Source organism: Odocoileus virginianus, chromosome 27, assembly GCF_023699985.2.
Source record: "Odocoileus virginianus isolate 20LAN1187 ecotype Illinois chromosome 27, Ovbor_1.2, whole genome shotgun sequence".
Classification (NCBI taxonomy): Eukaryota; Metazoa; Chordata; class Mammalia; order Artiodactyla; family Cervidae; genus Odocoileus; species Odocoileus virginianus.
In genome coordinates, this window is record NC_069700.1 from 21,738,607 (window position 1) to 21,799,554 (window position 60,948).

A 60,948-nucleotide genomic window follows, 5' to 3' on the forward strand; every position below is an offset into this window, starting at 1 on the left:
AACACCACCCACCCAACATCTCACCAGCAGTACCGTGGTCCTCTTCAACACCGGGATCTATGTGTTAACCTGTCTTTGTATCATCAAGATGTCTCTTTCTAAGAAGTTAACTTTGGACAAAGTGGATGTGAAAGGGAAGCGAGTCATCATGAGAGTTGACTTCAATGTCCCCATGAAGAAGAACCAGATTACAAACAACCAAAGAATCAAGGCCTCTCTCCCAAGCATCAAGTACTGTCTGGATAATGGAGCCAAGTCAGTCGTTCTTATGAGTCATTTAGGTAGACCTGATGGTGTACCGATGCCTGATAAATACTCCTTAGAGCCTGTTGCTGCTGAACTCAAATCCTTGTTGGGCAAGGACGTTCTGTTCCTAAAGGACTGTGTGGGTCCGGAAGTGGAGAAGGCTTGCGCCAGCCCAGCCACGGGTACAGTCATCTTGCTGGAAAACCTGCGCTTTCATGTGGAAGAAGAAGGGAAGGGCCAAGATCCTTCTGGAAATAAACTTAAAGCTGAGCCAGATAAAATAGAAGCCTTCCGAGCATCCCTCTCCAAGCTAGGGGATGTGTATGTCAATGATGCTTTTGGCACAGCTCACCGGGCCCACAGTTCCATGGTGGGAGTGAATCTTCCCCAGAAGGTATCTGGATTCCTGATGAAAAAGGAGCTAGATTACTTTGCCAAAGCCTTGGAAAACCCAGAGAGACCATTTCTGGCTATACTCGGTGGAGCCAAAGTGGCAGACAAGATCCAACTCATCAAAAATATGCTGGACAAAGTCAATGAGATGATTATTGGTGGGGGGATGGCTTACACCTTCCTTAAGGTATTGAACAACATGGAGATTGGTGCTTCCTTGTTCGATGAAGAGGGAGCCAAGATTGTCAAAGAAATTATGGCCAAAGCTGGAAAAAATGGTGTGAACATTACCTTTCCTGTTGACTTTGTCACTGCTGACAAGTTTGATGAGAATGCTAAGGTTGGCCAAGCCACTGTAGCATCAGGGATACCTGCTGGCTGGATGGGTTTGGACTGTGGTCCTGAGACCAATAAGAAGTATGCAGATGTGGTGGAGCGAGCCAAGTTAATTGTGTGGAATGGACCTGTAGGGGTATTTGAATGGGATGCTTTTGCTAAAGGAACGAAAGCCCTCATGGATGAAGTTGTGAAAGCCACTTCCAAGGGCTGCATCACCATTATAGGAGGTGGAGACACTGCTACTTGCTGTGCCAAATGGAACACTGAAGATAAAGTCAGTCACGTGAGCACTGGAGGAGGTGCCAGTCTAGAGCTTCTGGAAGGTAAAGTCCTTCCTGGAGTGAATGCCCTCAGCAACCTGTAGTTGACAAAGTGTCCCTTCCTACTCTTTTCTGTCCACAGCCTGTAAGTCAACTTAGTGCTTTCACACCTCAACTCAACTTTTGTTAAAATGAACCTTTAAATCAAAACTCAGGCAATATGACCAAAGGATGGGTCGACCATCAGAAACTCTTAACATCAGCACAGCAACACAACTCATTTTACTTATGTCATGCATTTGCTTACTCTCTTCAAGTTCTCATTTGAACTTTACCGTTGTGATTCATAGAAAGTGAGTTACTTATTAAAGTGAGTTGAATAAGCTGAAGCTCTCTCTCTTAATTTTAGACCAAGTTTATTATTGTTTCACTACTTGAACCATGGAAACAAGACAAAAAAAGGTTGCTGAGGAAGGGTGGGATAGAAGCAAATTATTAAAGAGTCCAAGTAAACTGAGAAAAGTAAATACATTTAAGAACTTGTGGGAACCATTAAAGCTCTGCTAAGGGAAATTTTTTTCTAAATAAGAAAGAGAAATAAAAGATACACATTAAACCTTAGAAATTAAAAGGGGAAAAAATTAAACCCAAGGAAGGAAATATAGTTGTGTGTGCAGATATACAAGAGTACACATGCATACCTGTTAGAATGGGAACTAAAAATTAAATCCAGATTTTAAATAAATAAGTAATTGCTTTATTTTTAAAGCTGGTATTATTTAATAAATAGATAACATAGCTGTTAAATATTAAAATTGGGTTTTTGAGATAAAAATATGTGCATATATATAGTTTAGTTATGGGGAAAATTAGTACACATATGTAGTTTAGTTATGGGGGAAAGTAGAGATGTGAAAGCACTTCCATATTAGAAAATAGTATAATAAAATACTAAGAAATGTGCAAGAAATGAAAATGCTTACTGGAGAATATTTTGCTTAATTCTGTGAACCAAGGGCTAGTCCAGGGCAATGCTGTTAACAAATTAAGAGTGAAAATGAACAGTGTAGTATTTGAAGCAAGATTATAACCTGTTATTCTCTTGCATAGAAGTCTGGGCTAAATAGGTGTTCTCTTCTCCATGAGGTCATCTTGTGAAAAAGCTTGCTCCTCCCAATAAAGGAGTTCCATATGCCTAAGGTATCTGTCAGAGTTTTATTACCTGATAGGCAGCCCAAAGGGAAAGTTAGTACAAGACAGTGTATTTCTTTTATATACCAAAAATTCCCAAGATTTTTTTTTCACTTATTCTCTTGGCTGTTAGTTGTGTGATAAGTCCTTTTCTGCAGTGGAAGCTTGGGAATGTATTCTCTCCAGTCGAGCAACTTGTATTCTACTAAAACTCTGTTACTAAAAGGAAGTAGATTCTGTTACTAAAAGGAAGTAGGGATAGGAATAAATACTGGCATAAAAGTAATGGTTTCTGATGGACTGGTACTCTGGCCACCCAAGTATCTATGTACGAGTATCCATGTATCCCTTCCTACATGTAGAAAACATGCCTTCTTCAAGAGGCACAATCAAATGTCTTATTCAGTTACTGCATTCCACTCAAAACTGGGTACCCCTGGGTGATACACAACCTTTTCTATGTGATCCATTGGGAAGTCCAACAGTCTGGTGAGTTAAAAAAAGTATAGTCATTTCTTTTTCTTACACTTCCAAAGCCCCTCTGCACACATGAAAGGTGAAAATGAAGTTGTTCAGTCATGTCCAACTCTTTGGGACCTCCGTGGCTTCTCCGTCCATGGGGTTTTCCAGGCAAGAGTACTGGAGTGGGTTGCCAGTTTCTTCTCCAGGGGATCTTCCCGACCCAGGGATTGTACCTGGGTCTCCCACATTGCAGGCAGACGCTTTACCCTCTGAGCCACCAGGGAAGCCCATACATAACCACCTGATAATACAAAAGTGGAAAAGAAATGGAATAACTGCAATAAAAACCTTAATCTAAAAAAAAAAAATCCGTGGTTCATTACATGTATGAAATAAACTTTGCTGGATAGAAACTTCAAGAACTCCCTGACCTGACAGTAGGAGGATTTCCTTGATCACACTCTGATTTTCTTCTTTGGAAGGAAGTTACTTCTTCATTGTCTATTTTTGGCCCCAGGTTTCATTATCCTGGAAGTTTTCTTGTTTCCTAATCTTCCATGCCATCTTTTGAAGCAGATATTGGAAATCTGGGCCACTTTAGGCCACTGTACAGCTTTCCTAGCATCATCCTTGCTGGTGAAGTTTAAGAAACCAAGAAATTCTTTATATAATCACACAATTAAAAGCTTTTGAAGACCAGACCTAGTGATTTTTCAACTTTCTCAAGAATCAAGATTTCTGATCTATTTAATTCCCTGTGAAAGTGTTCTCGGGAGGGCAAATAGTTGAAGCAAGATCTTATTTCACTTTCCAGGAACTGAAGCTGGCCACCAGTCTAGCAGGTAGACCACCAGGCTAGAGGCTAGAAGCAAAATTCCCTGACTCTTACCCCTCTTTGAAAGCAAAAATGTTTCAAGGAGGCAAAAACTGCAAAACAGATACAAAGTTTATTAGTGGAAACACAGCACAACTGGGAGAGCACACAAATTAACAGTTGAAGTCAGAGCAGGGTAGAAATACACACCTGGAGAGGAATGTGGGCATTCTGAATGAGAAGTGCAGTAAGGAGGTGATTTAAATCACTTACGTAAGATAGTCCTTCTATTTTTTTGTTTACCTTTGGCCAGTTGTTTCTTTTTTTCACACCTGAGTGGTCCTAAGACTCTCCCAGAAATGCATGAGCAATTTTTTGCTAAGACGGATCCCACTGCAGAGGTGTATGGGTGCATATCCATATTTCTCATGGAATGGCACTCCCTTCGCTTTTTGATCCCCAGTGAGCCTTCCCGCGTTTGTGCAAACAGGGAAGTTTTCCTTGACCTCAGGTGTGGCATCTTATCTCTTCATTGCAGTAGAGCTCAGCTTCTGTCACTAGCTTTGTCCTCAGAGTGTCTGGGTGAGAACAAAGCTTCAGTTTTATTCCATTTGATACGCCCCAGTTGTCCAGCCCAGAAGCCCATCTATCTCTCATGTCAAAAGAGCCTCACCCCAAAATCTGTTCTAGCTATAGTTCTTAATCCTTTGACTTTTGCTTTTAATTCACTGGATTCTTTGCTGGGTCCGTTTCCCTCTTCCTCATTTTAAGCGTGGTTAATTTGTGGCCCCCTGAAAAATGTAGGCAGTGATGGGAGGCAATACCTATAATCACATCTTTGCCTGTGACCTTCCCATATTTTTATCTGAAAAGTCCACATGGGAGATTATGAGAAAAATTCCGAGTGGCCTTCTTTCTCTTGCTATTTGTGATATTGAGACAGTTTGTTTTTTCAACTCTGCTCTCATATTCTTGGCCTCCCTCACCTTTCCTGGTCTATTGGCCAATTTAGGTTGCAGACAACAAGCAGATTGTCCAATATTTCCTGACTATGCTCATTGTTTGCTTAAAACTGCATGTAACAGCCAAAACATGCTGACAGTCTGCTTCTTTCTAAACACTATCCCTGTGCTTTTCGGCTTTGTAAGAAAGTGTTCGGTCTACAAGTGCTCGGGCCTGGCCCACTGGGAAGACACAGAGGGATCAGGTGGAGAGGGAGGTGGGAGGGGGGACGGGGATGGGGAATACATGTAAATCCATGGCTAATTCATTCCAATGTATGACAAAAACCACTGCAATGATGTAAAGTAATTAGCCTCCAACTAATAAAAATAAATGGAAAAAAAAAGGAAAAATAAAAATAAAAGAAAGTGTTCGGTCTACTCCATAGCACAGGCAATGGCTTTACCAACTGCCATGGGAGAAAAATGGTCACCACCTTCCAGCCCTCCATGTTGTTTCACTCACTTTCCTTTACCTGACCCCTAGGTGAATGCTATAATTCATGAGTTATATTAAGGCAGTGTCCCTCTTACAGGCAGCAATTTCTAAACTAGCCAGTCTAACAATGAGTGATTTTCAACTGCGGACAATTTTCCCCATGTTTGCAAAGAATAGAGACATTTTTGTTTGCCACAAATGGAAGAGGTGATGGTGCTATAGGCATCTTGCAATTGCAGCCAAGGATGCTACAAAACATCCTACAAGACATAGGACAACCTTCACAACAAAGAACTATCCATATCAAAATGTCAACATGGAAATTTCTTTCTTCTTCTTGTGACATTCCAGGGTGGTTATGGGTAAGTAGACACTTCTTGAGTTCATCCCAGTACTCAGGCTAGCAGCATGACTGCCATCAGCTGCACTTGGCCTCCATTTCTAGGAGCAAGAACCATACAGAAGCCCTCCTGAAGAGTGCCTGAAGAATTAAAGCTCAAAAGCACAAGTAACCCTGCTCAATATTCTAATCGCCCATATGGGGAAAGAACCCGAAAAAGAATATATATATGTGCTGTTCTGTGCTTAGTCACTCAGTCATGTCAAATTCTTTATGACCCCATAGACTGCAGCCCACCAGGCTCCTTTGTCCATGGGATTCTCCAGGCAAGAATACTGGAGTGGGTTGCCATGCCCTCCACCAGGGGATCTTCCCAACCAAGGGATCAAACCTTTACCAGCTGAGCCACCAAGGAAGCCCAAGAATACTGGAGTGGGTAGCCTATCCCTTCTCAGGTGATCTTCCCGATTCAGGAATCAAACCAGGGTCTCCTGCATTGCAGGCAGATTCTCTACCAGCTGAGCTACCTGGGAAGCCCTGAATACATGCAAATGTATGACTGAATCCTGAAGCTAACACAACATTGTAAATCAACTATAGTCCAATAAATTTTTTAAAACAAGAATTAAAGCTCATAAAAATGCTTCAGAAGATATAACCTCTCATCATCTGAAAATAAACCTCATCTGGAAACGAATTCCTACCCGAATATGGCCTCTGAATGGATAGATGTTTAAATGCACACACATGCAAAATCAGTGTTAGCTTCTGTAATGACTCCTTTCTTGCATTAAAAGGTGTTCAGGTGGTTCTTTGCTACCTTTACCAAAAAAAGGAAGAAAAGAGAGATTAAAGAGAACATGATGCCCTTCAGTGTCCCCAAGACAGGACACTGTTTCTTCTCAGGACATTCTTCATTTTCTCTGAGGACCCTCATGTCTGTCCAGAGAAGAGCAGAGCAGCGAGTTGATTGAGAATATTTCTGTCAAGAATTGTAGTTAAATTCTATAAATATTTTAGATGTTATTTTTTTCCTCTGGAAACACACACAGTTCTTTCACAGAAAGCAATAGGCATAAGTTATATGTGCTATTTATAGTGATTGATTAAAAATTGCATTCAGAAAAGCAAAAATGACCTAACATATATTTAAAGATGTGTTTTTAACGAGGCAGTTACATTTGCTTAAAGCATTTAATATTTATGTTCTTATATATTCAAAAAACCTTAGAATTATTTTGGACACTATGATGTCTTTAGAAGAAACATGATTTTTGTAAGCTCATATGTGTGGAAGAGAAAAGAAAAGGTATAATTATTACATGCGAGGTCACCTGAGCTTAGGTACTAAAGGAGGGAGGGAAGGGAATATGGAAGCAGTGGGAAGGGGTCAGGAGGATATTAGAAACTGTGACAGAATAATCTGTAAGCATTGTTGGCCAGTTAGAGATGGATAAGCAAGAATGCATAGTGAAAGAGAATAATTTTGACCACTATAGTAGAAGTAAGGGATAGGATAAAACATATTTTAGTATTCAGTATTTTAAGACGCATACATACAGCCAGTGGTTTTAAATTAGATAAATAAATAGTTGCTCAGAAAAACTTCAGGTCTTAAAATAAGCCATTAGCAAATAAAGCCTTTAAGTGTACTGCAGAGAGATGATATCTTACCAAAGGGATAAGGCAACCTCAACTTGCCCAGTGAGAAATACCTAGTAGCAAATTCTCAGAGGCTTGTGATTGAGAATACTTAGACCAAACAAACTAAAAGAATCAAAATGCAAGCTGTAGAACAAGGTTATGAATGTGTTCTTCCTGGGCTAGCAGCAAGAAAATCCAGAAACTTGTTAGAAATGCAGACTACTGGGCCAACCACCAGACCTACTGAACCACAAACTTTGGGTAGAATCCAGCAGTCTGTGTTTTAACAAGCTCTCCAGTGTTCCTATCTTAGCTATTCTGAGAAACCACTGGTATGGAATAAAGATCACTTTAAAAGGGAAATAGGAACCAGTGGTCATCACACTATTTGCATGTTAGTTGAGGCAAATAATTTCACTTTTCTGAGTGCACATATCTGGAAAAAAATATTATATTATTCATATGTTATCTGAGGTTCCTTCTAGGTCCCAAATTATATGACTCTGAATTACTTTTTGGTATATCTGAAACTACAAGACTCTTGAAAAAGAGGGGAAAAGGACCAAGAGCTAATAGACACTAAACTGAAAAGGGGGAAAAACATCAGAACTTTGGCTCTCCAAGCTAAATTTCCTTGCAATTTGACTGTACTTTGTATATATGAAAGTGATTTCCTCTGAACTACAGTGTCTTGAGCACTTAATGTAGTACAAATAGAATGAAATATAGTGAAATATATTGAATTACTCTTTGCCTTATTAGAGTCATTTAGATAAAGAGAAGATGAGTCCAAAGTTCATGTCTGTAGGAGAAAATTGATTATTCATAGAGGATACTTGGATACTTGTACATTTTAGGATTTGTTTTTTTTTTTTCTTGTGTGGCTTTGGTGGATGTTTAAAGCTCTTATTTGGTTACTTGTGAAGATAGAAATATAGAGTAGAAAGAGGCTTGGTGTTCATGGAATGCTGTCTTCTAGAGTTTAAGTTGGTGCATGCATTATCTTTTCAACTAGGAAAAATCATCTACAACTGAGAAGAATATGGATTTAACTGGACACACCTAGATAGTACCACTGAAAGAAGCCTTACTTTAATTTCCACTGCCCAATCCACACATCCACAGGAAGGATTCAACCCTTGGGACTTTTGGTTCTTTATGCAAACCACCTGTTTCACACTAAGATTATTGGGACTTTTATTGTTTACATACCCATCTCTCCCAGCTCTGGACAGTCAGAGTTTACATCTTATGCAAAGGCTCTACCCCAGAGTACCCTAGCACAGGATTTAGCACATAGAAGGTTTCTGTTGATCATGTTGTATTTTATAAACTGAAAGTGTAGTCACATGATATTTGAAGATAAGTGCTAAAATACCAATTGCCCAATGAAAGCAGAAGTGTAACAATGTTTCCAGTGCCGCATAAAAGGAAATTCACTCTCACAATCAGGAAGTTTTTCTTAACTTTCAAAAGAAGCTAAATATTCCACTTAGTATGCTACAGAAATACAACAAGCTGGCTAGGATACAGAATGATCAATTACTAGAGAAAAACAGAAAGATTTTTAACTTGTACATAACCAATGAGCACTTGGAGAAGGAAATGGCAAACCACTCCAGTATTCTTGCCTGGAAAATTCCATGGACAGAGGAGCCTGGCAGGCTACAGTCCATGGGGTTGCACAGAGTCAAACACAACTGAAGCGACTTAGCACCAATGAAAGCTCATTACTGAAAATCACAGGAAGTTGATATCGATAATAAACATTCTGCATATTTTACCAGAGAAAAGATATATGCATCCTTAATTTCTTGTCTACAAAGTAGAAATGATATTAAGGTATTAGTTGTGTGTGTTTATGTGAAGATGATAGGAGACAGTATTTCTAAGGCACTCATCACAGTGTTTGGCAGAAAGTTCTAAGTATGTAAGCTTCTTTGGATTAAGAATATTTTCACAATATCAGAGTTCCCTTGGAAAGATGAAGCATTTGCATGAAATAATATATATTTAACAAAGATATAAGCCTTAGTAAAAATATTTTGATCCTTCCTCAAATTATGTTTATAACAAGTAGAGAATTAGAGGAAGCACTTTTAATAGAACTGTCCTATAAAAGATAATTGGAGAAAAGGCATGCCTTCTCAGAGGGGAAGGTGAAGTTGGCCTGAGAAATTAGAATTATCTCCCCCAAACTGACAAACTATTGCTACTTAAATTCTTTTGGACAGTGCAAAAGTGGCCAGTGCAAAAAAAAAAAAAGTCCCACAATTACATTTTCCTGTAGTCCTGAAAATGTTATGATTGAGGTTTCCTGGGTTGGAAAGACCACTAGTGCTAACACAAGTTTGTTTAAAGGTTTAAGAGGACTGAGAATTTCAAATCTGAAGGTGAGACTTAGCAGAAAAGCTTGCCAACAAAATAGAAATAGCTTGAATAAAATTTGATCTAGAATTTGTGTTTTTCATAAAATATCCCAAACAAAAATCCGTACTCATCCTCCTCAGAATGGTCAAACTGAGAAAGTGAATCAAACTGCATTAGACATACTGGGGTACTGCCAACAGTCCAAAGATGTCAGTGAAAATAACATAAAAATATCTGGCAAACTTGGATGATATGCCTAAAAGTGAAGCCAGAGAATTTACTCCTAACCCTTCAGAGTCTGAGTTGGGAATTCCTTGGAGGCACCCAATGGTGTTTTGGAACCTATTCTTGTAGTAATTTATAATATAAACAACAGCATCCTGATTTGAATTCCAAATGCTTTTTACATGCATATCTTTTACACTATAATGACAGTACTACATATGTGTAAAGTCAATATTGCTAGTATGATTTCATCCCATTTCTTAGGTATGGACATAGTCTACATTTCATTAGTATTATAGAATTCAAGTGGAGTTAATTAAACAGAACTCTATTTGCCTTCCTTATTCAACCACACTAAGTACTTGCGCAATGATTTTGCAGAACCACAATATTACCCAAATCTGAAAATACAGTTATGCTAAACAAGGAAATGCCATTTATATCTCCTTTCCTTCTTTTGTGTGATTTACACTCTATATACCCAAGGCTGGAATGAAGTAGATGGTGTAATGTCCATTTCATAGTTTGAAATGTAGGTTACTTGCAATTATATGTGTTTGTAGTCTCCTTATTTCTAACCCCAAAGAAACAAAATAGTCTAAAAAAGTCACACCAACAGTTATTTTGAGGGGCCATGTGAAACTTGGATAGTTCCCAAATACCTATAAAATCCCTCTGGGTTCACTTACACATGGAAAAAGTCAGAAGGACTCACAAAATTGTATTTTTTACAAAAAGATGACCAACTCTTATGCACGGTTAATGATTAATGATTGCAGTGCAAAGAATTACAAGGCTTCTATGCTGAACAGCAACATCCCCAAGTGGGACAAGAATTAGGCTCAAACCAACTCTTTATAGTGACATTTACAAACCACCCTATTTCATTTATTTCTTCACAGAACTTTCAATAACTACCAATTATACTTATCCAATCAGTAGAATAATTAATATCATAAAGATAATCATACCCTTAAGACCAAAAGAAGTCTTAATTTCTTTTTTCTGCTCTATTGCTGGTTTTTAGCCCTCCATATGTAGAAGGTTGGAGAGTGACACAAAGAAAAGAAATGAGCACTGGGGCCCACGCAGCTACTGGGCTGGCTTGAGCACTCTTCCTGGTTGGCCCTGTGAACCCTCATCCATCCAGACACAGGAAGGGGCTTTAGAAATTTTCATGCAAAGCATAGTGGCCCCCTGAGATCCATATCATAGGACAAGGAATTATTTTCACAATTGATCTATAATAATGCTGAGCTCATTTACAAGAAATTCTTACCTTCTCATTTGTTCAGTTTGTCAGGCTTTGATTTGCCTTGCCATGTACTTAATCCCAAATTCACTTAAGGTTATTCTCCTTTCTCTTATCATGTTTAAATATGTCTGGTCCTTAATGAGCTATCTTCATATTTTTTCTGGTGTCCATTCATCTCTGTCCTATTTATCTTCCTGTACTTTTTGTACAGAATAGTTTGTGACATTCTTATTTTTTTCAATACAAATATATTCATTAAAAGAAGCTGCAATCATCTGACAATTTCACTAAGTCTTCTGACATAGTTGTGCACCAAAATTTCTGTATTGAAATATATATAATTTGCTATGAATCCATTTTAGCTCCCTATGACATTATGCATGGGCATTATTAATATCAATCTTTTAAAGATATAATTATGTGTAGATATGTTATGTTCAATACTGTTCTTTGACATGGGCAAGCAGGGTCCCGGCCTCATACCCAGGTTTCAGGAGGCCCCTGTGTTTTGCAGTAAGGTTCTTGACAATATCTGAAGTCCCTCAGAAGTGTATCCTGACCCTATATGTGTGGGTCCCAGTCCTAGTTACTTCTCTTTGGGCTCCTGTTCAACCCTTTAACCCATAAGTTCAATCCAGGTGCTCCTAAAGCATTGTGATTGAAACTTTAAGCTGTCTTGGGCTCCATGGCAAGACTTTATTTAGTTCCAGATAGGCTACCTGGTAAATAGATTGCTCCCACTGGTCAGTGTGACATTTTTTTAAGCAGGAGCAAATGATATCGGGCCACCAGAATGGTGTTTGCATGCTGATTATAGTTGAGTTGAATGGTTTACATAGGAAACAGTCCTATAAAATATGTTTTCTAAGGGGCTTTGCATACCCCAGGAGAAGCCCTAGATATATTATTCTCTGAATTTATTTTCAAGATAGTAAAGGTATTAAAAATACTTGTGATAAAAAGGAAACATTAGAATGAAAGGTACAAACTTCCAGTTATAAAATAAAGAAGTCATGGGAATTTGGCAATGTACCAAAAACAAAAAAAAGGCAGCCTTATATTTGATAGGGTTGAGAATGATTATATGAGACTAAATAAACATTACTGAAATATTTGCAGGGAGTCATTGCTTCTTATTTCTGCAATATTATTAAAGTTTAATGGAGAGGTTATAGACTAAAGAAGTTTCTGAGAAGACCTAATCACTGACTGTTCTTCCCTTCTTGCCAGGAATACTAGCAATTCCCTTGCAAATGGATCCAAGTCATGGAAACAGACAAAGAATTCTCTTTTACATCATTGATATCTGCCAGCATGTCTAATCTCCTTATTGGGACCTCTATATTCAAATTATAATTTACATATTAGTAAAATTCATAAGCAAAATCTACTTTGGAGCAATGTCAAAAGAGGAAAGCAAATCAGTTCAGTTCAGTTCAGTTCAGTTGCTCAGCCGTGTCCAACTCTTTGTGACCCCATGAACTGCAGCACGCCAGGCCTCCCTGTCCATCACCAACTCCTGGAGTTTACTCAAATTCATGTCCATTGAGTCGGTGATGCCATCCAACCATCTCATCCTCTGTCATCCCCTTCTCTTCCCGCCTTCAATCTTTCCCAGCATCAGGTCTTTTCCAATGAGTCAACTCTTTGCATCAGGTGGCCGAAATAGTGGAACTTCACCTTCAGCATCAGTCCTTCCAATAAATATTCAGGACTGATCTCCTTTAGGATGAACTGGTTGGATCTCCTTGCTGTCCAAGGGACTCTCAAGAGTCTTCTCCAACACCACAGTTCAAAAGCATCAATTCTTCAGTGCTCAGCTTTCAGTCCAACTCTCACATCCATACATGACTACTGGAAAAACCATAGCTTTGACTAGATGGACTTTTGTTGGCAAAGTAATGTCTCTGCTTTTTAATATGCTAAGTTGGTCATAACTTTTCTTCCAAGGAGTAAGCATCTTTTAATTTCATGGTTTCAGTCACCATCTGCAGTGATTTTGGAGACCAAGAAAATAAAGTCTTTCACTGTTTCCACTGTTTCCCCTCTATTTGCCATGAAGTGATAGGTCCAGATGCCATGATCTTAGTTTTCTGAATGTTGAGTTTTAAGCCAACCCTTCAGTTTTAAGCCAATAGGAAAAGCAAATATAAGGAAATTATGAGGAATTACAAAGCCCAGACTGTATCAAATAATTCCAAGAGCAGGAAATTTCTAGTGTCTCTGTGTTAACTGTAAAGAGACACAAAGGACTGTGTGTTCTCCTATGCTAGGCTTTGAGTTAGAAATCAGAGGAAACTTAAATTTCATGTGCTTTCAATCACTGATACATTATGGTTCTAATTAAATTCTGATGTATTTCACAATGAAGTTTTATTCTTTTGTAACATATAGTTGCAGATCAAATCCAGGAACAATTAAGATACTTCCATTCTAGTAATTCCTATTTAGGGCTGGCTGGAATCTCAGAAGAAAAGATTCAAGGATCAAGCCACGGTCAACTAAAGGTCTAAAGACAAAAAATAAAGAACTCTTCTTCCCTGCAATTATTGATGGAAATCCTAAAAAAAATTAGTTACAAATAAGACAGCCTTATATTTAATGCTTAAGGACAGGGAAGCCTGGCGTGCTGCAGCCAATGGGTCTCAAAGAGTCAGACATGACTTAGTGACTGAACAACAACAAAGTGTTTTATCTGAGAGGAGAGAAGATCTTTAGCAAACACGAAAAATAATTTTAATAGCAACAATGACAATAATTAGTAAATTTGGAAGTAAGAATAGAGTTTAACTTTCAACTTTTCCTATCTATTAGCTATATGATCTTGAGATGTTTAACTTTTCTAAGCCTCCATTCTTGTGAAATGAAGATAGTCATAGTTTTCTATTATTAGAGCTTTCATTAGGAAGCATTAGGAAATCCCATGTGATTGGAGCATCACCAAGAAGGAGGGATGTGACTTTTAAAGGAAGCACAGATACTATTAGTTGAAGAGAACTCTTTAGAGTTTGGAGCTGGTAGAGAAAAAGTCTACCAAAAAAAAAAAAAAAAAAGGATTAGGCAATAAAATAAAGAGGAGCAATGGGTGAGTTGAAAGATGGTTCAGTACAAACACTGAGATCCATGCCTCTAAAAGTAGTATCCTACTTTCAAATGTTTCCCTAGGCTAAGGGCAGCCTTCAAGACGTAGAAATACATGGATAAAATAGCCAAGAATAGTTGGAGAGCCAACTCAAGACTGGACGACAGCAGTGGTGATTATATCTAAAAATATAAATATAATCCATCTGGCAGAAGAGATGTTTCTTTACCAAATATAAGAAAGAAATTTGCCAAGGACAATATCACTTGAGTAAATAACACAATCTCATACCACACAGAGGGATTAGCCCTAGATATCTTTATGCACAAATCTATAATTATAGTCTGTTTTCTCTTCCCAGGCAAGGATCCCAGTGTTGTAAGAACTCTTCTTTTACTCATGATTAAAATGAAATGAACATAGGTTACTTTCAATTTTGTGTAACTTAAAAGAAGCAATAAAATCCCCGAGTAGAACTATTTAACCTGATGAAGGCTAGATTGCTTTGATTCTTTGAGTATTTAAGGAATAATTGTTAATCTTTAAAAGGTAGGAATAATAATAGACAACTGTAGTTAATCTGTATACTCCATATTGAAGGCAGATGAGGTGTTTTTCTGATTGAGAAAGAAATACAGTCTCAGCCACAGGACTGGCTTCTTCTGAGTCAGAGATGACCTTTGAACATCACTGAATTATTAAAGCTAACATGAAAAAGTCATATGCCAAAGAGTAAGGAACCAGTGTTAGGGGCATAAATCACTAAATTGGTATCTTTATTCCTTGGGCCTTAAGAGGAATTAAGATTTGACAAAGAAGCACGTGCTTGAAGAATAATGAGCCGGCAAGGCCCAAGCAGCCATCAGCTGACCTTTGAAAGGAGGACACGGTGAGCTCAGGGAAAGTACACGCAAAGGAAGATTAGTTAATGCTTCACAAGAATTTGCATCTTTCTGGGACACAGTGACATTGTATGGAGTTGGAAGCAGGCCTCAAGGAAGAACAAACTGCCAATTGTTATAAATCCAAGGCTATTGTGAGAAGACAAAGCTTTGGATTTACCTGTTCTAGTACTACAGCTCTGAACTTCTCAAATGCACAAAATGTGTTGGAGTAATTCTCTTCCTTCTCTCTCTCTCTCATTCACTTACTCACCAGAAATTGCCCTTCTCCACTCACCTGAGTACCCATTTCTCTTTTGTTATTGGCCTCAATGGGAATGGGAATCCCCTCACCCCCATTAAGCCAGGTTTATGGCTCCTGCAAAGTTCAGCTCAAAAATTATCAACATTCATGAACCCCTCTCTAACTAATCTTAACCAACTTTTTCAATGAACTTTTTCAAATAGGCATTCTTTATTCATTAAAGACTGCGTGCCTGCTAAGTCACTTTAGTTGTGTCCGACTCTTTGTTGCCCATTTGACTATAACCCATCAGGCTCCTCTGTCCATGGGATTATTCAGGCAAAAGTCCTAGAGTGGATTACCATGCCCTCCTCCAGGTGCTCTTCCTGACCCAGGGATTGAATTTGAGTCTCTTGCATCTCTTGCGTTGGCAGGATGGTTCTTTAACACTAGTGCCACCTAGGAAGACCCATTAAAGACTACCTCAGTCTTAAATGCAGAGTACATCATGTGAAATGGCAGGCTGGATGAAGCACAAGTTGGAGTCAATATTGCCAGGAGAAATATCAATAATCTCAGATATGTAGATGACACCACCCTTAAGCAGAAAGTGAAGAAGAAATAAAGAACTGCTTGATGAGTGTAAAAGAGGAGCATGAAAAAGCTGGCTTAAAACTCAACATTCAAAAAATTAAGATCATGGCATCTAGTCCCATCACTTCATGGCAAATAGATGGGGAAATAATGGAAATAGTGAGAGACTTTATTTTCTTGGTCTCCAAAATCACTGCAGATGGTGACTGCAGTCATGAAACTAAAAGACACTTGCTCCTTGGAAGAAAAGCTATGACCGAACTAGACAGCATATTAAAAAGCAGAGACATTACTTTGCTGACAAAGGTCCATCTAGTCAAAACTATGGTTTTTCTGGTAGGCATGTATGGATGAAATAAAGAATGCTGAGCACTGAAAAATTAATGCTTTTGAGATGTGGTGTTGGAGGAGACTCTTGAGAGTCCCTTGGATTGCAAGAAGATGAAATCAGTCAGTCTTAAAGGAAATCAATCCTGAATAGTCATTGGAAGGACTGATGCTGAAGCTGAAACTCCAATACTTTGGCCACCTGATGGGAAGAACTGACTCACTGAAAAAGACCCTGATGCTGGGAAAGATTGAAGGCAGGAAGAGAAGGGGACGGCAGAGGATGAGATGGTTGGATGGCATCACCAATCAACGGACATGAGTTTGAGCAGGCTCAGGGAGATGGTGAAGGACAGGGAAGCCTGGCATACTACAGTCCATGGGGTTGCAAAAAGTCTGACACAACTGAGTGACTGAACAACAAAAACAATTTTAAAAAGAACTCACTGTAGCAGTCATGCTATCCTGTTTCTACTAACATTTCTATGGCTGATGTTGCATATTAGTCACATGACAGTGCTCCTGCAAGCAAACCAGCTCTTAACCATTAAATTCCACTTCACATGCTAACACCTCTCACTGAAAATCAACCTCAAGATCCAGTTTACCAAAGTCAAACAGCACATACTCTGAAAAGGAAGAGAAAATAGGTAAAACATGGCATAGAAATTCTTCCCCCTGTTTCAAGTATATTTAATTACTGATTTCTTTTTTTGGTGGAGAAATTGAATTTGAAATTTCACACCCAGCTTCTTTAGACTAAGAATCTCATCTTTATACTTGAACCTATTAGGATATTCCCATGTTTTTCCTGTGAGCATAAGTTTTTGGAAACTGTTTCAGTTAAACCTGATAGACCGGGCAATACTTTATGGCAAATCTCCCCTCTTTAGGACATGTGGGACACTTTTTCATGGATTTACCAATAGCCAAAGAAACTTTCACATTTCTTGATACTTGAAGAACAAGAAGCATATTACTTTTGTCAAAAAGGCACGCTAGTTTTTGTTAGCATAAAAGATGTATTTTTCTCCATCTATCCACCCAAAACACCCAAAGACACCAGAAAACCAAAAGTCTCCATATAACTCCATCACTTTATGGATGAAAGGCTCAGCTCAGGGCAGCTCTGCTCCTGTTCTAAGCTTATTCTGACTCCTGATTGAAGTAAATTTGCTCTACAAGGTTTAGGACACTTTACTTGCTCTAAAATTTGATAATCATAGCAAAGTTTTGCTTTTGTTTGTTTTGTATTTTGCCCATGCCACATCTTGCAGGATCTCAGTTCCCTGACTGGGGATTGAATTCAGACCATGGCAGTGAAAGCACCAAATCCTAACCACTCAGCCACCAGGGAACTTTTGCAGGATTTTTATAAGTGGTATGATTTGTTTTCCACTGGAGTTTGTCTGTGGGATTAAAAATGGTATGATCTTTTTTTGTTTGAAGATTATAATGATTCAGTTTCTAATATAATTTACAAAATGAATTAAGCAAGCCATTTGGATTCCAACATGGCAATGAGATTTTAGTTTTTGATTATAATCTTTCTTGCTCAGAAGTGATTTTGTTTTGCTTTATGTATTAGTTATAAGGACTGGAAAAAGTCCGCTTTCATTCCAATCTCAAAGAAAGGCAATGCCAAAGAATGTTCAAACTACTGTACAATTGCACTCATCCGACATTCTAGCAAAGTATTCAAAATCCAAGCAAGCCTTCAACAATACATGAACTGAGAACTTCCAGATGCTCAAGCTGGATTTAGAAAAGGCAGAAGAACCAGAGATCAAATTGCTAACATTTTGTTGGATCATCGAAAAAGCAAGAGAGTTCCAGAAAAATATCTATTTCTGCTTTATTGACTACACCGAAGCCTTTGACTGTGCGAAATGCCAGCCTGAATGAAGCACAAGCTGGAATCAAGACTGCCGAGAGAAATATCAATAACCTCAGATATGCAGATGACACCACCCTTATGGCAGAACGAGAAGAGGAACTAAAGAGCCTTGTGATGAAAGTGAAAGAGGAGAGTGAAAAAGCCAGCTTAAAACTCAACAATCTAAAAACTAAGATCATGGCATCTGGTCTCATCACTCCATTGCAAACAGATGGGGAAACAATGGAAATAGTGACAGACTTTATATTCTTGGGCTCCAAAATCACTGCAGATAGTAACTGCAACCATGAAATTAAAAGACGCTTGCTCCTTGGAAAAAAAACTATGACAAACCTAGAAAGCATATTAAAAAGCAGAGACATTACTTCACCCACAAAGGTCTGCATGGTCAAGGCTATGGTTTTTCCAGCAGTCATGTGTGGATGCAAAAGTTGGATCATAAAGAAAACTGAGCACCAAAGAACTGATGCTTTTGAACTGTGGTGTTGGAGAAGACTCTTGAGAGTCCCTTAGACTGCAAGAGTTCAAACCAGTCAATCCTAAAGGAAATCCGTCCTGAATTGGAAAGACTGATGCTGAAGCTGAAACTCCAATATTTTGGCCACCTGATGCAAAGAACTGACTCATTTGAAAAGACACTGATGATGGAAAAGATTGAAGGTGGGAGGAGAAGGGGATGACAGAGGATGAGATGGTTGGATGACATCCCTGACTTGATGGACATGAGTTTGAGTAAGCTCCTGGAGTTGGCGATGAACAGGGAAGCCTGGGGTGCTGCAGTCCATGGGTTGCAAAGAGTCAGACATGACTGAGTGACTGAACTGAACTGAATCATGAAAATGTTAACAATAATTTGGTTTTATTGTCCTGTCTTTTATGTGTCTAAGATCATTGCTATTAAATTTCATTCATTTCCTTTCATTGCCATTCCTTACAATGTATTTTTTTTGTATACCAGACTTAAAATTTTAATTACTCTGACTATATCTATGGAGTTCATTAAGGTTTATTGAATCTTTCTGCTCTCCTATAGATGTTTTCCAATATATGTACATTGTGTGACTATAAAATACATAAGATGGTTCAAATTTAACTTAGATTGTGCTAGACTTTTTAGTTACTAGTGATTCCTGAAATATATTAATAACAACTGTTTCTACAGCATCAGTTGTGTGACATAGATTTTCATTTACCAATACATTTTCTGTGCTATTTTTGATGGTTCAATACCAAGTATACAGCGGTATCAATATATTTGTTTTTTCTAAGTGATTTTAATACAATTTTCAAGGCTAATGGAAGATAAACTCAGTTCAGTTCAGTTCAGTCGCTCAGTCATGTCCGAATCTTTGCAACCCCATTAATCGCAGCACGCCAGGCCTCCCTGTCTGTCACAAACTCCCGGAGTTTGCTCAAACTCATGCCCATCAAGTTGGTGATGCCATGCAGCCATCTCATTCTCTGTTGTCCCTTTCTCTTCCTGCCCCCAATCCCTCCCAGCATCAGGGTCTTTTCCAATAGGTCAACTCTTCGCATGAGGTGGCCAAAGTATTGCAGTTTCAGCTTCAACATCAGTCCTTCCAATGAACACTCAGGACTGATCTCCTTCAGGATGGACTGGTTGGATCTCCTTGCAGTCCAAGGGACTCTCAAGAGTCTTCTCCAACACCATGGTTCAAAAGCATCAATTTTTTGCCACTCAGCTTTCCTCACAGTCCAACTCTCACATCCATACATGACCACTGGAAAAAATCATAGCCTTGACCAGACAGAACTTTGTTGGCAAAGTAATGTCTCTACTTTTTACTATGCTATCTAGGTTGGTCATAACTTTCCTTCCAAGGAGTAAGCATCTTTTAATTTCATGGCTGCCATACCATCTGCAGTGATTTTCAAGCCCAAAAAAATAAAGTCTGACACTGTTTCCACTGTTTCCCCATCTATTTCCCATGAAGTGATGGGACCAGATACCATGATCTTAGTTTTCTGAATGTTGAGCTTTAAGCCAGCTTTTTCACTCTCCTCTTTCACTTTCAAGAGGCTTTTTAGTTCTTCTTCACTTTCTGCCATAACGGTGGTGTCATCTGCATATCTGAGGTTATTGATATTTCTCCCAGCAATCTTGATTCCAGCTTGTGTTTCTTCCAGCCCAGCGTTTCTCATGATGTACTCTGCATATAAGTTAAATAAGCAGGGTGACAATATACAGCCTTGATGAACTCCTTTTCCTATTTGGAACCAGTCTGTTGTTCCATGTCCAGTTCTAACTGTTGCTTCCTGACCTGCATACAGATTTCTCAGGAATCAGGTCAGGTGGTCCGGTATTCCCATCTCCTTCAGAATTTTCCACAGTTTATTGTGATCCACACAGTCGAAGGCTTTGGTGTCGTCAATAAAGCAGAGGTAGACGTTTTTCTGGAACTCTCTTGCTTTTTCGATGATCCAGCAGATGTTGGCAATTTGATCTCTGGTTCCTCTGCCTTTTCTAAAACCAGCTTGAACATCTGGAAGTTCATGGTCCACGTACTGCTGAAGCCTGGCTTGGAGAATTTTGAGCATTACTTTACTAGTGTGTGAGATGAGTGCATTTGTGCGGTAGTTTGAGCATTCTTTGGGATTGCCTTTATTAGTGATTGGAATGAAAACTGACCTTTTCCAGTCCTGTGGCCACTGCTGAGTTTTCCAAATCTGCTGGCATATTGAGTGCAGCACTCTCACAGCATCATCTTTCAGGATGTGAAATAGCTCAACTGGAATTCCATCACATCCACTAGCTTTGTTTGTAGTGATGCTTTCTAAGGCCCACTTGACTTCACATTCCAGGATGTCTGGCTCTAGGTGAGTGATCACACCATTGTGATTATCTGGGTCATGAAGATCTTTTTTGTACAGTTCTTCTGTATATTCTTGCCACCTCTTCTTAATATCTTCTGCTTCTGTTAGATCCATACAATTTCTGTCCTTTATTGAACCCATCTTTGCATGAAATGTTCTCTTGGTATCTCTAATTTTCTTGAAGAGATCTCTAGTCTTTCCCATTCTGTTGTTTTCCTCTATTTTTTTGCACTGATCACTGAGGAAGGCTTTCTTATCTCTCCTGGCTATTCTTTGGAACTCTGCATTCAAATGGGTATATCTTTCCTTTTCTCCTTTGGTTTTTGCTTCTCTTCTTTTCACAGCTATTTGTAAGGCCTTCTCAGACAACCATTTTGCCTTTTTGCATTTCTTTTCCATGGGGATGGTCTTGATCCTTGTCTCCTGTACAGTGTCACAAACCTCTGTCCATAGTTCATCAGGCACTCTGCCTATCAGATCTAGTCCCTTAAATCTATTTCTCACTTCCACTGTACAGTCATAAGGGATTTGATTTAGGTCGTACCTGAATGGTCTAGTGGTTTTCCCTACTTTCTTCAGTTTAAGTCTGAATTTGGCAATAAACAGCTCATGATCTGAGACACCGTCAGCTCCCGGTCTTGTTTTTGCTGACTGTATAGAGCTTCTCCATCTTTGACAGCAAAGAATATAATCAATCTGATTTCGGTGTCGACCATCTGGTGTTGTCCATGTGTAGTCTTCTCTTGTGTTGTTGGAAGAGGGTTGCTATGACCAGTGTGTTCTCTTGGCAAAACTCTATTAGCCTTTGCCCTGCTTCATTCCACACTCCAAGGCCAAATTTGCTTGTTACTCCAGGTGTTTCTTGACTTCCTACTTTTGCATTCCAGTCCCCTATAATGAGAAGGACATCTTTTTTGAGTGTTAGTTCTGAAAGGTCTTGTAGGTCTTCATAGAACCATTCAACTTCAGCTTCTTCAGCATTACTGTTTGGGGCATAGGCTTGGATTACCGTGATATTGAATGGTTTGCCCTGGAAACGAACAGAGATCATTCTGTCATTTTTGAAACTGCATCCAAGTACTGCATTTCAGACTCTTGTTGACCATGATGTCTGCTCCACTTCTTCTAAGGGATTCCTGCCCACAGTAGTAGATATAATGGTCATCTGAGTTAAATTCACCCATTCCAGGCCATTTTAATTCGCTGATTTCTAGAATGCCAACATTAACTCTTGCCATCTCCTGTTTGACCACTTCCAATATGCCTTGATTCATGGACCTAACATTCCAGGGTCCTACGCAATATTGCTCTTTACAGCATCAGATCTTGCTTCTATCACCAGTCACATCCACAGCTGGGTATTGTTTTTGCTTTGGCTCCATCCCTTCATTCTTTCTGGAGTTATTTCTCCACTGATCTCCAGTAGCATATTGGGCACCTACCGATGTGGGGAGTTTCTCTTTCAGTATCCTATCATTTTGCCTTCTCATACTGTTTATGGGGTTCTCAAGGCAAGAATACTGAAGTGGTTTGCCATTCCCTTCTCCAGTGGACCACATTCTGTCAGACCTCTCCACCATGACCCGACCGTCTTGGGTGGCCCCACACAGCACGGCTTAGATTCATTGAGTTAGACAAGACTGTGGTCCTGCAATGAAATTGGCTAGTTTTCTGTGATTATGGTTTCAGTCTGTCTGCCTTCTGATGCCCTCTCACAACACTTACCGTCTCACTTGGGTTTCTCTCACCTTGGACGTGGGGTATCTCTTCACGGCTGCTCCAGCAAAGCACAGCCGCTGCTCCTTACCTTGGACGAGGGGTATCTTCTCACGGCCACCCCTCCTGAACTTGAACGTGGAGTAGCTCCTCTCGGCCCTCCTGCGCCCGGCAGCAGCCACTCTTTGAAGGTGGGATAGCTTCTCTCGGCTGCCGCCCCTGACCTCGGAAGTGGGGGAAGCTCCTCTGTGCCGCGCCTGCGCTGTCGCAGCCTGGCGCTCTGGGTCGCCACCCCTGACCTTGGGCGAGGGGTAGCTCCTCGTGGCCACGCTTCTGCACGGTCCCTAATCATAATGCCTGAATTCCTAATGGTTTTCAGTGTACCATATTTACCTGACAGAAAAATGTTTTTCCTATAAAATACTTTGAATATTTTGCCAAAGAATGCTCTCGCCAATTTGATCTTCTTATACAATGCATGAGTTGTTTCCAAGAGTGTTCCATTTGGTTAGTCTCTCAGTTGTGACCAACTCTTTGTGACCTCATGGGCAGTAGCCCAAAAGGCTCCCCTGTCGATGGGGATTCTCCAGGCAAGAATACTGGAGTGGGTTGCCAGGCCCTGCTCCAGGGGATCTTCCCAACCCAGGGATCAAACCCAGTTCTCCCGCATTTCAGGTGGATTCTTTACTGGCTGAGCTACCTGGGAAACCCAAGAACACTGGAGTGGGTAGACTATCCCTTCTCCAGGAGATCTTCCCAACCCAGGAGTTGAACTGGAGTCTCATACATTGCAGGCAGATTCTTTTCCAGCTGGGGTACCAGGGAAGCCCATGTTAGCAACCCCAAAAAGCTTGAAGAGTCGAGGAATTGATTCTTTCCTAGAGCCTCTAGAAAAAGCACAACCTACTGACAATTTGATGTCAGTGCAGTAATATGCATTTTGGACTTCTTGTCTTAGAAACTATGAGGCCATAAATTTCTGCTGTTTTAAGCCACAAAGTCTGTAGTAATTTATTACTGAAAACTAATACAACTGTTATCCTTACTTCATAGTTGACAGTCACAACCAGACAGACAAGACAAATAATACATGCATTTTAGAGGAAAAATTCATATATATTTTGTAATTTGAATGGAGATATTTCTCTATTATGTTTTAGGCTTGCAACAAGATCCATTTCCTAGGTTACAAAGGCAAGCTAGAAGTGCTATCATGGGTATTTAGAATGGCAGATGGAAAAGAAAGGATACCGTTTATGATGACAACCAAAAGGATAAAACATGGGCATAATATTAGCAATAAACAGTCAAATGCTTCACTAGAAACAAATCAATGGAAAGACACAACATGGTCCTGTATAGGAAATCTCAATAGCACAAATCTACCAATATTTCCATAGTTAATTTATACTTCAAATGTGATCTCAATAAACATGCCAAGAGTTTTCCCTCCTACCAGGAAAAAAGGTTTATTTAAAAGTTTATATATTACAAAAGAATTTTAATACTGCTGACAGAAAATTACCAAATGAGTTAAATTAATAATAAACATCAATTTAAATTTTGCTTGTACTTCTTTTTAAAATATACGGTATCAAAAGATATTGTGACTTTTAGTGGCTATAGAAGACAACATAATTCACTACACTATCTTTTGTCATGTATATATATATCAATGACTAAAATAAAAACATCACTATTTGAATGGATAGAACAAATTCTTTGAGAATCATTAAATGATCAAGCATATGGGAATACACAGAAGATACTAGTGATAACTTTAAAAGTTTCAGGTTATAGAAATCAACTGCTAGGAGTTAAACTTGTACTACAAATACAAAAGTTGAGAGTAAAATGAACTTTTTAGTGATAAATGTATCTTGGAATGTTGACTGAGGAGGGAAAGATGAATGAGAACAGAAAGTAACAATTATTAAAACATTCTTGTCACTTGTAAAATTCAAAGCCTTTTCATTGACGAGTATATCCAGCCTGCCTTGTTAGGTAAAAATTTATTAATGCAATAATAAATTTACATTAATTTATAAATGTAAATTTGTAAATTTACACATGGTCCTAGGGAGAATACCAATACAAACACCTGTGCAAGTTGGTTGTACAGGCAGTCATCTTGTTTGAAAAATATTGTGAAGATTCTCAGAAAAGCATCACCAAAAAGTTCATTTGAAAATTATTTGCCTTTAATTTCTAATTTTTTTCTTGCTTTCTTTATTTGTAATCACTATGCTGTGTATTTTCCAAAGGTAAAATATGTCATCCCCGTAAATCATGCCACTCATCTTTTAACCACTTGCAAAATTCTCAATGTATCAACTTCCTCCTCAGGTAACAAAAGATAATTTCCCTTCCTCATACTTTTTAAATAACAATGAAGATTTTAATCTCTACCCATAAATTGCATAGATACACAAATATTTATAATGACCTTGGTATTTGAAGATACCACCGTGTATGACAGTAATTTCTGTATATCTAACCATTTGCTGCAAATCTAATTCCCAGGTGGCGGTAGTGGTAAAGAATCTGCCTGCAATGCTGGAGACCTGAGTTTGATCCCTGGGCTGGGGAGATCCCCTGGAGAAGGAAATGGCAACCCACTCCAGTATTCTTGCCTGGAGAATTCCATGGACAGAGGAGCCTGGCGGGTTATAATCCATGGGGTCTCAAAGAGTTGGACACGACTGAGCACCTGAGCACTACCTAATTCTAATTAGTGCTATATCCATACTCAGATCACGGACACAGTTCCAACATACAAGTCAAAACTCACACAGAGTGATCATATTAGTTTTCACTTGTCAGAAATTAGGACTTCAGAGACTTCCCTGGTGGTCCAGTGGTTAGGACTTTGCCTTCCAATGCAGGGGGTGCAGATTTCATCCCTGGGGAAGGAGCTAAGATCCCACGTGCCTCATGCCCAAGAACCAAAACAAAAACAGAAGCAATATTGTAATAAATTCAATAAAAACTTTAAAAATGGTCCACATCACAAAAAAAGTTTTAGAAAAAAAAAGGAATGAGGACTTCAGTTGAATATTGCCCTTCAGATTCTTTAATTTCTAGGACTTCATTATTTCTAGCAATGATTGAGTGCTCAGATTTTACAACTTTTGTCTAGAGCATTGAGCATAAACATAGCTCTAATTTTAAAAATGATGGGGTCATGCATAGTTCTATACAAAATAAGTAACATCCAGTTCAATTAAACTTAATATCTTATATAAAAAAACAAAATTGTCATAGATTGCTTGATTAAACCCAATAAACATATAAACTGAATTATTAAACATCACAAATAAGCCTAGAAATATGGTGTTTCTACTAGTTTAAAATATATTGAAATTAATTAATGATGTACACAGTTTCGATCCCTGGGACAGGAAGATTCCCTGGAGGAGGAAATGGCAACCCACTCTAGTATTCTTGTCTGGAAAAAATCCCATGGACAGAGGATCCTGGTGTGCCACAGTCCATGGGGTCACAAAGAGTAGGACATGACTGAGCAATTAAACACATATGTAATGTCATATTTTGTCATAAGGAAGCCAAGCAGGGGTAGGAAGTTTTCTATAGAAATAGACACATTTTTCCAAGGGAAATTAAAATATAAAATCCAAGTTGTTTTGCTTTGTCTGCCTGTTACCTTGATTGTGGTGATGGTACCACAAATGTTTGCATCTGTCCAAACTCATCAGATCCTATATGTTAAATATGTGCCGTTCTTTGTATCAATTATACCCCAATAAAGCTAGTTTTTAAAAATCCAACTAGATTTGGTAGCTATGTTAGTGCTCAAAAACTTGTCCATTCTTTAATGACAACTCACCTTCAACTTTCTTCATGTATGTATGTGTTATTTACCCACAACATGTGCCTCTTTTCTGGAATTCTTACCAACCATTGCAATGAGCACCACACATATTGTCACCAATCATGTGCACTAACATATTGTTTTATATTTTTTCAAATGCCAGTCTTTTCTCTTCCACAACCCAGAGACAACTTTTCACACTCCTCATAGCGCTTAGTTCTATATATTGAATATGTTGTACATACTAAATGAACAATCACTGAGTAACTGATTCAGTTTTCTAGCGGCTCTATTCTTTAGAACAGTGGTTCTCAACCTTATCTTCAATTCTAACAATCTGGGGAGATTTTAAAAGTGACCCTATTCAGGACATATCCAGAACGATTAAATCATGACCTCTGTGGGTAGATCCCAAGCATCAATATTTTTTCAAGACAAAATTTTAGGCTAACTATTTTTTTAAAACCACGACAATAAATTCCAATATGTATGCAATCTTTAGGGGAACAGTGGTGTGCCCTAAGAATATTATTTCAAGTTACAGTATTTTTAATGTTCAGAAGCCACAGAAAAACAGATTCAGGTACAAGGGATTGTAGGTCCTCATTTCATTCCTTAAAAACTTCTTCGGTACTGTACTTAAGCCACCCAAAAGAAAAATACAATTAAGAAATTAAGTAAGCAGGAATCATAATATGTTCACATAGATGAGGTTCTCCTTCACATTGTGAATCCCCAGTTTATTATTTCAATTGTGACATCTGAATTTTGCATATTCTTATGTTAACTATTCTGCTTCTCCTCCTAGCCAGGAACTCTCTTAAACCAGATTCTTAAGACCCAGTGTTTATGGGATACCTACTACTGTATCTGAACAGTAATCTCTAAAAATACCCAAACTAGTTTCCTATTTTGGACACCGAAGGAAGATTAATAATATTAAGTTTCTTGGGTTTTTTTCCTCCTATACCTGAAAGGCAGAATTTCAAGGAGCATATAACAGCCATTAATACTAGATACATTTGAGTCATGAGTTTCTGCATCTTTAAAATTTGTTCTGAACTGCCTGAAAACTATTATCTTTTTAAGAGAGCTAACTCATTTTAAAAGATGATCATCAAAATGCCAGTCTTTTTATCATCTTCCAAATAGGTCATGTATTAACTATGTTAACTTCGCGGTGAGGAGGGAGAGGGCAAGGGGAAAGGCTGACTCTGTTTTATAAAATAAATAAATAATATAAAAGAGTCTGTAAGAAATTACCCCAAATATTTACTATTTTTATTTATGAGTGGTAAGGTCTTAAATTATTTTTTAAGTAATGTATTTTCCGAATGTGTACTATGTGATCATAATTATAACCATGAAGTTAATTTCTGGCTTTATCATAGGAGTTTGAGCAAGGAATACTCAACTGGGGGGAATTTGTTTCCACCTCTTCTACCAGTCTTACTTTTTTCTTAGAAAATGTTCAACAAAACACGAATATTTATTAAAACCCTATTATGTAACTACAATTTTAAGAATTGATTTATCAGACTCAGTCCCTACTGTGAAAAATGTCTAGTTGTCTTGTGAAAATCTTGTCTGGTATATATATTTTTCATTTGTTGTCACTGAATTTTAAAATACCAAATATAAGGCTTGTTTAACAAAATATAGCAATTCCTCTCCCCAGTTGTGAATACCTTTTTACTAACTTCCCTTCTGCAGAGTTGCCTGTTCAGTAAAATACCAGGAAATACAAGTAAAGACACAGGTAATACAGGTATTAAGACACGTAAGTGTATAATCCTTAAGCTAATTATTAGTTTTAGGAACCTTATAATGATAAATAAAAATTTCATCATACTTCAGGTACATTTTACAAAATCAAAAATCTAGTGCTGACTAGGTCTTTTAGCACCATTTACTATAACCTCTCTGCTTTACACGTTTCTAATTGCTAGTATTAATGGGACACTTAATACATGCTAAATTTTGTTATAAAGTGCTTTCCATGCATTAAATATATTTAATCCTCACAATAGTAAATAGTATTTTTATCTTTGTTTTACAGATAAGGAAATTGAGAACTGGATTAAACAGAAACTAGTAAAATTCAGTTACCTAGCAAATAAATACTGTTGCTGCTGCGTAATCATTCATTCATGTCCAACTCTCTGTGACCCTACGGAAATACACATTTAGATAATGAAAGAAAAGGAGATAGAACCTTGTTTTCTCTTTTCCTAAAACAGAGCCTCCCAGAATTTTAGGAGTGGGAAGGGCTTTTAGGTTATTTAGCGTGCCATCTTATTTTTCAGATGAGATCGTTGAATTACAGAGAGGATAAATGCTTTATTCTTCACATCACCTACATGCATATAGGCACTAGTTATAATAATGCAAATATTGTCCCATACAGTGGCAGATGCTGAGAGATCTCACACCACTTCTGTCCCAGAGGCATGCTCTGCTCTCTAGCTGCTGTAGATGTTGACTACTGTATCCATAGCCACTCTTCTCAAGACGATTGCCTGTGATCTGTGGGATTCACCTTGATGGGAAGTCTCATTATCTCATCAGTGCTAATGACTGCCTGATTCATGGTTAGAAAAGGGTTGTCTGGAACCCCACCCCTGTTGATCGGGAAAAGCTAGACTTTACCGGAGACCACGGTTTTTCTTAGCTCTTTGCCCTTCCCAGAAATCCTTCCTTCACAGCTTTTCCCTGACGGGCACTTGCGTAATGATCCACATGCAATAATCTTTACCTCAGCTTCTGTTTTCAAGGAGCCTGACCCAAGACACACACATATATATAGGTATGCCTGTATGTAAATGGCTCACACACTGAAGGAAAGAATACATAATTAACTTAAAATTAACATATTTTGCTCACATAGTTAATATATGAATATAAGAACAAACTGGAGAAGATGCGGCATATATATATATATATATATATATATATACATATAATGGATAATATATGGAATATTATCCAGCCATGAGAAAAGACATCCTTTTGTATGTGACCACATGGATAGATCTTGATCACATCATGCTAAGTCAGACAAAGAAAAACAAGCTTCTATGATATCACATGTGGAATCTAAAAAAGCCAAACCTATGAAAACAGACAGTGAAATAGAGGTTACCAGCCTGGAGAATCCCAGGGACGGCGGAGTCTGGTGGGCTGCCACCTATGGGATCGCACAGAGTCAGACACGACTGAAGCGACTTAGCAGCAACAGGGGATATAAAGTAAAAAGATAAGATGGATGAAGTTTCTAACGGTACAAACTTACAATGAGTAGTAAATAAGCCCTGGAGTTCTGTACAGAGTATGCAGAATACAGACAATATTATACTATAATCATCAAACTTGCCAAAAGACTAGAGCTTAATTATTCCAACCACTAAAAAGAAAATACAATTATGTAACATAATTACTGTACAATAGCAATCATATTCAATATTACAATATACAAATACAAATCATATTAACATGCTGTACACCTTAAATTTACACAATCATATATCAAATATATCTTAATTAAAAAAGAAGAAATTGGTGAATTAACTGTAGGGACTAAGGAAATGAGAAAACAATGCCAATAAATTGACACTTAAACCCTCCTTTTCCTGGAAATTAATGTCTCTAAATTAAATTATTATATTGAAGAATAATTCAACAAAACAACTCATTAATAAACATACAATTTATTTATGAGATCTTAGTTAAATTAATGCTAATTCTAAAATGCATCTAGGCCTATGCCCCTCAATTTCTTTGTGAGGAAACAGAGATCAATCATTCTATTGAAGGTCACCCTGGCAGTTTTTAATAGAACGGGTCCTTGAACACTTGCACTTCTGATTAAATTATACTGATTCTTTCCTATGACATAAAAGAGGAAATAAAGATATTATAAACACTCCAGCATTAGCAATTCAATCCAGCAAAATTGATTTATAGAAACAATGTATGTATTCAGCAAATACTAGGCCTTGCAGAATAATAAAAACGTTAGCTCCAGGTACTGAGTATTATATGACAGGCATTGTAAGTTTTGTGTACATTATACTTTTCAATCACCAAAGCAAGTCTATGATATTAAAATCTGTATTTTACAGAAGAGAAATCTGAAACTCAGAGGCATTTCGCAGACCTGACAGTTCCCAAAGACTATGCTCTTAACAGTAAACTATAGGTATTTGGCAATTAGGAATTATAAGTCATAGAAAGCTGGGCCATGAGAGATCAGCTATATTACAAGGATGCTGTTTACCTTTGTAGTAACTAGTTAGTTTTGAGTGATCAGCACAAAAATGCCCCCAAAAGGCATCATCCAGTTCCTACTGTGTCTGAGAGGAGGAGTGGTTAGGGAAGGAGGAAGCTGTGTTTATTTATTCATATTATAGCCAATTTGGCTATATTGGTCTTATAGCCAACCTACTTAGGGTGTACTGGTCCAAATCCAAGAAGAGAAGATTAATTTTAAGAAGAAAAACAACATTCCCTAAACAGGATGTACTTTTTAAAAGCAATGGTCACTGAAATACTTAGTTACAAGTTCCATTAGGGTAGTTGGAACTGGTTAAACTATATACAAAGAAACAAGTGATTTGCCCTTTTGACATAAAGCTAGCTAGGTGGCTCACTGGTAAAGAACCTGCCTGCCAATGCAGGAGCCAGGAGACACAGGTCTGATCCCTGAGTAGGGGAAATCCCTTGGAGGAGGAAATGGCAACTGACTCCAGTGACATCAGTATTCTTGCGTGGAAAATCCCATGGACAGAGGAGCTTGGGGCCTACAGTCCATAGCATCCCAAAGAGTCAGACAAGATTGAGCAGCTGATCACACAGTATATACACACTTAGATACACAAATAAGAATAAGCTGGCAGATATTTATTGATAAAATTGATAGGGATAGGTCACAAAAGACCAACAATGACCATGCTGGATATAAACACAGAAAAAGAAAAATTATGAGGGGTGCGGGAGCAAAGATGGTTGCAAACAAGCATTTTGGAAGATCAAGGTCATTCTGTCATTCCGATACATGTGCATGGTATTCCATGATTCAAAGGATCCAGATACTTTTTTGTACTTGTGTCACATAACAATGGGGTACTAATGTTTGACAAGTAAGGTAACTTCCAACTAATTGTGTACCCAGTGATAATTTAGATTGTTGACTGAAAAAAGACACACAACAAGAGATCTGTGAGTTCAGTTTTATTGGAGGACTTATGAGGATTGCAGCCCAGGATACAGCCTCTCAGACAACTCTAAGAAACTGTTCCAAAGAGATAAGGAGGTGGGGGGGGGGGGGTCAGTATATATATATGATTTGGTGAAGAAGGGATACATGCAATCAAGCACACACCTCAGCAGAAAGTTGCTGCTAGTCAGAAGGAGCAGAAGTCTCCACTAATTATTTCAGGGCTTTTCTAGATATGAGAAGACACAAGAATATGGGCTTATAAAATTTTCCCCTGAAAATATCTATCTGAAGGCCTGTTCTGTCAGCTTCACTAGAGCACAAAGGGCCTCATTTCTGATCTCCACCCTGAACTCCTTTCAGGATGTGTGGAAGGTCAGTGACTGCAGTAGCTTGTGACTTCATCCTTGCAGAACTAGATGGTGAGGGACATTTCTTTGTTGCTGTCAAGCCAGGTCTACAAATACAAAATAAGAAAAATTATGTTAAGCGTTAATGAGTCAAAACATAGCTCCATGTCTTGTACCACTTTCTATCCATTTCTTAGGCTCACCCGGTGGCTCAGTGGTACAGAATCTGTCTGCCAATGCAGGAGACGCAGGTTTGATCTCCCTGGGTCAGGAAGAGCCCTTGGAGAAGGAAATGGCAACCCCACTCCAGTAGTCTTGACTAGGAAATCCCATGGACATAGGAGCCTGGCAGGCTGTAGTCCACGGAGTTGCAAAAGGGTTGGACATGACTTAGAAACTAAACAACAAAAATCCACTTCTTATGGTAATCTCTCATAGAAATACCTGTATCTTAGTTAGTGAAACCATCTGTCACAAAAATAAAGTGCAGTCCCATAGGTTAAAGCGTTAGGGGCAATTTTGTCCAGACATAGAGGGAAAGAAGCACATAAAATGGGAGGGAACTAATACTTTACAAATTTTTACTACACGGCATGCAGTTTACACATGTTTTCTCATCTTAGCACTATTAAATAAAATATTATTTTCCCTAATTACTTAACATATTTACAAACTGTCTTTAAATAATGTGACTGTTGATCAGGCATTTGTCTCTTCTAGTGTATTTTTTCATATGACTCAAGAAATCTAGTATAAACATGAAAATGAACCAAAATTATTGAATTATATACAACCTTGTGCATATGTGAGCAGGCTAATGCTCACAAATATGCTACTTGTGATTAACTGATTTATACTTCCTCATTTATAAAAACTCAATACTTGAAAACCTTACATTTTAGAGACAGAAGAAACCTGAAATTATTTGTTCAGCCCTTTTCCTTTCTGAGATGTGGAAACACGCTTAGAATTACTAACTAAGCTTTCACAGACAAATAGAATCAAAGGATGATAATTTAGTATGTAATGTAGATCAATGGTATGTTGAATTTCACATAGCCAGGAAATAAATGTTAATATCAGGAGAACTTATAACTTAGAAATACCAGTAAGTTGTGGGGTCTCTTTCCATTTTGTTTTGAAAGATACTGTGACCTTGCATTTACAAAGATAAAGACTAAATTATTCTCCAAAATGATAAGGTTCAGCCAATTACTAATGAATATAGTTTAGATCTCTGGAAGAATGCATTGCATTCTCTAGAGTTCACAAAAAATTATAAACAGAGATTTATTTTTACAGAAAAAAAGTAATCTTGAAAACTCTGTTGTAATGAGCATAGTTTGGTTAAGCACGGTCAAAATCCTGATTGACAAAAATGTGGATAAATTGTAGCATGATATGCACTTCAAAGAATAAGTGTACAGTAGTTAAATGTGAAATAGCTATTTATTTTTAAAAAGTTGTGTGGGGAATCACAAGATAATGTCAAAAGTTCAGTTAGACAAACAGCAATGAAATTTGAGACTACTGGTATTATGACAAATCCGGTTTCCAATCTTGTTGACAGATTTACTTGCACAACCAGAATTTGTCAGAACAGGAAATAGGTATAATGCATATATACCTCTCTAACGTCGTTCTCTCTACTTGTCTCCTTCCCACAGATAAAGCAGATAACTTCATCTTGCCCCGAAGACCAACAGTAAGTGCAAGATCTTTATTTTTAAAGTGAACATTTTATTGTGGCAAAGTACTTAATGCCTTGTCAGTGAAAAAATGATACCTAGTAAATGACTCTGTGGTTTTCAAGTCTGCTGATAACCTTTATTGAGAGTAATGATCTTAAGTTATGCCTTTGTTTTTAAGCTAAGAAAGTAACATATAGCTCTAATATTTTTTTTAAAAAAAGCACTTTTATCTAATGTAATAAATTAGTTTTTACCTTTTGTTACAGAATAAGCAATATAATTAATTCCTATGTCTGTGAATTTTGGAAACAATTACAGCAGAACTTCCTTTAATATAAAAATGAAAAACTATGGTTATATGTGTGTGCATACTTCCACAATAATATCTTAAGGAACACGTTTGAGTCAGTTCTAATGAGGTGGATGAACCTAGAGCCTGTTATAGAGAGTGAAGTAAGTCAGAAAAAGAAAAGCAGATGTTGTATATTAATGCATACATATGGAATCTAGAAAGATGGTGCTGATGAACTTATTTGCAGGACAGCAATGGAGATGCAGATACAAAGAACAGACGGGAGAAGCAGAGGGAGGGAGGAATTGAAAGAGTAACACTGAAACACATACATTACCATATGTACAATAGATAGCCAGTGGGAATGTGCTCTAGACACAGGGAGCTCAAACCTGTGCTCTGTGACACCCTAGAGGGGTGGGGAGGGGTGAGAGGTAGGAGGGGGATTCAAGAGGGAAGGGGTAGGTGTGTACCTTTGGCTGATCATGCGGATGTATGGCAGAAACTAACACAATACTGTAGAGCAATTATCCTCCAATTAAAATTTTTCAATAAATTAAATAATTTTACTAATATTAACATATATGGACATCATATAATATAGACATTATTAAAATCAGTATGGGAAGCTATTGCTAATAGTTTTAAATCCACCAAAACAAAGTAATAGCACCAATCTTGAGACAAAAATATTCTAAAGATTATCTAAAGATTATCTAAAATTACCTAAAGATTAGATAAATCTAAAATAAAATATCCCCTATGAAATGCAGTCAAATAAAAAAATATTTAGAAACTTTCCCAACAAAAGTCAACCTTTTCAGGCATTTATGTTTATATAAGTGATGTAAATATAATATCAGTTGCATTTATTTTATATAAGAAGGCAATTTCTATATAAAACTTTATATTCCTTGCCCAATAAGAAGTGATCCTGCATAAGCAGATATCAAGAGACTACATATTTACCTCTGATAACCTGTGAGCAGGTATTCACTAAACAGAGGAAAGGTTTTACTTTTAAAACATCTCCAACTAATAAAAATAAATGGAAAGAAAAAAAAAAACATTTTATATTAATGCGTTTCTCCCCTGTGGCTAAATGGCATCCAAAAAGCTTAGGGAAGACACACTATTGTCAGAGACGATTTCGTGGTCCCACTTCTCCTATTTAAAACCAAAACCTACAATGTCTACCTATATGACTCACAGTCTGGAGAAGAATCAAAGGAAATTAAACTGATTTCAAGTTTCAAGCCTGGGAGCTACTCTACAATGATAGGGCTTCTGAATTGAGGTCAGATTTGTAAGAGGAAGAGATAAATTATGAGGAAGAGTGTCAGAACTCTTGAGTAATATTTAAATCCCCATACTGCTAAGAATTCTAGTAATGTTTTTCAGTAAAGTCAAGTAAAGAGGAGAGAATTCATCTTTGGGAAGAAAAAATAATTGTTTTCTGGGAACTGTCAATGTGGCTGTTGTTATTTAGATATCTTTGTAGATTTCTTACATGAGAAAGTCTAAAAGGTTTGCAAACTCTCACAGGCTGCTTTCTGTCTCACATGTAAGTGGTGAGATAAAAGAACGTGTTATAACGAAGATTAAATATTACATTAAACTATATTTGAAAAAGATTGCATCCTATAGTTTTCTGAGGTCTTCCCTGGTAGTTCGGTTGGTAAAGCGTCTGCCTGCAATGCAGGAGACCTGGGTTCAATCCCTGGGTCAGGAAGATTCCCTAAGGAAGGAAATGGCAACCCACTCCAGTATTCTTGCCTGGAGAATTCCATGGACAGAGGAGCTTGGTGGGCTACAGTCTATGGTGTCACAAAGAGTCGGACATTACTGACTAATACTTTCACTTCACATAGTTTTCTGAGCTGTGGTTAGGTGTATAAATGTGTCTATAACTATTATGTACACATGTGTTTATACTTTTAATGGCATTTTTTTTCTAGTCCCCATAATTCTTTAAAACATTTCCATTCCCTTTTTTCAGGAGCAAGAGCTTTGAGCCCAAAATATCTAGTTTTATCCCCCAGTTCTGCTTGCAAGTTTATGGCACTTCACTATTGAATCTCTGATGCTGGGACTGCCTATTTGTAAGCCAGGGTATTGAGTAGGTTATTGTGAGTTTAAAGTGAGCCCATAAAGAAAAACCCAGTACTTCACAAGAAAGATGTGAGTGCATGCTCAGTTGTGTCCAACTCTTTAGCAACCCCATGTCCTGCAGCCCCTCTCTCCATGGAATTTTCCAGGCAAGAGTACTGGAACTGGAGTGGGTTGCCATTTCTTTCTCCAGGGAATCTTCCTGACCCAGGGATTGAACCCATGTCTCTTGCATCTCCTGCATTGGCAGGCAAATTCTTTACCACTGTGCCACCTGGGAAGTCACCATGTAATGGCATCATTATATATGGCTCACTTAGAGCAAGGGGCTTCCTGCCTCTTCACGATAGCCTATAGATTGCACAAGATGGTACATAATTCAATAATTTTGGTTCATTTTCATGTTTATACAATCTTTGTTTTGTCATATGGCAAAAATATACTAGAACAAACTTAATCCCAGCATCCTTTCCATTTGCTGCCACTCCTTAGGTTCACTTTAGGAAGAAACAGCATTGAGAGGAAGTAGTTATACTAATTCATACTCACATAGCCCTAGGCAGTGGTATGAATGTAATAGCAATATAGAATAGTCCACACATGTCTTTGCATCTGATGAAGGTTACGTTCCCCTGTTGCTATCTTGCTGATACATGGCCCCAGGACAGGTGGCTAGTTCCGTTGCTACAGAATTTTGCAATCATGGGGATGCAACGATTATCTTGAGGCAAGAGCAAAAATTAAAAGGCTTGGCTATCACTGTACACTCAGGCCAGCTACTGCCTCAGGATGCAACCTCTTCCTCCACTTCACACCCATCAGACACAGACACACACACACATCAACACATACACACTAGAGGTCATGAGAGACTTACTTCTCCCCAGATTTTCTTCCTATCTTTTTGATATTTCTTGAAAGTCATGATTCTAGTTTGCATCTGTAAGTCCTTCCATATCCATGTCAGAGTGAAACAAGAAGCCTGCCTATTTTGACATCCTGACTGGAATAGAAACCTAAAAGTTTGTTTTGTAAACGGACCCTTCTATGAACTCTCTTCTTAGGATCAAAGCACATTCTCCTTAGTTTATACTTTGAAAATTCTTATTTCTACAAGATGGACTTTTAAGGTAATGTTTGTTTGCATAATTTTTATAAATGTGCTTGTTATCTTCTAATAAGCAGTGATATCATGTCATTAGAGAAAATAATATTTTCTTTTTCAAATGAGTGTTTCAAACTTAGCAAAGCGCCTGACATCAAGGTGAGAAAGAAGTAATATATTACAATTTAACTGTATTATATGCATTTTCACTTCAAAAAGATTTGTTCTGCTGCTAGTCATTAGATATCAGGGCTTCCCAGGTGGTGTTAGTGGTAAAGAACCCACCTGCCATTGCAGGAGATGTTAAGAGATGCAGGTTCAACTCCTGAGTCAGGAAGATCCCCTGGAGGAGGGCATGGCAACCCACTCCAGTAATCTTGCCTAGAGAATCCCCATGGACAGACAAACCTGGTGGGCTACAGTCCACAGGGTCACAAAGTCAGACATGACTGAAGCAACTCAGCATGCACACATAAACCATCAACACTTGGAATTAGAAATTTTTCAGATCCTGTATTTGGCTTTTCTCTAGTCACACTTAGGAGAGATGACTAATCACCTGAAAAGGAAAATGATGAAAAGCAGAAGGAAAAATCATGTAAGGAAAGCTGCAATGACTTCTACATAGCAAAATAGCTTTTTAAGGGAAATGGGTGAAAATTAATCTAAAGTTTGTTACGAAGGAAATAGCAGCTGAAACATATAACTACACACATTTAGAAATTGTCTACATGCAAGCAGAGAACAGAAAGAGGCAGGTATTTTTCCTAATTCTTTCCATTGATTTTGGTGTGACTGTACCAAATATAATTGAAAATAAATCACATCTGATTTGTACCTGCTATTTAAGGAGGCCACTGAAGAAGAGAGGTGGAATGAAGCTAAAAGCACTGGTCTAACAGTTGCTGATGGACCTTTATTATGTTTACATCATCTGACATACTTACTTCCAGATCCCTGTGCTATTCTGGATTTTTTCCTCTCCTTCTCCAAAAGCACCAGAATGGATCATGGCAAAAAAAAAAGAAAACTTTTCCCTCCACTTTTGCACACTTTTGGAAAGGTTCAACAAGTTCATATCCTAGGTGCTTGAATCATGAGCTACCCTAATGATATGCTGAGGGTCACAGAGTGGATGAGAATCATATTTTGTTAACTTGAATATGTTCAGTATATTCTAGCCTGCTCATGGATAGTGTGCAAAACTTGATGACTGTCTGTTAAAGGAAAGAATAATAACTGAGTGTCACTGGCTTACAGAAAAAGAAGGACCCGTTTTTCTCTTTGGCTTGCAAATTCTCATCGAGGCCCACTTGAGCCCATTGCCCAAGGAATGTACGTGTCCAGGGACACTAACCTAAGAAAGAGTCCTCTGATAACTTAGCTTCTGAAGCTCCACCACTAAGCATATAAAGAGGGAGCTGTCTTTAGCCATAAGGCATTTAAAAGAATGAAAATGGTGGTCTGTCCTTTCCACACTCATGGTCAAATTATAGAAAAAAAAGTCAAAAGTACATGAAAAAATTGAGAGAAATAAGATCTTGCAGGTGGGTCAGAGAAAATGAATATATAATCAAAACTTTACATGGTAAGTTTTAAAGGCTCTCATCCAGTGGCAAGATCAGTGTTTTTGGAGTTAACTTGGGAGTTTCTTTGGGAAGAGGCACTTAGAAATGTTTTTGAAGGATGTGGCTAGAATCCAGGGTTGAGGATTAATATAATTTAAGGCATTAATGGCATATGATCAAAGGATAACTAAAGAAGTCTGGCTAGAATTAAGGACAATTTAAAAAGATTATCTAATGAATGATGTCACAGATTGGATCCTCTAGGAACAATATCTGAGAGATGGAAACTTTATCAGGAAATGCACTTGAGATCAATTCCTTTGGGAGGGAGTCAGGGGGAAGCAAAATTAGGCAAAGGTGTAGTGTAGTCTCATTGGAGGCTTCAGCCAGTCGACTACTTCTGAGTAGTTCAGAAGTTGGGATGATGTTTCAGAGTTGTCTCTACTTGGAGCGAAGAGGTCAGGCCTTTATATTCCACATCTGACAGCCATAGGATGAGGGTGAATTAGGAAGGGAGCATGACCTTGGGCCAGGAGGCTGCCTTCAGCAAAGCCAATCCCTGAAGAGCTAGCCCTGATAGCTGAGAGATTTCTGCTGGGAGAGCAAGCATCCCAAATAATAATAAAAATAGTAATGATAATGCTAGGATGTGTGTGGGTATATGTTGATATTTTTTGTTTTCAGATTGCTTTGATGTTATTTATCTACTCAAACATCACAAAATCCCTATGAGGCGACCCTATGTCACCATATTCTAATTTGATAAATGAATATTTTCAATTTTATATAACTAGTTAAAGATAAGCTGGGTAAAACAGTATCACAACTTATGATAAACATAAAACAAAATCCCAGGCTTGTCAACACTTACGGTGCTCTCTTTCCTTCATGACAATACCAGGTACCAAAGTTTAGGTTTGCTCGGTAAAGGGCCAGGTATCCCTGAAAAATAAAAATGGCTCTTTTTAATATTAAATTTATGTATCTGCTTTATACAGAAGTAAGTTCATTTCTCTTTCCCTATTTTTCCTTTTCTGTCTTTATATTCTCATTCCTTTCACCCACCTCTTCCTTTTGCCCACCTAAAATCTAAACAAAATCAACCTTTTCATATTGCCATGAGTGAAATTTTAATGGCATAGAAGAACTTAAAATTTCAAAACACTGTAGAAACACTTCTATAATTTGTATCATTCATAGAACTCTTATAGGAATAAGCTACCAGTTTTGTGATTTCCAATCCAATTACATCCTTTCTCATTCTAGTTATTAAACAGGCAAAAATACTTCATTAAAATGCCAACAAAGTGCTCTATTATTTCAACAAATTTATATAAATGAGGGTTATTATAATGGCCTAAGTTTTTGGAATCAAGAAGGATATCCTAAGAAAATATTATTTGCACTCTCCAAGTCTTAGAAGTTTTATAATATTTGAAAGAGAACAGAAAATGATTGTTAATTAATTGTTAATATTTCTATTTTTTTCTAATTTTATCAAATGTGTTCAGTCATTTATTGGCTATTTATCAGCTGCAAAAAGATTTATATTAATAGTAATGTAGGACTATTTCCGTCAAGGCAGAATGCTTGACATTCTTACCCAGAACTCCACACCCCACCAAAAGTATGATACTGTTTAGTGGGAAATGGCTATTGAGGTTAAAAAAAATCCCAAGTATCCTCAGTCTGGCGATGAGTCTGTCAGAAGGTTACGTAACATCTCTGTGCCTCATTTTTTCACTCACAGAGACATCACAATGCCTAAACCATTGGCTTCAATAGGTAGCAAAAGAGCAACTAAGACAATAAATCAGAGGCACTTTTCCAAGAATGCCTTCACAATAGTTACTCAAATTACAGTAATATAGACTGGTTCAGATGATAAAGAATCCTCCTGCAATGCAAGAGACCCAGGTTTGATCCCAGGGCCTAGAAGATCCTCTGGAGAAGGAGGTGGCTACCCACTCCAGTATTCTTGCCCGGAGAGTTTCATGGACAGAGGAGCTTGGCAGGCCATACAGTTCACGGGGTGGCAAAAAGAGTCAAACATGACTGAGCAACTAAGACTTTCACACTTTTCACTTCACAGACTCATTATAGAAAATGCAGAGAAGAAAATAACACCTTATCACATGAGGATGAATTCGTTCTTTTGTTTTTTGCTTAATTTTACTTCCTGTTGGCCTAGCTTTTTAGCTGATCATTTATTTTGTAAGAGAATAGTATGAGGTTCTATTTTTGCTGCGGTCCTCCAGGTGAATCATAATCTCTGCATTCCCAAACTCCTGAGCATCAAGGTCCCCAATATCACTAGGCAATACAATTTCTTCTGTTACCCTATATGAAAACTAGTCCCAGGACTTCCCTGCTGGTCAACGGCTAAGACAGTGCTCTCAACACAGGGGACTAGGTTCAGTCCCTGGTCAGGAAACTAGATGTCACAGGCCACAACCAGGGGTTTGCATGCTGCAACTAAGACCCAGAACAGGCAAATAAATAAATATTAGGGAAAAAATTGACCCCAAAGAAACCCCATAGCGCTTTTGTCATCTATCCATGAGAAAAGTCAAGGTACATTGCAATATGGATGATGAGTGGCAGCCAGTAAACGCTTAACGTAGATATGCAGCTTCAGATTTCCAATGACATGTTATAGGCCTTGGAATGCACTTGAATGTAATCTGACCCTCAATATGCATGAGAAATATACATATTAGTCTGCTGTGGCTGCTATTACAAAATACCACAGATTGGGTGGCTTGAGCAACAGAAATTTATTTTCTCACAGTTCTCACCTGAGACCAAGGTGCCAGGATGGTCAGTTTCTGGTGAGACTTCTCTTCCTGACTTGCAGACAGCTACCTTCATGGGTGCCCTCACATGGGTTTTTCTCTGGGTTCGTGGAGACAAGAGAGACAGACAGAGACAGAGAGAGGGCTTGAACGCCTCTTCTGAACTGAACACTAATTCTGTGAATTAGAACCCACTCTTATAACCTCATTTAATTTTAATTACTTATTTAGGGGCCCTGATATATCATAGTCACACTGGGGGCTTAGAGCTTCAATATATAAATTTTGGAAAGGCCCATACTTTTTCACAGAACACTAAGCACCTCCCATGTATCATTTTGTATTCCACTTTTTTCAAAAAAACTTCAAAATATAAACATTTTCCTTGTTACAAAATCATCATAAAATAACTTTTATGTCTACTGTGCTTAAGCAAGAGGATGTGTTTGAATTTATTTAGACATTTTACCCCTGTGATATTGAATATTTAATTCATTACAATGTTTTACCTTTATAAATATTAATGTGATGAAAAAGTATGCCTAAAGCTTTACCAGTGTATATTATTATTTCCTGGGGATTCCAAGAAGTTGAAGTAGTGAGGCAAATGATGTGACTATATTAAGGGTGTTCATAGGATTGGGTTGGTATTAATAACACCTTGAAATGTGAGAACTGTACCTTCTGTTTTTAGCTCCAGAAAGAGAATGTTGCTTTTTTGGGATTTAAGACATCGTAATGAAGAGAAGGATTTGAATGGGAATGAATGGGGACACTGGGCAGAGTTGAAGAGAGCTGTTGAAATTACCAAAGAAAAGCATTTACTCCTCAGTGGGTTTACCTAGGGCTCTAGGAAACGCAAGCATCTGAGCCAGATCTCTGAAAGGAAAGTAGTGGCACATGTTCACTGGTAATTTGAGGAGGTGTTAACGGGGCTTATAAAAGATTAAGCAAGGTGTAAGGAAAACAGCAAGGGCTAGCCTTTCTTTTTTTTTAATGTCCTCTCCCTCCTGAAACTGCTGAACCCCCCACCTACGTCCCTTCCCGTCCCACCCCTCTAGGCTGTTGCAGAGCCCCAGTCTGAGTTCCCTGAGTCATATTGCAAATTCCCATTGGCTATGTATTTACATATGGTAACGTATGTTTCCAGGTTACCTTCCAAACAGTCCACCCTCTCCCTCCTCCTCCTCCCCAGCCCCTACCGTGTCCACAAGTCTGTTCTCTACGTCTGTGTCTCCACTGTGCGCGTTGTGCTAAGTTGCTTCAGTCGTGTCCGACCCTTTGAGACCCCATAGACGGTAGCCCACCAGGCTCCTCTGTCCATGGGATTCTCCAGGTAAGAGTACTGGAGTGGGTTGCCATGCCCTCCTCCAGGTTGTCTCCATTGCTGCTTGCCTTGAAAATAATTTCCTACGGACCATCTTTCTAGATTCCATATATTTATGTGTGTGTTGTTTTATCACAGTTGGGCAATGTGAAGAAGTCATTCCTAGCACCTGGAGAATAGTTATATGGAAAAGCTGTGGAACTAGGGCAGAATTGGACTTCCCTTGTGGCTCAGGGATGAAGAATCTGCCTGCCAATGTAGGAGACACGGGTGGGATCCCTGGGTCGGGAAGATGCTCTGGAGAAAGAAACGGCAACCCACTCCAATATTCTTGCCTGAGAAATCCTATGGGCAGAGGAGCCTGGCAGGCTACAGCCCCTGGGGGCCACAAGGGTCAGATACAACTTAGCAACACCACCAACAGGGTAGAATTGAGTTATTTATCATCAACATTCACAGGTGACCTTCAAGGCTTTCAGTGCAGTGTTTCTATCTGTTCTTTACTGTCCGCACTGGAGGCTCAGGTCTGGGGCCAAATCCATTATCATTCTACAGACTCCTGGTGACATATCCTCTTTTTTTCCTGTGAGCTAATGAATCCGGTGTAACTGAGATCCTTACTTTGTGTGTTCGATTTTCCCCTGTGTTCCTCAGAAGTTCATGCACTAAACATTCCAATGCAGGTCTTTGTTCCCTTGTTTTGTTTTCCCAGCAATGGCATTATTCACGGTGGTTTTGTTCCTGGCGGCTGTGTGGCTTCCGTTCTTTCCTGCAAAGGGACAGGTATGGTCAAGGGTAAAAATCCTTTCACAACAACTCATGCAACTTTGAGGGATCAATGTTTGAAAGTAAAAAAAGACCAGGGTGTCTGGTACATCGCAAAGTACTTCTCAGTTGCTCACTGTGCTTAAGTCTAAGGCTGTGGCAACCAGTATGGTAGCATCTAGCCATGCGAGGATATGGAACACTGGAAATAAGGATAGTGTGAGCTGAGACCTGCATAAATACAATACAGCATGATTTAGTGGGGAAAAAAGGAGGTAAAAATCTCCTTAATAATTTTAATATTGATCACATAATAAACATCGTAATAACTTCACCAAGTGGTATATATTATACTTAACAATTTAATATGCTTATTTTTTCTTTTTTTAAATTAAAATTATATGTGATGCCTTAATTATATTTCTTATGACAGCACTAGTTTGTGGATTTAAAAGCTAATGATACTTCTCCTGTCCCAAGATCTTTTCTGATTTACTTCTATTTAGTACATTTCAACGTGACTCCCACAGAAAATTAGTAACATATTTATATGATCTCAAATTAGGAAAACTTCTTCCCACACATCACCACATTTAATTTTCATAACTACCCTATGAGAATAATTCTATTTATACTTTAAATTAAAAGGCAAGAAAATTTACTAAAGATATTAAGTATTTTGATTTTACCCATAATTTTGCAGTTAGTATATGTTAGGTAAGATGTTCTAATTATTTCTAATATGCTACTTCAGTTTAGTAATCTCCCAAACAGGATCAGTCATGTTCCCCAATGATTGGTGTGGAGATGCCCATATAAGGTGTCCACCTTCTGATCAGAGAATCTCTGAATGTGAGGAGCTTTGGTCGCTGCTGTCTGTTCCCACACCCTCCTTTGACTCTGGGCACACAAGATTAGCTAGGACTCCTCAGACCACAGGTTTCTGACATTGCATTTAACCTCATTTGGCATTTACAAATATAGCTATTATGTTACCATAATCAAAATTTCAATCCAAATACAATATATTCATCGGCTAGGGTTTCACTGAAGTAGTTTGCTGCATTCCCAATTTCTTTCCTGAAGATTCTTTCCATGGTCCTTTCTAGTCCCCTGTTACATGTCCAGTCCATCTCCCAGTCTTTATTTATTAAAGTATTTAAAAGGGAGACATCATTTTGGTCCTTTGCACCAGTAAATGTCTCTTGATCAGATATGCTACACACCCTCTGCCCAGAGCATCTTCTCCAGATGCCTAGAAAACACAATTTATCTTTCAATATCCCAGTCCAGACCATATTTTGTGAAATCCTTTCTAAGATCAATCAAGGAGAATTAATCCCTCCTCCCTTTATATCTAGCAGATCCCTCCTATCATTTCAGTTATCAGGTTATAATTATCTATTTATATCATACTGCCTATCCATATAAACTCTTTAAGGATAAATAGATACCACCTTTTATCCATTGTACTCTCAACACATCACCTGTAGCTTAATAAAAACTTTATCGATGCTCATTTTTAAAACAAACAAAAGACATGTCTTCTTCAATAGAATTTATCTACAAAGCAAGATAGGGTAAGAAGCAGGAAATAATGACTTTTCAGAAACCAAATTTTGGTACACTTTGAAATGAAACTACATTTTTCAGAGTCAAAAGGACATATCCAGGGAGCTATTTTACAATTTGATGTATTTAGGTTAGTGCAAAAGTAATTGTAGTTTTGCATTGTTGAACTTTGCTATTTGATATTGGAATACATTCTTAAATAAATATGGTTAAGTATACATCATTTTAATACACATTTATCATTTTTTTTTGCTAATGACACAGTTTGCTGTTTATTTTGTGTTTATTTTAGACTAGGGAAATGATGTTAGACAAAAAGCAAATTTGAGCAATTTTCCTATCTGAGTTCAGAATGGGTTGGAAAGCAATGGAGATAACTCTCATCATCAACAATGCATTTAGCCCAGGGACTGCTAAGAATGTACAGTGCAGTAATGGTTCAAGAAGTTTTGCAAAAGGGACAGGGGCCTTGAAGATGAGGAGCACAGTGGCCAGCCATCAGAAGTTGATTGACCAAATGAGAGAATCATCAAAGCTGATCCTCTTAAAACTACATGAGAATTTGCCAAAGAACTCAACATTCACCCTTCTATGGTCATTCAGTATTTGAAGCAAATTGCAAAGATGAAAAAGCTCAGTTAATGGGTGCCTCTTGAGCTAACTGAAAATAAAAAATATCATCGTTTTGAAGTGTCATCTTCTCTTATTCTATGCAACAACAACAAACCATTTCTCAATAGAATTGTGACATGCAAAAAAAGTGGATTTTATACGACAACTGGCAAGGACCAGCTCAGTGGTTGGACTGAGAAGAAGCTCCAAAGCACTTCCCAAAACCAAACTTGCACCCCAAAAAGGTCATGGTCACTGGCTGGTGGTCTGCTGACCATCTGATACGCTGGTGCTGCTGCTGCTAAGCTGCTTCAGTCGTGTCCGACTCTGTTCGACCGCATAGACGGCAGCCCACCAGGCTCCCCCATCCCTGGGATTCTCCAGGCAAGAATGCTGGAGTGGGTTGCCATTTCCTTCTCCAATGCATGAAAGTGAAAAGTCAAAGTGAAGCCGCTCAGTCGTGTCCGACTGTTAGCTACCCCGGGGACGGCAGCCTACCAGGCTTCTCCATCCATGGCATTTTCCAGGCAAGAGTACTGGAGTGGGCTGCCATTGCCTTCTCCCATCTGATACACTACAGCTTTCTGAATCCCAGCAAAACCATTACATCTGAGAAGTATGCTCAGCAAATCGATAAGATGTACTGAAAACTGCAAATCCTGCAACTGACACTGGTCAACAGAAAGGACCCAATTCTTCTCCACAACAACACACGACCGCATGTTGCACTACCAACACTTCAAAAGTTGAACAAATTGGGCTATGAAGTGTTGCCCCATCTGCCATAGTCACCTGACCTATCGTCAACCAACTACAATTTCAAGCATCAAGACAACTTTTTTGCAGGGAAAATTCTTCTGCCACCAGAAAGAGGCAGAAAATGCTTTCTAAGGGTTCACTGAATCCCAAAGCAAGTATTTTTATGCTACAGGAATAAACAAACTTATTTCTTGTTGGCAAAAATGTGTTGATTGCAATGGTTCCTATTTTGGTTAATAAGGATGTGTTTGAGCCTAGTTATAATGATTTAAAATTCACAGTCCAAAACCACAGTTACTTTTATACAGAGATTGGCCACAACTGGTATTTTACATCGGCATCCTTGCTAATTTAGGAATCGATAGCTGGGAAAGCACCCAATCTGGGAGTACCACACGTTCAATATTGGTCCCTGTCTTTAGGAATATACAAACAGGCAGGAGAAATGGACACATAATGAGATCGTGTCAATAAAGTATGGTGAGACCCATGTTCACAGTATCTGTGGAACTTTGAGGAGACTTAGCACTGGGGGAGGGAAAGAATAACTTATCCCAGGATGTCAGGGAAAATCAACAAAAGGCCCTGTCTGGGCTTAATGCTTACAAAATTTTGCTCATGTACATATAACATCAGACTCTTCTGTAAATTTAAGTCACCAAATTGCTCAGACTTTCTGAGAACTATTCACACACCCTATTCTACCTCCAGACTCAAGCCTCCCCAACATACATGCAAAGATACAGCAAAAATATCAGCACCTGACTTAATAGCCTGTTAATTATATTTCTGTTACTAAAAGGAACAAAGTCAGCAATAGTTCATTAATTGGAATGGCATTGCTCCCTCCAAATTGTTTTGGAGATTTTTTTTATAATATTGTTAAACTGTCTTTTGAGAGACCCCATAAAGTCTGTCATATAATAGGTAGAATTATTTACTGGAGTATTGAGTGCACTTGGACTCCGCCTAAACATGCTTTCTCTGAATACACACAGCGTGCCAGTTCAAGGTTCCCCAAACATCTAAAACAAAGGTTCCCAACCTCCAGGATCTAATGCCTGATAATCTGAGGTGGAGCTGATATAACAACAATAGAAATAAAGTGCACAATAAAGGTAATATGCTTGAATCATCCTGAAACCATCTCCTACCCCCCAGGTCCATGGAAAAAATTTTTTCCATGAAACCAGTCCCTGGTACCAAAAAGGTTGGAGACCACTGGTCTAAAAGGATCCACCTACCTCTACCCTTATCACGCCCTTTCTGCAGCCTGATCGAGGGTGAACAAGAATGTTTAATGGCTCCAATCTTGTAACTCTGTCATTGTGTTTTCATTCATATGTCTAGAAAACTCACACTGAGATGTCTCTTCATTCTAGAAAGTGGCATTTATAGCTTCGGAGGTGTTTTTATTTTTTGGCTGGCCCGCGCAACTTATGGAATCTTAGTTCCTTGACCAGTGATCGAACACGTGCCCCCTGAAACAGAAGCACAAAGTCACTGGACCACCAGGGAATTTTCATCGAGGCATTTTTAATCATCATGGCATGAATTACAGCCCGACTTTTAAAATTCAACACTATTTCTTTCTTTCTTAAAAATTATAGTTTGGGCTCAGATTCATTGGCAGTGCTTAATAATACTGACTTGAACTGAACTTGTCTGAAAATAATCTTTTTTCTCTTAAATTAACTTATGCATTCTTCTATTCAATTTCAAAACTTTTAAAAACGAATCCTAATCTGACTTTCCTTCAGGATCTACGTTTTGCTGATTTGTCAACCACCCTGATAAAAGTCCAAACTGAGATTGTCAACAAACATAATGACCTAAGGAGAGGAGTTTCTCCCCCTCCCAGTAACATGCTGAAGATGGTAAGAAGCAGTCACATAAAAAAAAGTGGCTTGAGCAGGCTGTGGTAAGAGCTGGCACCTAGTAAATTACATCTCTTAAGAAGTTTTCAGCTTCGGAAGTTGTGTCTCTGCCTTGTTATTTCATTTGAGCTGTGTTATGGACAGGGAAGAAATTCTTCTTTTAAATTCCGCATACTATCTTTTGCTTAAAAATCATACTTCCTCCTTCTATATTCTATTCACTAGAATAGTTTAATCTGTCAGAATCTATACTCTACCATGCCTATTTCAGAGTTTACCATCTTTGAAAGTGGAATTTCTCCTCCCAGAAAGAAAAATGCATATACACACATACATATACAATGAGTATGAAGTTTCAGGGTGTCCATGGAACCCCTGAAGCCTCTCCATGAACCCGGCTGCTGAGGTTAGTATGTGCCTTCTGACCTTAATAAGCTGACTTTTAGATACTTTCACTAGGCTTTCTCTGTTGTTTTTGATAAAAACAGCTTTCTCATCACTTCTCTGGCCTGTGCGCTCCCTTCCTTCTAGTTCCTCTCTGTACAGTTGTGACTGCGATACCATCACCCACACCATCCTCATGATTAATGTCCACTCCACCTGGGCTGGAATTTATGACCTAGACCTTTTCTAGAAGATATGTTAGTAGGAGAAATCCAAGTTTTGTTGACTTTAAGAAAGAGAACATAAAAATATCTTACCACTGCAAATGTTACCACTCCAACCCCCAAAAATGGCCAAACATCTTCTGAGATGCCTTATTGCCACTCAGAAAGGGCCTATACAAGTGAGGGGCCTTCATTAGCTCATTGTCTCATTAGTCTCCTAAATTTTGCTTTATTATAGTGAAGCAACTTGTCTAGTTTTAAGGGCTATTTAAATTGTGGGGGCAGAAGTAAAAGCAAATCTTTAGATATCAGTGAGAGATGTCTTTCTGCTCAGTATTTCTTCTAACTTAGGTTATTAGGGTTATTACCTTTTGATCTAGGGTAAATAACAGCCCACTTTTCTAGGTCCAGTACTGAAGTCCACATGTCTCCCAGATGTACTTACTGAAAAAAAAATAAAAGGAACTAAGAGTAAAGTATGCCAGCTCAGTACTATAGGAAAAATAATCTCAACACCTCCGTGAGTTGATCAATATTTAGAGAGGATCATTACTAAAAACTGAGGTGTGTCTACTGTGACATCAAAAATAGACCATTAACTCTCTTAGATTTTTTGATTACTTAGGGTAGATGTATGATTTTGTGTAGCAGAAAAAGACATGCAAAAAAGATATCCATGACTGTCATGATAAGCAGAAGATGCACATAGAAAAAATTTGTACTCATATAGAATAGTCCACTATTCTAATCATAAAGCTTATGCTCCTTTGTAATTTAAGTCATTGAGTGCATCTTTTTTTTCTCTTCTTGTTTTAGCAATGGAACAGCAAGGCAGCAGAAAATGCCCAGAATTGGGCAAACAAGTGCCTTTTCCAACACAGTAAGAAAGAGAATAGGATAGTAGGTATGTAATTTAATATATTTGTTGAGTCCGTGAACAAGCAAGACCATAAGGGCTATTTTTGACCTTACATTAAGAAAGCTTTATAAATAAATATTGCTTCTAATGTTGCCTTTTTCAATTTAAAAACTCTCTGCAGGAGAAAGAATTCTGAGAAGTACCACATTGTGCTTATTGCATGTTTTATATTTTACAGAAACGCTCATACAATATTGTATTTGTGCCTCTTAACCATCCCCTAAGTAAAGCAGTCATGAGTCATCTCTTCCTCTATTTTATAGAATAGAAAGCTGTCAGACAGAAAACAGTTGTGATTTTTAAACCTATTTATATTTGTACTTATAACATATGTTTGATTATATCATTTTTGATGACAGAATGTCAAGTCTTTTGTATGTTCTAGGTGCCTGCCATATAATCATTACTATATAGATTAAAAAATAACCTGTTAGACATGACTTCTGCATCAAGAAACATAGAAACAATGAGATAAAATATCTTATTATTAAATATTAGATAAAATATTTACTGAAATTATGAAAAATGACATAGATTTAGGCAAGCCCAATTTGAAAGAAGCAAATGACTTACCTGTTTTAAATGTAGAACTGTCATTGTTATTTGTATTTTTTTTTACTATAATTTAGTGAAATCAGGAAGAGGGATGACTATATTCAGTAGAAGATTGGAACAAATTGTCCTGAAGATCCCAATCTACTGTTAAAATCTTAGCTTCTTTCTTTCTTAAAGGATTTATCCAAGAGTAATTTAGTTTGCTCTCCCTTAAAGTAGCATGTAGACATTATATTTAAAGCCATCTAATTCGAACTACTCAACTTGAAAAATATATTGAGATATATATTCAAAAATATCTTGAAATATTTCTGTTGTGCTACAAGGCACTTCTTTCCTTATTCTTTGAGAATTTGACCTGAGATGCTCTTATTTGCTTATTAAGGGGTGACTCATAGTCTTTGAAAATATTGTCTCTTCTAGTGCCATTTGCTTCATATTGGGATTTTTAATTAAAGGCTGAGTGCTAGCTTTTTTTCAAAGTTCATACAGAACAGCAATCATAAACAGGGTCCTATGTGTAAAACAATCTCTGATGAATGTGAGCAAGAGTCAGAGAGAAATTGAGTTAGTCTCTGCCTTTAGCATACCGAGTATGCGTTAGGGTATACACTCATGAAAAATTTAAAGTGTAAATCAATGAATATAGGGAGAGCAGATACTAAAGAAAAAAAAACTTGATGTACTCAAAATTGTGCACGTTGAGGCCATTCTTAAGGTATTAAGCACATCTGACTTCTTTCCAGCTTATAGTTGATGAGAAACTCCCTCATGGATTAACAGTTATGAATGCTACAAAGAATAGGGACTCTGCATGTTTTATGGCTTTCCCCATGAATGATCTGTTCCTTCTCAGGTACAAGGAACTGTGGCGAGAATCTCTTTATGTCAAGTTACCCTTCTACATGGTCTAATGCAATCCAAAACTGGTATGATGAGGTCCATGATTTTGCTTTTGAAGTAGGGCCGAAGAGTCCCCAAGCAGTAGTTGGACATTTCACCCAGGTAAGGGGAACAGATAAAAACATTCTGACATCAGTACTTTAAAAAGGAGGCTTCTCCAAATTTTGACTGATTGCAATGTTGAACTGAAAGGAAGATCTCAAATGGGTAAAGAGTAGTTTTACTATGTTGTGGGTATTTCAGCAGTGAGCTGTCATTTGTCAAAAGCCTGCATACCTTGAAGGGGGAAATATACCCTGTATTTTTCTTACAGTCTAAATGGATTAAATAGTGAATGTACATGGAAATATAGTATTTTTAAAGATTTGTAGGGAATTTCCTGGCAGTCCAGCAGTTAGGACTCAGCACTTATACTGCCATGGCCTGGCTTCAATCCCTGGATGGGGAACAAAGATCCTGTAAGCTGCATGGAGTGGCCAAAATAAAATAAAAATAAAAGGTCGGTACTTCTGCTCAATAATTTAACTAAATATATTCATAAGGTATGCAGAAACACAATATATCAGTAAGTTTTTTTTTTGGTTTTATATTTCTTATTATAGTTTTTTAAATATATTTTCTTCTCTAATGTACTCTCCTATTTTCACTTATGTGCTCATAGATTGTTTGGTACTCATCTTTCCTTATTGGATGTGGAGTTGCCTACTGTCCCAAACAAAGTCTAAAGTACCTCTATGTTTGCCAATACTGTCCTGCGTAAGTATGTACTTTCAAGTTTGTTGTCAATACATAATGCCATCAGCAATCGAGTATTTTAACATTGTTATCTAATGGACAAGCCAGACTTTTAAAAAAGAATTTTTCAATAGCAGGGAGGAGGAATAAAAGTTTAGAAGAGTTTTTTAAATTTGAGGCACAACCAATTTCTCCCTGTCTCTCGATGGGATACGTTTACCTCTTGTCAGCATGTGGGGGTGCACAGCCTTACCAATTCCATCAAGTTTACTATGAGGTAAAAACTGTTACCACACTGAAATGCACTCTGTAAATTTTAGAGCCTATTATTAGCCCATTTCGGCTCAGGCTGTTAGACTAGGGTCAAGAATGAAAGTGCACATGTGAATTATTCTTACTTTGCATTGCGTTCTGAGTACACTTGGGGAATGTCAGTTTTTCAGTCTTGACATGATTTAAAACACTGAAAGATATTTAGGCCCATATGATGATGGATGCTTTCCTTGGAGCATAAATTAAACTTGAAAAATGAAAAATGCTTGACATTTTGTATTTCAAATTTCAGTGGTAATATTGTTGGCAAACAACATGTCCCTTACCAACGGGGAACACCATGTGGCAGCTGCCCCAATCAATTGTGACAACGGACTATGCAGTAAGTTTGAAACCATTAACTTGTTAATATAATAAAATGACCTGACATGGCTAAGGATTAGAAAATATTCTGAATATAACCAACTTAAGCAATGCCTTCCTCCAAAAGGCAAAATTAAAATTATTCAATAGAGTGCCTTTAAGCAAAAAGTTTACACTGTTGAGAATTCTTACTTGTAATGAAGTCTGTTACTGTACATAACCTAAAGAAACATCTACTACCAATGTATATCTGTAGCTATGTTGAACCCGTGACATATTGGCATATCTGAAAAACTTTCTGTGGAAATTAATCACTGTAACTGAATATGAACTTTCTTTTCATCAAAGTTAATGCCATTATAGCAAAGATGGAACTTTAAAAGGAGAAATATGTACAAATATAAAGATGTGATACCACAGAATATGACTTAACCAGGACAGGCATATTGAAAATTATAATTCTTTATATGTTAATGAGTTCATCATACTAAATTCATTTTTCCCATAGGGTAATTTAATCATCAAATTTAGTTTAATGAACACTTGCACTTTTGTCTGCTAATAACTTTTATATACTTTTAAAATGTCAATCAAATCTGCTTATACTGTTATTAGCTCACAGAAACTTCAAAAATATCTTAGCAAAAGGAGTGAAATTAATGTCATGTAAGTCTTATTCCATATTGTTTTTAATAGAAGTACAGCATTGGTGTTTTTGTTTAGTTGACATATGTTATTAAAATTATTATGAACAATGCAGTTAACTCATCAACTGAAATTTCTACCTTTTAAATGCATTCACGTAACTGAATTATAGCACTCTCTCTGGCAGAATTGCTCAGCCATAATTCAGAATACTGATGATATCAAAGCTTTGTATAAATTAACTACAGAAGAAAATAATTACACCTGGGCTGAATACTATTTGTTGAGGAGCTTGGAATTTATCCTAGTACTAATGAGCAACCAATTGAAAGATTTCAAATGGAAGAATGACGAAATCAGAATTGTGTTTTACAAAGAGCTCCTGGCAATAGCATACGGAAACAATTGGATGGGAATCCAGCTTGGAGACTGTTGAAAAACACAGGTTTAAAAACAAATAGTTTTACTGCATGAGGGCAAAATGAATGAAGAGAAATGGACCGTGATAAGAAATAGGAGGAATGTGGGAGAGCCAGTGTTTCTTACCTGTGCTTGCTGCACGCTGATGAAAAATAGGGGGAGAACATCGTTAATCAACTATACTTCAGTTTAAAAAGAAAGGGAGAGAAACTAGAAATATAGAAGGGAATGAGTTCAGGTTAATTCCTAGTGCCTGGTTTAAATTATGCCACTTCTCTGAGTCTGGGTGAAAGGAGGGGAGAGTTGGGAAGCAATACTATAAAACTGCCAAGCTTGTAGGTAGGATAATGTACCTGGCTTGAGATGTGTTGAGTCTGCGGCCACTGAGGGAAATCTGAATGGAAATGCCCAACAATCATGGTGTAATTTCCTTTTGTTTTTGCATTTTTGCACCCACATCTTCTTAAATGATTTCTTATTCCTGAAAGAAAGACTAGTAGTATTAGAGTCTACAGCAACAGAGTCCAATATAACTTTTTGCATTCAAGGAAATGCTAAATAATTATACTCTCTCAAAGTAGCCCTTGGCCACATTGGTTATTGAGAACTTGGAATGTAACTAGTATCACTGAGGATCCAAAATTTTAATTTTATTTTATTTTAATTCAATTAGGTTTAAATGTAAGCAATCACCTGTCTAGTGCTGATCATTTTGGACAGTGCAGTTCTAGACAGATTCATTTAAATTCATCGTACTCTGTTTTCTGAGGAAGGAAAAGAGGCCAATTCATTTTAGAAACATTTCAAAAGATTAGAATTTTAAAATAAATGGTAGGCTAATCAATTAGTTTAACTAAGAGACTGTATGTGTCCCTCAAGCTATGAAATGCTCATCACAGTGTAATGATGCCAACATGTTTGCTCAATTTTCTCTTTCTCACTCACATTGAGTTCACTGTTTGTGTTGCTGCTATGGAAGAAAATGATAATGAAGTGATTACTCTCTTTGCTTTTATTCCAGCCAATAGCTGTGAGTATGAAGATACCTATTCTAACTGTGCATCTTTAAAGAAAACATGGACCTGTGCCTCTGATTTTGTGAAGACCAATTGCAAGGCTGCCTGCAACTGTCAAGGCAAAATTTATTAAATTCCCAGTACTGACCAAGCAGGGCTACATGATGGAAGGCTGCATCATCTACTCAGATTTGATATTTACTAACAAGGAAATCACGGACATGTTAGCTACAAATTTGATTTCAAGTAGTAATGGGTCTTTTTCTCCTGGATCTGCTTTTTATTTTACAGAATTTTTTTTATACAAAAAAAATTTAATGTAACCTAATCTATGATAACAACTTTGGATTTTGATATAAATGGGGTGATGTAAATTTAATTGAATTTAATCAAGTTGAAGATTCTGAAAGCTGCATTCTCTTACAAATATGATCACTAGAAATTTGAACTGAAATTGAGAACCATGTATAAAATAAACAAGCTGCAAGGGTATTTTGTATGGCACAGGGCATGTAGCCAATATTCTATAATAACTATAAATGGAGTATAACCTTTAAAATTTGCAAATCACTGTATTGTACACCTGAAACACATAATATTATACATCAATTATACCTCAAAGAAGCCTGAGGAGGAGGTAAAGAGTTATATCAGAAAACTTGGGAACCCCAAGGCCTGGGAGCTGGGACGGAGGATGCTCTGATTTAGAACTCACTTTTCAGCTCCTACAGGCAATGTCCAGACCAGCTCGCCTGCCAGCCTAGGGGTATTCTCCCAGGTTCCAAGTCTTCCCACTTCTCCTCCATCTCTCAAAATCCGGCTTGGGGCCCTTGGCTGGAGGTTAACCCCATGCTGGGGACGTACTAAGTCAAAAAAAAAAAAAAAGAAAGAAAGAAATTGCGAATCATATTTCTAGAACAAGATGCATGAAAAGGTCAGAATGTAATATCATTGTCTCATGAATCCTGAACTACAGTCCTCATTCCCAGTCCCACTTTATAGCTAAACATCTTCAAAGATACATATGCTATCTTTAATTCTTCCTCTCCCAGCCACCCTCTTCCCAGTAATGTCTCCCATTTTTACAATTAAATTCAAATAATTCTTCCTAAGGTAGCCTCCATCTTCATTTTGCCAAAATCAGTGAAGACTTTTGGGTCTTCATCTGCATAAATTGTACAGTAGAATATGACCACGCCTTCCTTTTTAAGTCTCTCTTCTTTTAGACAAATCTTCCTTAAAGAAAAATTCAAAATAATATATTTTGAATATACCTCTTCCTTCAGGAGGTAGAACTTTGATCGCTCGCTATTGAGTCTGTGCTGAACTTAGGGACTCGCTTCCAAAGCGGAAGATATGAACAGTGGAGAAATCTGGCAAGTAACATCTTAACTAAGTGATCAAAATTCCACATCATTCCTGACTCAGTAATGAACCATGTGGATTCACATACCACCGTATATGATATAATTAGAAGAGATATTACTTCTGAGGTGCTCTTTGCAACACCAGTCTTATTATGCAATAAAACATCAAGCAAACCTAAATAGAAAATACCCTGATCACGACTCCTCAAAGCTGTCAAAATCATGAGCAATAAGGAAATTCTGAGAAAACATTACAGATCAGAGGAGAATAATGAAACAGAACAACTAAATACAATGTGGTACCTTGGATCAGATCCTGGAACAGAAGGAGGACATTAATGGAAAATTGATGAAATGTGGAAAGGATCCAGGGTATTCTTAACAACAGTGGTGATTTCTTAGTCTTGATCAATGTACCAGAGAGATGTAAATTATTAATAATATGGGAAGCTGTAACTGGGTAGAGAGTGTATGGGAATTCTCGGTACTATATTAACTGAATTTCTGTAAACCTAAAAATACTCCAAAATAAAAACGTTAGTTCCTCAGTCGTGTGAAACTCTTTGCGACCCCATGGACTGTAGCCTGCCAAGTTCCTCTGTCCATGGGATTCTCCAGGCAAGAATACTGGAGTGGGTAGCCATTCCCTTCTCCAGGGGATCTTCGCGACCCAGAGACTGAACATGAGTCTCCTATATTGCAGGCAGATTCTTTGCTATCTGAACCCTAATAAAAGGTGCATTACAAAATTCTTTATTCCTTGGTTCCATGACACTTCATACTTTCCCTCCAGATTATCTGGTTTTTCTTTCTTGGACATCCCCCCTGCCACCCCGCTCCCATCACCCTTTGCTCCTACCACCAACCATCAGGTTTCAATTCCTCTATTCCATTGCTAAATGATTTTTTTTCCATGGGCCTTTCAGATACTGCAGATGATTAGAATGCCAAATCAGACTCACTGGTTTATCCCGTGTCAAGCTTCACTTATTATTTCAAGGATAGGCATGGCCATAAAGCCAAGGGACAGCAGGGAGGCCTCAAGGTCACCAAGGCAGCCCCCTGATGCTGCTTGGCTGCACATTTCTTTATCTCTAAAGTGACAGACTTCCAGATTAATCAACTTTCAAAATCTTTTTATAGACGTCTCAAATATTTAGGAAACTATTCATACTCTTAAACCGATCTGTAAGAAGCTGAACAATCTTCTTTATACTTGCTTTCTAACGTTAATTCATTCCGCTTTCCATCTTATTTCTTATGCTCCAAATACAACAGTTTCATTAAATTCTCTTAAGCATCTCAAGATCTTTCTGACCTTAGGCCACTTTATATGCTATTAGCTTTGTCTAAAAGTCACCATTTGATTATTTGCCAGAAGAGCTCCTTCCTATGAAATATCATTTCATTCAAGAGATTCCTTGGTGTAAGTAATCTGAAGAACGCCCCTCATTTTCTCACATAACTCCATGCATTTTTCATAGTAATCAACAGAATGTGTCATGATTAATTCTGGTGTTCAACAAATATTTGTTGAAACAGTTATGGCTCAGGTATTTAATAAGGTACTTTGAAACAAAGTGATAAACAAGACAGATTAAGTCCCAAACTTCATGGATTTCACATTCAAATAAGGGAGAGAGACAGAAAACTATTTTGCAATTAAATATTTGATATAATGTTGGAAGTGATAAGTGCAATGAACTAAAATGAGCAAGAGAATAGAGTATCATGAGGATTGGCTCTAGGGGGAAATGTTTATTTAAATAGGATAGTCAGGCAACTCTTCTCTGAGATGATAGCACTGTGTTGAAAAAGTAATAGAAGTGAGAGAACAACCAATAAAATGATTTATTAAAACTTTCAAGCAAGGAGAATGGTAAGTACAAAGTTGTTGACTGAGGAAAAAACTTGGCATATTTGAGAAAAGGCAAGGAGTATAGAATAGCTAGAGCAGAATGAGCAAGGTAAAGATTATTTTTAAAAGAGGGTCAGAGGACATCCTTGGCAGGCCAGTAATTAAGACTGTACAGTTCCACTGCAAGGGGCATGGGTTCAATCCCTGGTCCGGGGACTAAGATTGCACATGTTGCACAGGGTGGCCAAAATTAAACGAAAAATAAAAAGGGGATCAGAGGCAGAAACTTAGTCAAAGGGTGCCTTCTGGGGCAAGTAAATAATTGATATATTATTATAAGATGGCAGGCCATAGGAGTATACTGAAGAAGACAGTGAGATGATGAAATGCATCTTGTAAGAGGACCAGAGTAGTAGCAAGAAATGAGTTAAGAGATTATTGACTAAATGAATTAAGTTAAATTACACTAGATTATAGATGTATATTATACCTCCATGTGTGTCTGTGTATTGTACAATTTCAAGATAGGTTTATTTAAATCATGACAGAAACCAAGAGAATTATTCCCAACTCAGGTTATTATTATTCTATGCCAAAGCCAGACAAAGACATCACAAGAAAAGAAACCTGCAGTCTACTATTCTTCATGAATATAGGTGTAACATATAAGATTATTCACCATGAGAAAATGAGGTTATCCCAGGAATAAAAAGTTGTTTCAACATTTAAAAGTCAATTACACATACACAAAAATAAACTCAAAATGGATTAAAGATCTAAATGTAAAACCAGAAACTATAAAACTCCTAGAGGAGAACATAGGCAAAAAACTCTCCAACATAAATCACAGCATAAATCACAGGATCCTCTATGACCCACCTCCCAGAATATTGGAAATAAAAGCAAAAATAAACAAGTGGGACCTAATTAAACTTAAACTCTTTGGCACAACAAAGGAAACTACAAGCAAGGTGAAAAGACAGCCCTAAGATTCGGAGAAAATAATAGCAAACGAAGCAACAGACAAATGATTAATCTCAAAAATATACAAGCAACTCCTCCAGCTTAATTCCAGAAAAATAAATGACCCAATCAAAAAATGGGCCAAAGAACTATACAGACATTTCTCCAAAGAAGACATACAGATGGCTAACAAACACATGAAAAGATGCTCAACATAACTCATTATCAGAGAAATGCAAATCAAAACCACAACGAGATACCATTATACGCCAGTCAGGATGGCTGCTATCCAAAAGTCTACAAGCAATAAATGCTGGAGAGGGTGTGGAGAAAAGGGAACCCTCTTACACTGTTGGTGGGAATGCAAACTAGTACAGCCGCTATGGAGAACAGTGTGGAGATTTCTTAAAAAACTGAAATTAGAACTGTCATATGACCCAGCAATCCCACTTCTGGGCATACACACTGAGGAAACCAGATCTGAAAGAGACACGTGGGGTCAATGTTCATCGCAGCACTGTTTATAATAGTCAGGACATGGAAGCAACCCAGATGCCTATCAGCAGACAAATGGATAAGGAAGCTGTGGCGCATATACGCTATGGAATATTACTCAGCCGTTAAAAAGAATACATTTGAATCAGTTCTAATGAGATGGATGAAACTGGAGCCCATTATAGAGTGAAGTAAGCCAGAAAGATACAGACCAATACAGTATACTAACGCATATATATGGAATTTAGAAAGATGGTAACGATAACCCTATATGCAAAACAGAAAAAGAGACACAGATATACAGAACAGACTTTTGGACTCTGTGGGACAAGGCGAGGGTGGGATGTTTCGAGAGAATAGCATCAAAACATGTATATTATCTAGGGTGAAACAGATCACCAGCCCAGGCTGGATGCATGAGACAAGTGCTCGGGCCTGGTGCACTGGGAAGACCCAGAGGAATCGGGTAGAGGGAGGTGGGAGGGGGAATCGGGATGGGGATTACATGTAAATCCATGGCTGATTCATGTCAATGTATGACAAAACCCACTACAATATTGTAAAGTAATTAGCCTAAAACTAATAAAAATAAATGAAAAAAAGTAAATTAATGTGACATACCATATTAAGAAAATAAATACATCATACGATCATCACAAAAGATGCCCCAGATACACTTGACAAAATTCAGCAACCTTTAATGAAAACAATTTTAAGAAAGCCAACAATAAAAGGGTAACTTCCTCACTTTAAAGAGGAACACCTTACAAAGTCCTCTAACTTTATACTGAGTAATGAATGCTTTCTCATTATATCATTTTATGGGTGAAAACATCATTATAGGGCTTTTCAATCTGAGATCTACTGTCAAGAATAGAGCGAGGATTAGAATAGAGCAGCTCGCCCCACTTTGTCCACATTTTAAGTCTACAGCTAATGTAATAAAGGGAAGAAACGAAAGGCATGTGGATTAGAAAGGTAGAAACTGACTTTCTTTGCACATTAAAATAATCTTTTTTGTAAAGATCCATAGTAATATATTAAAAAGAATTAATAAGGGAGTTCAGCAAGGCCACATGATAATGAGAGGGAGAGCATCTTACATGGAGAGGAACAGAATAAGAATTGCTGTAGATTTCTCATCAGAATCCATGCAAGAACTGAGTCCTCCCAACTCTCAGGCATTTTTAACACTGTTCCTTTCAAAGCTGCTAACTTACGGTTTCACAGGAATGTTTAGAAGTGCTCTGTACTGTCTCAGTAGCAGAGATGTGCTTTCTATCTGCTCTCAAACAAGTAGAGACTTAACACTGGAAAGCTCTATTCTATTCTGTATTTGCCCCTATACCAAATTAACCATCAGCATGGCTTTATTATCTCCTCATATCCCAACCTTTTGTTCTA

The 60,948-nt window shown here is 37.8% G+C and overlaps 1 protein-coding gene and 1 pseudogene across 1 annotated transcript in view; both read left to right on the forward strand.

The window, feature by feature from the left end:
* The window catches only part of PGK2 (phosphoglycerate kinase 2), a 1,671-nt gene extending 44 nt beyond the window's left edge, over nucleotides 1-1,627 (forward strand). The window contains exon 1 of the mRNA XM_020894220.2: nucleotides 1-1,627. This exon is cut by the window's left edge and continues 44 nt beyond it. Within this exon, the coding sequence (XP_020749879.1) occupies nucleotides 89-1,342 (1,254 nt within the window). The 5' untranslated portion in view covers nucleotides 1-88 and the 3' untranslated portion in view covers nucleotides 1,343-1,627.
* Nucleotides 1,628-33,568: 31,941 nt separating this feature from the next.
* LOC110137684 (cysteine-rich secretory protein 3-like) lies at nucleotides 33,569-56,776 on the forward strand (annotated as a pseudogene).
* The last annotated feature ends 4,172 nt before the right edge of the window (nucleotides 56,777-60,948 follow it).